The sequence below is a fragment of the Lygodium microphyllum genome, chromosome 20 (assembly GCF_053477565.2).
Source record: "Lygodium microphyllum isolate KBCC chromosome 20, Lygodium_microphyllum_v1.1.10, whole genome shotgun sequence".
Lineage (NCBI taxonomy): Eukaryota > Viridiplantae > Streptophyta > Polypodiopsida > Schizaeales > Lygodiaceae > Lygodium > Lygodium microphyllum.
The window spans coordinates 69777239-69849327 of NC_141154.1; the positions used below are offsets into that span (position 1 = coordinate 69777239).

The 72089-nt window shown below is 43.1% G+C and overlaps 1 protein-coding gene and 1 pseudogene across 1 annotated transcript; one reads left to right on the forward strand and one right to left on the reverse strand.

Annotated features, from left to right (window-relative positions):
* Positions 1-1858: 1858 nt before the first annotated feature.
* LOC148019000 (putative metallophosphoesterase At3g03305) lies at positions 1859-59956 on the forward strand. The gene is made up of 4 exons (XM_087701518.1): positions 1859-2212; positions 39311-39552; positions 58006-59496; positions 59657-59956. The coding sequence occupies exons 1-4, from the start codon at positions 1918-1920 to the stop codon at positions 59792-59794; spliced, it is 2166 nt and encodes a 721-aa protein (XP_087557644.1). The 5' UTR covers positions 1859-1917; the 3' UTR covers positions 59795-59956.
* On the reverse strand, positions 39611-45444 carry LOC148019001 (uncharacterized; annotated as a pseudogene).
* Positions 59957-72089: the final 12133 nt, after the last annotated feature.

A 72089-nucleotide genomic window follows, 5' to 3' on the forward strand; every position in this document is an offset into this window, starting at 1 on the left:
AAACTTGCCCCACTTGCCAAATGGTCAAAGCACCCACATCAAGACCAGCCGGACTACTACAACCATTACTAGTACCTAACCGCCCATGGGATGTCATCAGCATGAACTTCATTGTGGAACTACCGGAGTCCCATGGGTACACAATCATCTTTGTAGTGGTGGACTATTTTTCCAAACAGGCCCACTTCATCCCGGCCAAACCGCCACTGAATGCCAAGGAGGTAGCACGCCTCTTCTTCACCCATGTATTCAAATTGCATGGCTTACCACTGGCCATTGTATCAGATAGAGATGGAAGATTCATGAGCGACATGTGGAAGGAACTCTTCAAGACTTTGGAAACCCAACTGAGATTCTCATCATCCTTCCACCCGGAGACAGATGGACAGATCGAACGAGTCAACCAAGGCATCGAAGATTACCTCCGTAGCTATGCTAGAGTGGATCAGAAAGATTGGGCCTTGTACCTTGATGTCTTGGAATTTCACTATAATAGCTCCATCCACTCGGCTACAGGATACACTCCCTTTGAGTTAGCCACAGGAAAAGAGGTCATCACACCACTGGCCTTAGCATCCGGAGCGGCCAAAGCGGAGGATCAAGATGCAGAAGAATTCTTGAAGAAATGGAGAGATCGTAATGCAGCAGCTAAGCAAAGTCTCGAGCGGAGCAAGATAACAATGACAAAGCAAGCAAACAAGAAGAGAAAGGCTGTACTATTCGCCAAAGGAGACATGGTCCTAGTTAGCTCTAAGAATATGTCACTTCCCAAAAACATGACCCCAAAGTTCAATCACCGCTACTATGGACCCTACCGAATCACTCAAGTGCTGAATGAAGTCACTTACAAGCTGGACCTGCCAGACAGTGTTTGTGTTCATAATGCATTTCATGCCCGTCTTTTGCGCAGGTTCTATCCCGACAACCAATGGGGACGGCGCGTACCAATGCTCCATTCCAATGGTCCCTTCGAAGTAGAAGTATTCCTTCGACGCCGGGAACAAAGAGGCTTCCCCGAATACCTCACCAAGTGGCGCGGGCGTCCACTCAAGGAGGCCACTTGGATCTCAGAAGCGGAGGCCCGTGAACGCGGAAAGGATGCCTTCGCCCTTTGGCTCGAGGAGAACCCCCCTGCTCCTTCTACCGACCCTTGAGCCGCCCCAACACTCCAACAAATAATGCGGTTCTCAATCATAGACCTCAAATGTGCCTCCACTCCTCAAATGTAATCGAGTCGAGGGTGGACTCACATGGTAGCAATCATCACAAATAACTCCATCAAAAAAGAAAAAAAGCCCCAATGCCTTAGTGCGGCAGACACTGGCCAGTCTGATAGTGTAGATTGTGTTAAGACCCTGCGGTCCCTTTAGACCGGCAGACACTGACCAGCTTGCTAGGAAAAGCTGCGTTAAGACCCCGGATGAGTCAAATAACAAACGCTACCCTTAGATTGCTGAGGTCAGCAATCTAGATAAGCGGGGGTGAGTGTAAGGGCTTTGTAGCTATACCATGCCGTTGCTACCGATTGCACCTATATAGGGAGTAGTAGTGACTCAAAGCCCTGCCTTGTTTCCACTCTACGTGTGATTCCCTATGCCCAGTGGTGAACCCTCTTATGTGCGGCGTCACGAGGGTGTAGTCCTGGGATGTGTCTATGTTATCACGCTTTTGGATTGAATAATAAAAGAGTATACCTTGAGCTCATATCGTGTTACCTTTCTGTGCCGTGTTGAGTGCGTAACGAGTGCAGGTTTCTCTCACACACACACACACGCACCCACCCCACCCCCCGTCCCGCGCTAAACCCAACAAAAAAAAATGGGAAAAATTCAAAAACCCAGATAACAAATGTTTTCAGAATTTCCACAAAATTCAGGGGCATTTTGGGAAATCTCGCTCTCGCAGCCGCGCAGAGCCATGGCTGCTGCTGCGTGCATGCAGTCAGGCCCTTTGCGCATGCGGAGGGGGTTTCTTTTTTATACGCTGTTGCTCCTCTGCACGTGCGAATCCTCCACACGTGCGGACTATGGTGGCCGCCGCGAATACATCGAGCTCAAGGACGGGCCCCCTGGCGTGGCCTGGGTTGTGCAGCTCTCCGACCTCCACGTCAGCTCTTATCATCCCAACAGATCCCTCACCCTCAAGCGCGTCGTGGGTCCTTTGCTTGCTCTCATCAACCCTGCCCTTGTTCTCATCACAGGAGACCTTACAGGTGAGCTCTATTTATTGTATCCAAGCTTGTTCCCTTAGAATGATACATGTATGTGACATGGCTTCATGACTGGCCGTCTCCAACGTGGTAGCACCGATGCTTAAAGCTTATGAGTATACTGAACCCATATCTGACATGTCTCAACGACTGGCCCTCTCCAAAATGGTGGCACAGATGCTTAAGGCTTGTGACTAGAGTGATGGGTCCATTAACAAGGCCCTAACTTTTGATGGCAAGACAAAACAAGGCATACTCCTGAATATTGAATATTGATTAGATGGCATGATATGATTTGCTACAAAGTCCCATACTACTAGCCTTCCAACAAGCCATAGTACCAGAAATATTGCTTAGATGGCATGATATGATTTGCTACAAAGTCGCATACTACTGGCCTTCTAATGCCATAGTACCAGAAATAGAATAAATCCAACAAGCATGATACGTTAATTGATATGGGACTCATTCAACGCGTCTTATTCTTGTGAGTCTAACCATATGCTCAAGTTTTGACTTCAAATGTTATCAACAAGATTAAAACATCTCAAAATTTCACATCCTCGTGATAGACCTTCCTCCTTCTTGCAATCATTCTCGATTACATTCCATTGTGCCAAAGGAAAAGCCTATTGCACTGGAATTTCCATAAGGCATCACAGTCACAACATTGCGCACTGTTGTCCAACCATGCTACATGCCCCGAACTTTTTGAAAAATTTCAGCTAGGATATGCATAATGTATGATTGAAAATCAGTCCAAAACTATTGCTAGAATCTCATTGGATGTATCCATAACTCATGTTTCTCAATTGTATTAACTATCAACCATAGAAAAGCATCAATTCAGCATAAACCACGGCTGAAACTATCAATGGCATTCACTAACATATTGTTGTCCATGAAGCCAGCTGTAAACCATTGAAAATTAAACATAATCTGATCACAAAGTGATTACTTGTTGATTTGAAAATTGATTATAAACTGCCACAAATGTGATCCCAAACTGATCACAAACTCATTGCAAAATCTGACCAGTAATCAATGCAAAAACTGATGTAAAATCGATCCCAAAAGTGATCCCAAATGGTTCTCAAACTGATAAAAAATTGAGCTAAAATTGATAAGAATTTTTGTCTTAAAATTGAGGCAAAATTCATGCAAAATTGATCGTAAGTTGATACAAAAGTATAGTTCTAGTGCTCGGGTGAAACTCATACTCATCTGCATACATCTCACAATGACTACTACACTAAGTAGTGATCTCATGGCAAACATACTGTTAGCGCAGTACCTTGGATGCACGCTAAATATATCCGAGATTCACTACATACGAGAGCTGTCGACAATTGGTGGAGTGAAAGTACTATTTCCCCCTTGAGCATCAATCAATATTGCTCTGCTGAACCTGACTGAGTCCGAACTAAAGTCCACTCTAATTGAAAAGCATCTAGATAAAGTTGCAAGTACTGAGGATAGTTTGCCAAGTTATCCTCTTCTATCCATTTGGCATCCATTGGTGAATACTTTTGAAATTTCACTAAGTATCTCGTGAAAACTTTACCTTTGACATTTCTTTCTTTACGTGCCAAAATCTTTTTGGGTATCAAAATCTCATCCAACTTCTCAACCTCAAGCTGAATTTCATAGAAAGATCCATTGGCACATCACCATGAAAAGGCCTCAACAAATTGATATGAAAGATATTGTGTATTCGTCAATGTGGAGGTTATTTCAGCTGGTATGCCACATCGCAGATCTTCACCAACACCTAGAAGGGCCCATAGTATCTCATACTCAACTTCAGATACAATCTTTCTCTTCCTTTTATCATTTTTAGCCTTGTCTTTTCAAAATGCAGCAATATATAATCGCCCTTTGCAAATTGCAAAGCATGCATGCGAAGTGCATACTTTATCTTTGTGTAGTCTGTATTCAAGTTTTTCACCTAATGGTCAGCCTCAAAGATCTTATCCTTAGTTTACAAGATAAGTGATACCTTCTTGCCACCCTCAACCACCTCAAATGGAGCTTTGCCAATGAAACTATGCATTGTGTTGTTGTAAGCAAACTCAACCAATGGTAAATACTATTTCCACCGTGTCTTGTGGTTTGAAACATAGCACTTTAAAAGATCCTAATATTGTGGAATTTGCTTTCTCAGATTGACCATCTGTTTGCGGATAGAAGGATGATGAGAATTTTAGCGTGATACTCATATTCTCAAACAACCCCTTCCAAAGGAAATTGGTTATCCAAGGGTCTTGATCACTACCGATCAACTCCGACATACCATAATACTTAACGATGTGTTGCAAAAACAATCGTGCCACATGATGAGTTTTTATTTTCTTCCTCACTATAATAAAACCATGATAAAAGAAATGCTGCACTGCCTTGAATGTGACATTAATGCCTCTATGTCCTGTATACAAAGGAGCATGACTTTCAGTGATAACTCTGGGCCTTAATTGCTTTGTGACACAGTCGTCCATGCATCATTAAAAATCCATCTCTTAGCATAAAGAGTTTATGCCTTTGGCCATTGCAAAGTTGATCATAAACATTAGCAAAGTTTAAATTAAGAATATATTGCTCTTTCATGGCATTCAACTCAGTGTGATAAATGATACTGACGGCTGAAATTTGTGGTTTACATGACAATGCATTAGCCATAACATTCTTTATACCATCAATATGTATAATTTAAAAATGAAACATATAGAGAAAATTTGTCCATCTCATATGCTTTTTCGACAACTTTGTCTACGTCAGAAAGTATCTCAAAGGTTGATGGTCTGGCTGCATGGAACTAGCCTATCTTCTCGGATAGGGTGGTTTAACCTGACTAAGCACTTAATTATAATAATCAGCAAATGAACATAAACTGAAATGCTCACTTTACCTTCATAAACTTGGAGAGTGGACACCTTGTTGGCTCCAAAACTGACGCCCCTTTCGGTATTTCTTTAAATTCAATTGCTAATGGATAAATTACAAGCCGAGATTTCACGATCTCCTTGGCTGATTCAAAAGCCCCCTTGCTGTTCCAATAATCAGCAAAGCATGCGGGCAAATTGCCCCTTGATTTTCACCCAAGACTTGCTCTAATGAAACCCCAACTGGTCAAATGTTGCCCCAAATTCACAATAGATGGGCTGGCATCTGAAATCCTCACAATTCCATGAATTTTCGATGCTGATTTCAGTGTACAATGCCTTTGACTGATGGCACAGGCCCCAAGGTGACTGCTAAACCCTAATTACTGCTGTAATTTAGGGTTTACAGCAGTAAACTTTCTGTTGTCCACCAAATTTGGCTGTACTTTGCTACCAATGGCTGAGAATTACTGAGAATGCTTGAGCAGAAGGGAGGAGATGAGAGAATGCTGTAGAGAGAGAGAAAATCAGCTGAAATGTATCTTTTGATTTGTAGCTCTGATGACAAATCTGATGGCACCAATAGCTTCAAAAGGGGGATAAAACATTAGCTCGGTTGGTGAGCCCTCCTCTTCTACCGCCGCCTCTCTTGAGGGGGAAGAGAAAACCTGCTGCTCCCTGTCTTGTCGCGGCGCGCGATTAGTCGTCGCCGCCTCTCAGAGCTAAATCTGATCACCTCCTCCCCCTCCACCAAGCTCAGAATGGCTGCAATTCAGCTTCCACCACCCTTCAACAGCCTTCTCCCTAGTTACATGGGAAAGTTTTGCCAAGTGGCAGCCTTTCTAATGCATTTTCAGTCATTAAATTAATTTTTCAGAATTAATTAATTTCAAAAATTAATTTCAGCTCTTTTGACCCTGCCCAAAATTAAACATGCCCATCTGTAATGAAATTGGCTAGGCCATTTGCAACTTGGAGTGGTTCCCAACCTCTGTTGACCCTTAGACTAGCATTAATTAATTAATTAATGCTAGTCCCTAGTGTCAACACTGACACTTAATGGCCAAAAAATTGTCCTAGGGTCCAACCCGGTACCGACTGACCACCAAAACCCAGTTGGCATAACTTAACACAACTTTTGGCTTTAACACCCACTGCATCCTCGGGGTCCTTGGCCCGTTCCCATGAAATAACTGCCATGTGTATCACATGTGCTAAACAACCTTGCACATTTGATTAATAACTTAATCAAATGTTACTAGCAAGATTAAAGCATCTCAAAATTTCACGTCCCTGTGAGATAGACCTCCCCCTTGAAAACCTTGCAATCGTCCTCGATTGCACTACATTGGGCCAAAGCAAAAGTATATTGCACTGGAATTTCAATTTGGTATGACAGTCACCACAACATTAGCCACAGTTGTCGAACCGTTGCATATGCGCAAAACTTATTGAAAATTTCCAGCCAGCAAAACATAATAGAAAACTGAAAAACAGTCCAAAAGTGTTGCTAGAAACCATTGGATGCATCCATAACTCATGTTTCTCAACCGTTCTGACTTCAAAACCACAGTAAAGCATATTCTCAGCATAAACTATGGCAGAAACTGTCAATGACATTTGTTTACATGTGGCTGTTCATGGAATCAGCTGTAAACCATTAAAAACTGAGCATGACTTGATCATAAACTGATCATGGATTGATATGAGAACTGATCACAAATGGCTGTAAATGTGACTCCAAACTGATCACAAGCTGACGGTAAAAAACTGATTAGAAATCATAAACGGTTCTCAAACTGATAAAAAACTGAGCTGAAACTAATCAGAAATTGATCTCAAAACTGAGGCAAAAACTCATGCCAAACTGGTCCAAAAACTCATGCATAAGTATAGTCTTAGAGCCGCGGTGACAACCATACTTATATACATGTATCTCACAGTGACTAGTACACCGAGTAGTGACCTCATGGTAGACATACTGTCAGCACAGTACCTTGGATGCATGCTGAATACATCCGAGATCCACTACATACGAGAGTTGTCCAAAACCGGTGGAGTGGAAGTGCTACCTCCCCCTTGAGCATCAGGCAATGCTTCGGACCCCCGCTCTGCTGAACTTAAGTAAGCCCGATCCAAAGTCGGCTCTAACTGAAAGGCATCGAGATAAAGTTGCAACAACTGAGGATGGTTTGCCAAGTCATCCTCTTCCATCCATTTTGCATCCATTGGTGAATAGCTTTGAAACTTCACCAAATATCTTCTGGAAACTTTACCTCTGACCTTCCTTTCCTTATGTGCCAAAATCTGCTCGGGTACCAAGATCTCATCTAGTTTCTCAACCTCTGGCTGAATTTCAGCAGATACATCTTCTGGCACATCACCACGAAAAGGTCTCAACAAACTGACACGAAAGACATTGTGTATCCGCCAATGTGGAGGTAATTTCAGCCGATATGCAACATCGCTAATCTTTTCCAACACTTGAAAGGGCCCATAGTATCTCATGCTTAACTTCGGATACAACCTCTCTCTTCCCTTCATCTTTTTCAGCCTTGCCTTTTCGAAATGCAGCAATGCATAATCACTCTCTACAAACGGCAAAGCATATCTATGGCAATTAGCTACCCGCTTCTCGCTGTCCACATATCCCTGTATGTGCAACCAAAGCTTTCCAATGAGTGGTGTGATAGGTTCTGCATGACCTTTACATGCCATTCCAACTTCCCCCATGGCTCCCATCTCATCCTCTTTGATGCCTAGATGGGCTGCCATGTCACTAGAGATGAAGTTTGCTCATGCACCATTATGAAAGAAGATCAATGCATGCTGATCTCTAATTTTGCCCCATGCTCTGCACAACTCAGTAGCATCATCATTGGGCTGATCACTAACAACATCGGGCACCAATCCCACTGATGTTTTGGGCCTTTTACCCTTAGGATCTTCGTGATTTTCAGATTTTGCAGCTTGCTGCCTATTGGGACAGTTCTTTGCAATATGACCCTTCTATTCACAAATAAAGCATTTATTTGCAGCCATCAATTCCCTACGTTGTGCCAATGTTTTCGAGCCCTTTCTTCGTTGTTTTGGCCTCTTTTCAGGCTGGTTTTCAGATATGCCACTTTTCTCAGCCTTAAATAACTTTTTATTCGGCTTCTCCCCACTCTCTTGGAAGCTCGAATCCTTTCCACGCAACAAAGCATTGGCTGTAGCAGCAGTCTCTATGAGCTAAGACATGCTAGACACGGTGGATTTTATGCAAAAATCCTTGATTCCTTTGGGCAGCCCACATATATATTTTTCCACTTGCTCGTGAAGGGGTACGGCATGATAAGAAGTGACGGGCAGCAATGATCCCAAAACTTCTTATTGTATTGCTCTAAATTCTTTCATTCCTTTGCATCAAGCTTGTTCCAAGCTGTCACGATGTCCACCTCAAAGGTACTAGTCAACCAATTCAATGCAAACATTTGCTTGAATTGTACCCATGTTGACGGTGCTCTACCTTGCATCAAGAGCGTGGACCACCACTGCAATGCATCCCCCTTCAAGAAAGTGGCTGCCTTTCGAATCTTAGAGGATTTGGTGAAGTTTCCCCCTGAATAGGCTGCATCAAACTGGTGAATGAAAGTCAAAGCTTTCAGCTTATCTTGTGCACCACTGAAGGACTCAAACTTTATTGCTTTTCCACCCTCATCATAGTCTTTTGCTTCCCCTTTGGGAGTCAAGTTGTCATACACTGGCTACTGCAAAAAGGGTGCATTTGTTGTATTTACATCATGATCAAGCCTAAATGAAGCATTTGCATGACCAATAGTCATTCCTTGAGCCCCATAAGCATTCGGGGGTGCAGACGCATTGCCAAACATTCCACTTTGTGCCCCAGGCATCAAGCCAATGCTACCATACATAGGGTTTTGCACATTTCCAGCCATACTCGAATACAATGGGCCTTGCACACCATGCATTGGCTGTTGTATACCATAGGGATTTGTGCCATGCATTCCCGTATGCGGCCCTTGGCCAACCACTGCATGAAAAATCGTGCTACCACCAATGTATCCTGGCTGCCCCATCATAGCATGTATGCTCCATTGTCCAAAATCCATTGGATTGACACTCCCAGAATGGCCTTGCATTTGTATTCCTTGCCTCATAGGTACCAACTGTTTAGCTTCATTGGCCTCTTTAGGAGCTTCAAGTGAAGGATTTGACACTACCTTCGGTGCACCTTGCTGTTCCGAAGGTGTAGAAGCTGACTTCTTCTTCTTACCCTTGCTGTCCTTCAGAGCATTTAAAAATCGGGTGAATTGAGGATCCTTTGCCAATTCAGCAAAGAGATTTGCTGCTATCCCCATCCGATTCTTGAACTGGTCATCAAATTCCTCTTCACTTTGCTGGTCATTTACCTCATGACTGCTTGAAGGCCCTGCATCTTACCCAACAACATTTTCAGCTTGTTGTCCATCATGAGAGCCTTGTCCAAGATTAGGCATTGCATTTCCTTCATTCCCATGAGAATGTCCATACTGAGAGGCATCATCACTGCTTGATTCCATCTCACTGTATGAAGACATGTTGCTGTAATTTCTCAGCTGAGCACAAAAATCAGCACTAGCACAAAGCTTTGGCTTGCAAGCAGGTGCCTCGGGCTCACCAAATCAAGAGATTGAGTGATTATCCCGGCAATGGAACCATGGAACCAACCTATCTTCTCGGATAGAGTGGTTTAACCTGATTAAGCACTCAATTACAGCAATCAGCAAATGAACATAAACTGAAATGCTCACTTTACCTTCATAAACTTGGACAGTGGACACCCTGTTGGCCCCAAAATTGGCACCCCTTTCGGTATTTCTTTAATCTCAATTGCTAATGGATAAATTACAAGTTGAGATTTCACGATCTCCTTGGCCGATTCAAAAGCCCCCTTGCTGTTCCAATAATCAGCAAAGCATTCGGGCAAATTTCCCCTTGATTTTCACCCATGACTTACTCTAATGGAACCCCAACTGGTCAAATGCTGCCCCAAATTCACAATAGATGGGATGGCATCTGAAATCCTCACAATTCCACGATCTTCCGGTGCTTATTTCCGCGTACAATGCCTTTGACTAATGGCATGGGCCCCAAGGTGGCTGCTAAGCCCTAATTATTGCTGTAATTTAGGGTTTACAGCAATAAACTCTCTGTTGTCCACCAAATTTGGCTGTACTCTGCTACCAATGGCTGAGAATTATTGAGAATGCTTGAGCATAGACTGGAGGAGATGAGAGAATGCTGTAGAGAGAGAGAAAATCAGCTGAAATGTATCTTTTGATTCGTAGCTCTGATGACAAATCTGATGGCACCAATAGCTTCAAAAGGGGGGTTAAACACCAACTCGGCTGGCGAGCCCTCCTCTTCTACCACTGCCTCTCTTGAGGCGGAAGAGAAAACCTGCTGCCCCCTGTCTTGTCGTGGTGCGCAATCAGTCATCGTCGCCTCTCACAGCCAAATCTGATCATCTCCTCCCCCTCCACCAAGCTCAGAATGGTTGCAATTCAACTTCCACCACCCTCCAACAGCCTTCTCCCTAGTTGCATGGGAAAGTTTTGCCAAGTGGCAGCCTTCCTTATGCATTTTCAGTCATTAAATTAAATTTTCAGAATTTATTAATTCTGAAAATTAATTTTAGCCCTTGTGACCCTGCCCAAAATTAAACATGCCCATCTGTAATGAAATTGGCTAGGCCATTTGCAACTTGGAGTGGTTTCCAACCTCTGTTGACCCTTAGACTAGCATTAATTAATTAATTAATGCTAGTCCCTAGTGTCAACACTGACACTTAATGGCCAAAAAATTGTCCTAGGGTTCAACCCGGCACGAACTGACCACCAAAACCCAGTTGCATAACTTAACACAACTTTTGCCTTTAACACCCACTGCATCCTCGGGGTCCTTGGCCCGTTCCCATGAAATAACTGCCATGTGCATCACATGTGTTAAACAACCTGGCACATTTGATTAATAACTTAATTAAATGTTACTAGCAAGATTAAAGCATCTCAAAATTTCACGTCCCCGTGACACTGCATTGTAAAATCAGCCTTCAACAAATAGTGTTTCAATATTACATCTAAGAACTCTTTCTCATAGATCTGCGATTTTTTTCCTGCACCGTGAAGAATTCTGCTCTCATAAGCCGCAACTCGGTTGTCTTGCATAATAACAGCCCCAATGTTGTTACCACATGCATCACACTAAACTAGAATGTCTTCCTCAGATCAAGCAACACAAGTACAAGATTTGAAGTAATCTGTTTCTTTAACTTTTCAAATGCTGAAATTTCCATTGCTGTCTATCTAAATGGCACATCTTTCTTTTGTAAAGCATACGATGGAGATGTAATTTTAGCAAACCTTTGCACATACTTCTTGTAGTAAGAACATAAATCCAAGAAGTTACGGATTTCATGCATATTTCTCAAAGGTGGCCATGATTGTATTACCTCAACATTTGTAGGGTCCATGCAAATACCATCAATAGATACAATATATTCCAAAAAGTGGATTTCATACAAAAAGAATTCACTTTTCTTATCATTGATAACAGTTCATTGAACACAATGTCCAAGTGTCTTCTATGCTCTGTCTCATTCTTTGAATAGGTAATCATGTCATCAAAGAAAATGCCCGCAAGTTCGCCGTGTGCGATCCATCATCTAATTAAAAGTGGCAAGAGCATTTGTAAGTCGAAAATACATAACAAGAAACCCATACAGTAGAAATTGCAAAATCCTCAAGCAACGTGCCAATGCACCATCTTGGGTTCATTTATGAACCCGGCTAGCACACCTACAACATAACATAAGTCCACATGAGTATTGAGAAGCTAGATCAAGGAGCCAATCAATTGCCCATAACAGGTAGCATCCACCAAAGGAGAATCGGAATGAACTATAGCGTTCCAATTCGGGTCCACAGGAGTTGTAAGAGACTTGCATCCCTCCATCTCACACGTAGTCAAGAGCTCATGTATATACTGCTGTTGGGAAAGAAAGATCCCCCTCGAAGTTTGATAGATCTCATGACCTAGAAAGAAATGAAGAAGTTCCATATTCGTTATCTCAAACTTCTCATGAAGTGTTGCCTTCGTCTACTCGACTATCTTGGCATGGCCACTTGTCATAATCAAGTCATCCACATAAAGGACAAACAACACACGACCTCCATATAAGGTATGAACATAAAGCTGGGAGTCGACCTTGGGACACCGATACCCTAATTTCTCTTGGAGGAACGAGTCAATCTTTTCATTCCAAGCACGAGGAGCGTGCTTAAGGCCATAGAGAGCCTTCTACAACGTGTACATCTTACCATTAGAAGAACCAAAGCTTGGAGGTTGCTCAACATAGATCTCCTTCTTCAACTCCCCATTCAAGAAGGTAGACTTCACATCCAATTGATAGATCGGCCATCTCCTATAGCGAGCTAAGGCAAGAATTGCATGAATAGTAGCTATCGGAGATGGAGGGGCAAAAGTATCATGGAAATCAATGCTTGGGCGTTGTGTAAAACCTTTAGCAACAAGGTGAGCCTTGCGCTTGTCCAAATGCCATCATTGCGGTACTTGGTCTTGAAGACCCATTTGACTCCAATGTTCATTGCCTTGCAAAGGCTTGTTAGGTTCTTGGGGAGAAGTCAAGATGTCTTGTCTTCTTGGGGATAACATTTAGCCAAAAGAAAATAAGGATGGTTGGAGCAAAAATAAAAGCAAGCAAGAATATAAAGAAAAATTTAGTGTTGCCTCACGTGAGCTTGGTAGGTTCTTTGTACCAAGATTGGATACCCTGTTTTCCTTCGATCATAATACGCTCAGCATCCTTCTTTTTACACATCCGAGTAGTAAGTAGTAGAAGAATAATAATGTAAAAACATGAAAAATATATGGTTTTAAGTGGACCAAGCTATAAGAGTCCTTGTCTAGTAGGAGTTCTTCGTCTAATGGAAGTGGGATGTAAAGAAAAATACCCTAACACAGAAACATAAACAGAAACCGTATGACAAAGCACAGACTGATAAAAAGAACATAGTTAGGGTTAGGGTTAGGGTTAGAGTAACTCAGAGACAGTGAACATAGTGAATAAATGAAATGATATGACTACTAATAATACGATGCTCATGTAGCAAACACACTATGCAGTGAATGAATACTGAACCTCGAACTTTTGCATCTCTAGGATCAGGGTAGGGGTAATGAGCTGGAGAGTGTTTCGTACTCCGAACGGATCCCGAATCGCAGCAAGGCAGCCTCCGGATGTCGGACACCAGCAAACGCAGTAGTGAGAAGTTGGATTTGATGCAGACAGCAGTGAGGAGAGAGAAAGACTAAAAACGGAGTCTGTAGGAGAGAGAAAGACTAAAAACGCAGGCAGGACAGCGTGCAGGAGAGAGAAAGACTAAAAACGGAGCTTGCAGGAGAGAGAAAGACTGAAAATGCAAGCAGGACAGCTTGCAGGAGAGGGAAAGACTAAAAACGGAGCATGCAGGAGAGAGAAAGACTGAAAACGCAGGTAGGACAGCTTGTAGGAGAGAGAGATTGAAAACGCAGGCAGGAGAGAAAATTATTAGGGTGGCAGCTGAAGCTTGCAAACGCAGCAGTTTGCTGGCGTGGCAGGCGGTACGATAGCAGTGCAGATGAACAACAGTCAGTCGCCAGGCAGAAACAGCAACAGTCAGCGTGTGGAGGGCTGGAAACAGATGCCAGACTGTAGGGAACAATGATGGACAGCAAGGGCTGGGATGTCCTCTGTGACGGGGGTGTGGGCAACAAGCTGGTAATACCTGAAACGTGCAAAAACGAGATTGTCAAAGAGTGAAGGGCTGGCTGCCAATTTATAGAAAATTAGGGTTTTAGATCCTCTCCCACTTAACTTTCTCGATCCGCTCCCCGTTTTAGGGTTTTGGCTAAAATAAGCCTAAAATAAGCATGTTTTGGGGTTGTTTAAGTGGCTAAGTGTATTTCTTAGCACAACACCTCCTCTCAGGCCCAAAATAAGGCGAGAAAAGTAGGCCAGCCTAAATTTTGATTTACCCTAAGGCGTCCCACCCTAAAGCAGCCAGGGCATCGGACAAAAGTTGCACGTCGGCTGCCCAGTGGCCTACCAAGACTACAGAGGCGATGGATATCTTACCAAGGGAGCCCAAGTGATCATCCCAGAGAGGTCAGGGCATCGGACCAAGGGTGGTCGTCGGCTGGCCAAGGGCCTACTAAGGCCTACAAATGCGGATGGAATCAATAATGGACTTGTTTGTTTTGTTTTATTTTGTTTTATTTTGTTTATTTTGTTTTTTTTTTGAAAAGTGTTTTGAAAATACATAAGTAATATAGGGGCAGTTGCCGATTAAGTGATAGATAGGAAAAGATAAAGAGAGTTTTAAACCCAAGTTATTCACAAAACTAGCAAGCCAATCCCTCGCACTGACGAGAATAAGTGCCTAAGGATGATAAAAGTGAGTGTATGTGCCAAGCATGTGTTGAATATGTGAGAGGCAAAAAAAACGGTAGGCTTTGCAAGATAAGCAAAGTACGCAAGCAAGCAAGGGTGGGAAAACTGCCTTTAGGAGAATTACCATGTGTTATGCCACAAATCTGGTGGATCTTAGAGTCGACCACTCCAAAAGACCGAAAAGGGATAAATGTGCACAGATGCATGTTGACATGAACAGAATGCCAATGCATAGGGTAATGCAAAGGGAGATGCAAGATGGCATGCTCATGCAATATGCTATGCGACGGTGCCACTGACACAGTGTCCTTGCAGGGAAAGTGTTCACTTGTCCAAGTGCCCTTTTACAATCAGGTCATCCTGATAGTGCGGATGAAGTTACAAATGCCCATAATACAATACAAAAGAATAAGTGAATGTAATGTCTAAAAAACTGTAAGCATCATCACTGTCACGATCAAGAGTAGGAGCCGCCCCCTCTCAAACTGGAAGGGAAAGCAAGAGGGAAGCACCCTCTCCCCGTCAAGCTGAAGAAGTAGGGGAGGGTGTACCCTAGCTGATCCTGGGTAGCAGGTACTGAAGAACCGGCCAGTTGACCGCTTTGATCAAGATATCTGCAAAATTATCTGATGAAGGCACAAATTCTAGGTGAATAGTGCCTAGCTCAACCTGCTCTCTAGAAAAGTGGAAGTGGACCTTCCACATGCCGTGTCCGTGGTGTGATGATCGGATTGCCCGTAAGTGCAATGGTACTCTAGTTGTCGCAGTAGACAACTGTGGGAGAGTCACATGGAAAATGAAGCGCCGCTAGTAAACTCCTCAGATAGATGGCCTCGGTGGTGCTATCGAAGAGAGTCCGGTACTTAGCCTCGGCCGTGGAAGCCACCACCGTCCCTTGCTTATGGCTGGACCAAGAAATGGGAGCCGTGCCCAAGGTAAAGAGGTAGTCGCCATGGGAATGCCGAGTGTCAGGATCTCTTGCCCAATCAGAATCAGTGTACCCCTGCAAACATAAACCAGAACCATATGTCAAGCCATAAGAAAAAGTACACCACAAATAATGCAACACACGAAGACATGCAATCCAATGTGACATCCCAGGTGCTATGAAATATTGACTAATTGAGTAAGCTAAATGTGGCCTAGTGTGAATTAACCAAAGAAGTTTTTTTACAACAGAACGATAGGCGTGTGCATCGAAGGGTTGTCCGAGGGTATCCTTCGACAAGTGGACAGTAGGATCAAGAGGCGTAGCCACTGGCCATGTCTGATCCAAAGTGGTAAGCTTGCCTATCTTGTCATCAGGCATGTGTGTGTACGCACGACACCCGAAGACTCTGAAACGGGAAATAACAAGCCGAGAGCCAAAAAAATGCCTCATACGGGGTCTTCTGAGGAAGAGCTGCAGTCGGGCACCGATTGAGGATGTACACCGAAGTGTTAATAGCCTTGACCCAAAGACGCTCAAGAAGCTCTGCTACGAATAGTATAGAGCGTGTCATTTCCATGACTGTGCGGTTCCTACGCTCTACGACTCCATTTTGAGAGGGGGAGTTGGTAGAGGTGAGCTGGCGAGAAATGCCATGCTTTTGTAGAAACTTGGAAAACTTGTGGAAGATATACTCACCACTGCTATCACTCCTCATGCACCCAACACGACAACCAGCCTAGTTATGAACGAGCAGCACCCAAGTAGAAAAATATGTGAAAGCATTTGACTTATGCTTGAGGAAGTATACCCACATGTATCGAGAACCATCATTCACTATTAAAAAGAAGTACATCGCGCCGTTCAAAGCAGCAGTGGATGTCGGCCCACAAAGATCAACGTGAATTAATCTAAGAGGCTCCTCAGCTTTATGTGTAGACTGTTGAGGAAATGGGGTACGGTGCTGGTTCCCGAGTTGACAGACTTTACAAACATCTCGAGCTAGCTTCAGGCGTGGAAGGTCCTCAACTAGTTCACGGCATGACAACTCATAAAGTGAGTCATAACCAAGATGCCCTAAGCGAAAATGCCAAAGACGCTCATTGTGCGTAGGCTCTCGAGATGTGGCTAAGGCCTGGAAGCTATGGAACACGGAGCCTTTGGTAGTCGGCTCGGTCAAAAAGTGTGTCATGTGGTATATGCCATTAGGCTGTGCCTCACCGCGTACAATCACTAAACCAGTCAGAGAGTCAAGGACCTTGACTGTGGTCGCTGTAAAGAAAACTGCTCATCCCAACCGGCAAAGCTGCTGAATAGATAACAAGTTCACCCCAAGCTGAGGGACATGATATACATTGTCTAGCGAAGCCAGATCCAGACCCTTGTCAGTGGCAAAACTGACGCAACCTTGAGGCTGAATCTTGACCGAGGAGTTGTTTCCTACACGGATCCGCGCGGCTGCTGGGGCTCGGGTACGGAAAATGTCCTCTATAGGAGTCATGTGATGTGTAGCTCCACTGTCCACAATCCAAACTGGAGCTGAATTGTTCGGCTGTGACGAGTGGGCCTTTGCAGTAACCTCGTCGGGAGGCAACTCACAGATGTAGACGAGACTCGCATCTGATGTCTCTATGGAGACGATATGGGCCTCTGCAGACCAGTCAGACAAGCCCTCTGGAGTTGAGAACGTTGTCGACTGAGATGACTGTGTGGTGGCAGTGTGAGTCTGACCTTTAAACTGCCCCTTCCCATCACCGTGTCTCCCCTGCTGGGGGTTGGCCGATTGAGGGGCGGGGGTCTGAGAGGTTTTGGTGCTGTGACTCGTGTCTTTGATCGACACTCGTCGTTAAAATGGCCAGCCTTTTGACAATGTTGACAATACCTATTCTTTTTAGGTACATTCTGCCACCTAGGTTTGAGTTGTGACTGGGAGTTTCCTTGAGAATCCCCAGATTGATTTAGCTTTTGAGTTTGATTTTGATTTTGAGTGGAGGTTTGGTTTGGTTTGCCCTTCCTTTGTTACCCTTTCTGAGAATGAGCAAGAAGAGACCCCTCTGAAGAGGAATTCATATGAAACTGATCGAACAACCGTGCGTAACGCAACAACTGACACTCAAATTCATAGAATGTAGGCATGGTAGGCTTTGAAACTATTCCTTCCACAAAATTGAAGTATTTCTTGGTGAGTTTATTTAGGAACAATGTGACCTGATCGTCAGAAAACTTGGGAGTCCCCGTAGTGGAGAATTCAGCGAGGAGACGCCGATACTCAGCCAACTTGACTTTCAAGTCATCCCGGTTAGTGATTTTGAAAAGCTGAAGCTCATGGTCAAGATTAATACGACGGGTCCTATCTCGAGCAGCATAGGGGTCAGTCAAGTGTGGCCATCGCTTTGACGCTAAGTCAGAATGCTGAAGTTGAGAATGAAACTCTGGCAATAAGCCCTGCATCAGCTTGACAATAGCGGAGGCATTCCTAGCCTTCCATGAGCGGATGACCTCGTATGGAACAAATGCGGGATTGGGTTGGGGTTCCAACCCTTATACTAGATCCCATAGGTTTTGTGAATCAAGGGCATGTCTCATCAAATTTGACCAAGTAGTAAAGTTTGACCCGTTAAAACGAGTCTTATCATTAAATGCATTCTTGGCAAAGAGTGGCTCAACCATATATATATATATATATATATATATATATATATATATATATCATAGTGGAGGTGAGAGTGTCTGATAAGAGTAAGGAGGAGGGGGAAGAGGTGGGTAGGCAGAAGTAGGCTGTGAGTGTCCAATGAGTATCGATTGATGCGGAGGCACTGGAACATGAATGTTTCCATCAAGTGCTGGTGTAGGTGGAGCCACTGGGACACAGTAGCCTTGTCCAAAGTAAGGCTGGGACACAGCATTATGACCAGAAGGTCCACTAGGCAATGCCATGGAGGCAAACTGTGGAGGCAACTGATTCACACTCGGGAGAGACTGAGTGGGATACCCAGGTTGCAATGATCCTGAAAGAGTGTATGAGGTAGGTGGAACACCACCCGACTGAGGGAAGGATGAGGTCCTAAAGGATGTGCCTATGTTTCCATACCCCCCCGATGTGATGTGCGGTGCGACATGAGGTGTCTGAAATGGAAATGTAAATGGTGTAAATGGAAGTGGTGAAGCAGCGGAAGAATGTGGTGGGATGGGTGGGTTTTGAAAGTGAGGTGTATGAGGTGCAGATTCCTTTTGTTCATTTTTATCATTTAAAGACTGAAAATGAAACTGTGAAGATGATGATACACCATGTAATGAAGTGAAAGGAACACCAAATTCAATTTGATTATGTGAAGTAGACGTAAAAGAAAGAAGGACAGAAGAAGAGTTACCTGGATTTTTCTTATAATCCCCGCGACGTGTGTTAACATACAAGATTTGGTTCTCTAGAGGACATTTTCCGTAGTTAACAGACTAGACTCTTTCTTCCACATAATCTCTACCAGTATATTGCAAAATAGAAGAGGTAAAAGAAGGCACAAAAGACGAATCAAAAGTACCTTGCACCGGAGAGGATGGAAGAGTCTGAAAAAATGGAACATACTCCGGATCTTGCTCTCCAAGAGGGGGGCCCATCCCTGATGGAGGTCTCGATGGCCCTGCAACATCATCAGACTTACGCGCAACATCTGAAGAGTGAAATCCATGCATACCTTCATTTAGAAGCTTTTCTCAAAGGGCAATCCTTCGGTCGAGCTGCTCAATCTTCTTTTGTCGATAGGCTATGATCAGTTTATATTCCTCAAAGGTCAGCTTGCCTATCTTTTCTTCCATGTACTCAGATGTTTCTCCCACCATGTCGGAACTTTGTGGAGCAAGCTGATCGGCCCACTCTCGCTCGGTTCTCAGCATAGGCTGATCTGGAGACTGAATCGGTGTTGATGTGTTCGAAGTCATTTGAACCTACTGTTGTTCTTTCTTCTTGCGAAGAGCTTTCAGATCAAAGGCCTAGGTTTCTCAGAGAGTACCAGGCTCTGATACCATGTAAAGAAAAATACCCTAACACAGAAACATAAACAGAAACCGTACGACAAAGCACATACTGATAAAAAGAACACAGTTAGGGTTAGGGTTAGAGTAACTCAGAGACAATGAACACAGTGAATAAATGAAATGATATGACTACTAATAATACGATGCTCATGCAGCAAACACACTATGCAGTGAATGAATACTGAACCTCGAACTCTTGTATCTCTAGGATTAGGCAGGGGTAATGAGCTGGAGAGCGTGTCGTACTTCGAACGGATCCCGAATCGCAGCAAGGCAGCTTTTGGATGTCGAACACCAGCAAACGCAGTAGTGAGAAGCTGGATCTGATGCAAACAACAGTGAGGAGAGAGATACTGAAAACGGAGCCTGCAGGAGAGAGAAAGACTGAAAACGCAGGCTGGACAGCCTGCAGGAGAGAGAAACAGAGCCTGTAGGAGAGAGAAAGACTGAAAATGCAGGCAGGACAGCCTGCAGGAGAGAGAGACTGAAAATGTAGGCAGGAGAGAAAACTGTCAGGGAGGCAGCTGGAGCCTGTAAACGCAGCAGCTTGCTGGTGTGGCAGGATGTACGACAGCAGTGCAGTGAACAACAGTCAGTTGCCAGGTAGAAACAGCAGCAATCAGCGTGTGGAGGGCTGGAAACAGGCGCCAGATTGTAGGGAACAGTGATGGACAGCAAGGGCTGAGATGTCCTCCGTGACCGGGGTGTGGGCAGCAAGCTGGTAACATTTGAAACCTGCAAAAATGAGATTGTCAAAGAGTGGAGGGCTGGCTGCCAATTTATAGAAAATTAGGGTTCTAGATCCTCTCCCACTTAACTTTCTCGATCCGCTTCCCGTTTTAGGGTTTTGGCTAAAGTAAGCCTAAAATAAGCATGTTTTGGGGCTGTTTAAGTGGCTAAGTGCATTTCTTAGCACAACATGGGACATCACCTTTGCAAAGAGTAGAAATAGGTATAGGGCCAGGGGGGAGCCTTGTCAAACCGATCTCTCCGGCGGAAACTCCTCCCCTCGCCTTCCGCCTATGAGAACGCTGCTGGTGGCCGATCTATAAAGTGCGGAGACCCCGTGAATCCAAACATGGAGAAAACCCAACCTCACCATGGTGCCCTCTAGGAAATCCCAGTCCACCTTGTCATAACTTTCTCGAAATCCAAGAGTAGTACGGCCAGTCTTTGCCCACTGTGCTGAGCCCACTCTGTCGTCTTAAAGAAGGTAAATACATTGTCTAGGATGCTCCTATCCTGGACAGAGCTTGTCTGTGTGTCATGGATGATGTCTGGAAGCACGGGGCGTAGTCGCCTACCAATCATCTTTGCCAGTGCCTTATAGGCCATTGATAATAAGGTGATCGGTCTCCATTGGGAAAGCTCCAGCCGGTCTCCCCCTTTGGGGAGAAGACTGATAAGGCCTGTCGAAAGACTCCCTGGCATCTGTCCTGAAGTGAAAATCTCCTGGAAGGCCATTAGTAGGGGGTCCTTCACCACTTCCCAGTAGGTAATGAAGAAGGCCTTAGACAGGCCATTCTCTCCCGGGCATTTCTGCCTGATCTGTGTATTGAAAGCCTCCTCTAGTTTCTTCTTTGTGAAGGGGGCTACGAGGAAGCATCCCATCTCCTCTGTGGCGAGGGACGGGATGTGATCCCAGACCTGCTGTTTACATCTCCGTTCTCTAGCTGAGGCCGTCTCCTGCTGGAAAAGGCACGTGTAATAGTCGGTGGCAATCTCCATCACCTCGTCCGGGCTAGAACGAGTCCTCCCATACTGATCCCGAAGGTTGCGTATTTGCTCTCCTTGCGGTGCAAGGCTAGTGCACCTGGAAGAACTCCTTGCACATCGTGTCCTCTTTCTACGCCCAAAAGGCAGCTGAGGTGCGGAAAAAGAACTCTGAGTGCCTGTCCTCTAGGCCAGCCATGGCTGTTCACGTGTGCACCTCCTGTATGTGGAGGGTGGGATCCCTTGGTGTCTTCTGTAATAATCTCTGCGTGGTTGCAAGGTCCGGCCGGAGTGCTCTCTCCTCCTCCCAGCTCTACTGCCTGGCCTGTATGGCTGCCTCTTGGCAGATTCTGCTTGACTCGGCTAGGACCTCTGCAACCTTCTCTGCAATTCGGTCCCTCCTGCAACCGGTCTATGACTCACATAAAGTGGTAGTTCCTTCAATTAACACCTTGACTTTACATACATACACATAAGCAGAGACCTCTCTCCCTCACTCAACACCAGATTGGCCCCGAAGACTAGCGCCTCTCTCGGTATTTCTTTATCAATTAAAAGATAGAAAATTACATAAATGGTAATGTTCCAAAATACATAACCTGTGAATAGTTGGTTTTCATCTCTTCTAAGTAAATCCCAGCTGCATAGGAACAATACAACACGTCCAGATCAAAATCCCTTACTGTCCAGCATGTGCATACTTCACTGTTCTTACTGTCCAGCACACTGTTCTTACTGTTCAGCATGTGCAGAGTTCACTGTTCTTATTCAACATGAGCAGAGTTCACTGTTCTTACGATTCAGCATGTGTAGAGTTCACTGTTCTTATTCAACATGAGCAGAGTTCACTGTTCTTATTTAGCATGAACACTCTTCTTATTCAGCATGAACAGAGTTCACTATTCTTATTCAGCATGAACAGAGTAAACACAGAATTGTATCTTCAATGGAATCAATCCATCATGCAAAGCATTTCTTCTGAGAATAGAGAGAGAGGTGATCAGAGGGAGCAAGCTCTACCTCCGTGCTTGAGTCAGAGACGCATAAGTACTCTCCATGGCTGGTTTTCTTGCAGTAATCTACCCTCAGCTCCTCCAAACTTCAATCTCCCATCTGCCCCTTATGTCTATTACTTTTTTTTTGAAAATGCTCACTCTCTCTCTTTTGGGAATTTGTGCCACATGGCATACATGTAACAATTTTCCCGTTTAAACCTTCTGGTCTAAAATTCTCCATGATCGCTGCAAAATTAGACCTCGTCACAGACCAGAGAATTAATCCTCGTGTAAGAACGAAGACAATTACGCGAATAGATTCTGGGGTCCAAAAATAGTAACTCCCTAAATTTTAGGGATGATGATCTTTGCATTCCTCAAGTTGTTCTGTGCAACTTTTATCATTGCGACCACATCAAAAGTGTAATGTGGCTCAATTACAGTGACTTTTATTCCGTGAGCATTTTCACATGTGCATCTTCTATCTTGGCCAGGCTCATTGTCCTGCACTATCTCCAGTGGCTAAGCACACAGTCCCAAACCAATGGCATTCTATTCTTTAGTGCCCATTCAATACGGAACTGGTCCTAAGGTTGAGTCAAACCATTAGTCCAATTTGTCCCAATGGCTGCCTCTTCTGGCCATGCAAAGATCCCGCTTATTCCAAGAGAACTCTGGGGGTAAAAAGCAACATCAACAAAAGAAAAGAAAAATAAAATATTTATATGAGTAAATAAGAAAAGTAACTGTAAAAAGTATCACCACTTGGTGACACCTCTTGCCCTACTCTCTGGTCCAAATCTGCTCTATCTGTCTCGTCACCTTCTTCCTCCTATAGATCAAGTGTTAGGAATCCGACAGGATCGTGTCTAGGGCGGATGCTGGGGGATCAAGTGTTAGGAGAACCGGGCAATGATCGGACAACATGGTGCCTGCCAATTGTTCAATCTGGCCTCCACGAGAGCCTCCCCACTCTTCCACATAAAACCTGTCCAACCGCTCCAGCAAGACTCCACCTAGCTGCCTGTATCCCCAAGAGAAGTCCAGCGACCTTTCCCTCGTGTGGAAGGCAGGGTCTCTCCAAGCATCATTGCGTGCTCCTACTGCCAGTAGAAAGACCTCTCATGTCTCCTGCTCCTCCCCAGCCATGCCTTGGTAGTTTCTCCTTTGCCCTGTTGGTCCTCCAAAGCCTCCAGGTTGTTGAAGTCTCCTCCAATGATCCAAGAGTCCACCTCTGGGAGTCCATCTGCGATCTCCACCCAAAACCTGATGCGTGCCCTAATCTTTGTAGGGGCATAGATGTTGGGATATAAAGGCCCGTTAATCTCCGTGTATATAGTACATGCACATTGTACATGTGAATGCACCCTTTATGTGCCCTAAGTATAAATACATTTTATTCTTTGTGTACCAACACATTGTTGGTACGCTTTTATCTTCTTGTACTTTCACTTTGCTTACACTCTCTCCAGCCGTCACACTCCTACGTTCCTGTTCGATCGCAAGCTCTCTAAGCTGTGGCCCGTCAGTCCAACAATTGGTATCAGAGCCAACAGAGCCAAGACTTTGCACGCTTTCAAGATTGTGGCGACGTCAGTCAGATGAGACAGGCAGGCGTCAGTCAGACGGTCAATTCCAGCGCGTAGGCGTCAGTCGGACGTGTCGTGACTGTCAGGCAGTTTCAGTGGGCAGATGCGCAGGTCAGACATAACGCAAAATGAGGCGTCTCGGCGGGCAGTACGTGATGCGCCAGTCAGCGGCATGCGCGACGGAGCAAGACGCGGACCAGGTACGCGTGGCGACAGGGACTCCAGGCACCGGCAGCAACAATCCACACGTGACAGCCGTCACGCGATGGGGCAAGGTCAACGGATCCCCCCTCCCCCGTTAGTTTTGTCCTTTTTTTAAATAAAACAAATCAATTTTCTTTAATCCCCTCATTAGCCGTGGCGGGTGTTCATACACCATAGGCACAGCTTCAAAATCTGTGCAAATCGGGCCACAGAATTTGGGGCTTTTCCCAGATTTGGCATCATTCATGCCTGTCAGTGACTTTTGAGTTAGAAATTGCAGACATCGTGGGCGGTGACCTCAATTAAATTGGGGATTTTGCAAATTTCGTCGAAATTTTGCCTTTCTTGGGTAAAATTTTTGACATTGGACCCCAGAAATTTGGGGCTTTTCATGTATTGGGAAAGCCTTACTCAGCTGGGTCAGATTGACTGACATTCATGCAAATTTGGACTTGAAATTTTGGGGATTTGCGCAGAATTTAGTAAATTTCTGCATTTTTGCCCGTGTAGTGGCTGATTAATGTATAAACAGCAGAGATTCATTTCTGGTCGAGGAAAAACAGCAGGGGATTTTGCTGGTTCAGCTTGTGCTTCCGCAGATTAGTGCATTTACTCTTGTGTTCGTGATAAAATGGCTGCAACTTCTTCCAGTTCAGACATCAAGAGTTTGATGGAGATTAAACGGTTTGATGGTCATGGATTTGACCTTTGGAAAGACTGTATGCAGGGCATTTTGTTCTTGAAGGATTGTGAGGATGCTTTGCAGGAAGATAAACCCTCACTAATGTCTGATGCAGATTGGGCCAGAGTGAATAAACAGGCCGTGGCTTACATAAAGATGGGTGTCACTGATGACATTTTGACAGACATTAAAGGTTTAGACACATGTTATGCAATATGGGAGAAGCTGAAAACTACTTATGAGATCACCACACCTGTTAATCAGGTGCATTTAATGCGCAAGTTGGTGAATATGCGACTGAATGAGTTAAAGCCTGTAGCTGAGCACTTGAGTGCATTTACAGGGATTCTAAATCAGCTCAAAGATGCAAACTTGGACTTTGATGATAAGTTGAGGGCGATCTTTTTGATCATGACATTGCCGGACTCGTGGGAAACCTTGGTGGTTTCACTCAGCAATAACACCAATCTCTCATTTGATGGGGTGAGGGGTTCTATCTTGAATGAAGAAATTAAACGTATGTCTAGTGGAGAAGGCAGCAACTGAGCTTATAATGTAAGAGGCAGGGCTGAAAAGAAAAATGCATATGTAGGGCAGAGAAACAGGAGCAAGAGCAAAGGAAAGGATAAGAGTGACATCACTTGCTATCATTGTGGTCGGAAGGGCCACAAGAAACCTGACTGCAGGTACTACAAGAAGGAACAAGAGAGAAATAAGAATGTAGGAGATAAAAAGAAGAAGGAAGAAAAGACAGATGCATTGGAGACATCCAAAGGCAAAGAAAAGGTCAATGTGGCCTCCAGTGTGGTCATAGAGGAGCTTTCGGATACAGAGGCTGATGTATTATGTGCAGTTGATTATGATGGCCTTGTATGTCACATGCAGGATATGCAGACTACCAAGGCTGATGTGATTGATGCACTCTTGTTAGTTGATGATGGTGTCACTCAGACTTGGATTGTAGACTCTGGTGCCTCTTTCCATGTAACTCCTTGCTTGGAGTGTTTTGCTATGTTTAATGCAGGTAGTTATGGAAAGGTGTACCTTGGAAATAACCATGCTTGCAGCATTGATGGGATTGGCACTGTACACTTGTCTTTAGACAATGGTCAAGAACTTGTGTTGAAAGATGTTAGATATATGCTTGGCATTAAAAAGAGTTTACTATCTGTTGGTCAGCTTGACTTGCATGCCTACACCACATTGTTTGGTGGTGGTTTGTGGAAAGTTTGCATTGTATTGTTTGCATTGTAAAGCCTTGAATGGCACATTGTATTGTTTGCATTGTAAAGCCTTGAATGGCAAGTTTCTTGGAGTTGCTGAAATTTGCAGCTACTTGGAGTTATGGCATAAGAGATTAGGTCATATGAGCCAAAAAGGACTTGATGCTCTTACCTCTCTGAAGAGGGTTGATGGAAAAGGCTCTAAACTTGATTTTTGTAATGAGTGTCAGTTTGGAAAGCAAATAAAAAATTCCTTTTACTCTGGTGTCTCTCGTAAGTCCAATGTCTTGGACTTAGTGCATTCTGATGTATGTAGTATGCCCGTGAAATCATTGGGTGGTGCTGCATATTTTGTCTCCTTTATTGATGATTGTTCCAAGAAGATTTGGGTGTACTTGTTGAAAAAGAAAAGTGAAGTGTTTGCTGTTTTTAAAACTTTTCATGCATTTGTGACCACTTAGATAGATAGAAAGCTGAAATGCTTGAGAACTAATAATAGGGGTGAGTTCACATCGACTGAATTTAAGTCATTTTGTGACTTACATGGTATTAAGAGGGAGCTTACAGCCCCTTACAGTCCTTCAAATGGGGTGGCTGAAAGATATAACAGGACTTTATGTGAAAGAGTGCGGTGCATGCTGTCCACTGCCAATCTCCCTCATGCATTTTGGGGAGAGGCACTCAAAACCGTGGTTCACATTTGCAACCGCTCTCCAAATAGGTCCTTAAATAATGACATCCCTAAGGAGGTTTGGTATGGCAAATCGGCCTCATATGACCATCTACATATATTTGGCTGTGATGCTTTTGTACATGTTAGGGATGAGCTAAGGAACAAATTTGACCCAAAGTCCACCAAAGGCATTTTCATGGGCTATGGTGATGAGGGTGAATTTGGTTACAGAGTGTGGTTACCCGAGTCCAAGAAAATTATTCGCAGCCGTAATGTTGTGTTTAATGAGGCAAAATTGTTGAAAGGCTCTTTAGCCTCTAATGAAGATCTGAAAAAGGTGAAATTTCAGAGTTTACAGCCACCTATAACTTCAGAAAATGAGCCTCAAGGTGCTGTACCACAGGCTGAAACTGATGATCAGCCGGTTACTTTTGAGCTAGATGATGATGGACAGCAAATAGAAGCACAAGGAGGTCATGGACAGCAAGATAGGCTTGCTGATTATGAAAATGCAGGTGCTGGAAATGAAAATGAAGGTACTGTACAGCATGAACAGCATGCTGAAAATGGTTTACAGTAGCAAATAAATTATTTGCTAAAAATAATATACCTCCTGATGTAGACCCAGTTCCTGACAATGTTGATTATTGAGTACGCAGGTCTACACGCGTAAGAAGGCAACTGCATAGGTTTGACCCCTCCTTGCATTATGTGATGCTTACAAATGAGGGTGAGCCTCTTACATACAAAGAGGCCAAGTCATGTGAGTTCAGCAGTAAGTGGGAGCTAGCTATGCAGGAAGAGATTAAATCTCTATATGCAAATGATACTTGGGATCTTGTGTCATTACCAAAGGGAAGGAAGCACTTCTAAACAAATAGGTGTACAAAGTCAAGATAGTTGATGGAAAACCCAAGTACAAGGCAAGGCTTGTTGCCAAAGGTTATGCACAAAAGGAAGGAATTGACTTCCAAGAGGTCTTCTCACCTGTTGTGAAGATGACCACTTTACGTGTGCTTTTTGCTCTTACTACTGTTTTGGATTTAGAGCTGTATCAAATGGATGTAAAAACAGCTTTCTTGCATGGTGACATTGATGAGGAAATCTACATGAAACAGCCCGAGGGCTTTGTAGTTCCTGGAAAAGAATAGATGGTGTGTAAGCTAAAACGCAGCCTATATGGGCTGAAGCAAGCACCATGGCAGTGGTACAAAAAGTTTGATACTTTTATGCTATCTCATGAGTTTACACGCAGCCATGCAGATCATTGCTTGTACATGAAAAAGGATACAGATGGCAGTCCCATAATACTTGTTTTGTATGTGGATGATATGTTACTAGTTGGGAAAAGAAAGACTAGCTTGGAGCTCTCAAAAATCAGCTGAAATCAGCTTTCTCCATGAAAGATTTGGGGAATGCAGAGCATATTTTGGGCATGAGGATTCGTAGAGATAGAATGCAGAAATTGTTGTTTTTATCTCAAGAAAAGTACATTGGAAAGGTACTCGACATGTTTAACATGGCTGAAGCTAAGCCTTTTGGGGTACCCTTACCTCCTTATCTCAAGCTTAGCAAAGCCAACAGCCCGAAAGATGACGTGGAAGAAAATGCTATGAAGGGAGTTCCTTATGCATCAGCCTGTGGCTCTCTTATGTATGCTATGGTTACTACTCGTCCAAACATTGCTCATGTAGTGGGAGTTGTTAGCAGGTTTATGTCAAATCCTGGCAAAGCACATTGGGAGGTTGTTAAGTGTATTCTTCGATACCTTAAGGGTACACAAAAAAAAGTATTTGCTATGGGCAGGGTGCACTTAGTTTGCAGGGTTATTGTGATGCAGACATGGCAGGTGACTTGGACACTTGTAGGTCCACCAACAGGTATGTCTTTACAGTTGCTGGTGGGGCTGTTTCTTGGTGTTCCAGGTTGCAAAACATTGTTGCATTGAGTACCACTGAAGCTGAATACATATCAGCTACTGAAGCTTCTAAGGAAGCTATATGGTTGAGCAGGCTTGTAGATGATCTCAGCATGTCTATGGGTACTGCAGTTTTGGGATGTGATAGCTAGAGCAGTGTATCTGGCTAAGAATGCCTTGTATCATTCACGCACAAAGCATATAGATGTGCGATATCACTTTATCAGACAGATTCTGGAAGATGGTCAAATCACATTGAACAAGATTAAAACACAAGATAATCTTGCAGATGTACTCACTAAAAGTCTAAGCAGAGCTCAACACGAGCATTGCATTCGACTAGTGGGAGTTGGTTAGCTAGAGATTCATATCGGACCTTTAAGTGGGAGGTTGTTGGGATATAAAGGCCCGGTAACCTCCGTGTATATAGTACACGCACATTGTACATGTGAACACACCCTTTACGTGCCCTAAGTATAGATACATTTTATTCTTTGTGTACCAACACATTGTTGGTACACTCTTATCTTCTTGCACTTTCACTCTGCTCACACTCTCTCTAGCCGTCACACTCCTACGTTCTTGTTCGATCGCAAGCTCTCTAAGCTGTGGCCTGTCAGTCCAACAATAGATATTGAGGACTCCAAGGCACAAGTCTCCAATATCTAGTCTGATCCATAGAACCCTCCCTGCCACTATCATCTCGTGGTATCGAACATAGGCGGTGAGACTCGGGCCACCACTTGTGGGCCTGTCAATGAAGCCGCCTTGGCCCCGAAACGCGTACAATCTGTTGTCTGATGTCCAAAGTCGTAGCAGCGCAGGCACTGCCCTGGTTGCCTAGTCACAATGACCTGCTGCCTAAAGGAGTGACCTCCAGCCTCAATCTCTAGGAACTTTGGTATGCTTTTTGTGTCTTTCATGGCCACTCGTACGTTTGGGACTCTTGGAGCTGCCACTGCATCCATGAAGGAAGCAAGAAGAACTATGCCAAAGAGCCGTTTAAAGTCCTCCACTAACTGGCGGTACTCTAATGCTAGTCTGAGGAAAAGTAGGGTGATTGGGTGTCTGAGAAAAGTGTTGTGGAGCACAAATGACTCCACTGTGAAGCCGCTATACCAGGGAACCATGTAGATGACCGCCTTCGTGGAGGCATAGGGCGAGCTCTCCACTAACTCACGGGCTGCGTTTGCAGAGGTAAGTTGAACCATGAAGATCCCTCGGCCCATGAGGATTGCCACTTTGATCTGCGCTGTACCAATGTGTAGCGTGGAGTGGAACTAGTCTCGTAGCTGGGCCCTCGATGGGGAGTGTTCAACAACCTGACCAAAGATCTCTGTTTCTTTCAGCTCCAATTTTGTGGCTGGGACGGCCAAGAGCTGTTCCTTAGAAAGGATGATGCGCAAGGTGTTTGATTGGGGGGCGCTCGTAGAATGCACCGGTGTCTGACCAGAGGTGTCCATTGCACGTCCCTACTGAGAATGTGCCAATCACATTGTTGAATTGTCGGAGGTGGGGGGAGTGTTTCTATAGATGGAGGGAGCAATGGGGGGGGGGGTGTACGATGGCAAGGGAGGGGGGGAGGGTTTGTTTTCTGACGATGATGGAGACACTTGGCGCCACGAATGATATCGTCAAGCTGAAACCACATGGGTGAGGGGCCTCGAGCTGCAGGGTGAAGGAGATGGGGAGCAGTGCGGGAGTTTTGGGGTGGGGGCTGGGGGCGTCAGAATGGGGGGGTATAGTGGTGGGCAGAAGCCGCAAGGTGGGGGAAGACAGTGCGGGGGCGGGGGGGTGCAGTGCGAAGGGATTGTTGGCGGGGGAAGCCATAAGGCGGGGGGGGGGGGGGGGGCGTGGGGCAGTGCTGGGGGGAGGCAACTCAGTGCTGGGGGGAGGCAACTCGAAGGCGCTAGTGTCTGGCAGGGGGAGAGGTACAGCGCGACGCGGAAGGGACAGGCGGGCGAAGTGGGTGGGTTGCAGGGGGCACGGTGGTTGATCGACGTTGATCGGTGGGAGAGGCGGGGCAAGTAGTAGGGGCGCACGCGAGGCAGGTCAGCGGTGACGAGCAACGGAGCTGAATATTGTAGTTGCTTACACATTGAACATTAAAGAAAGGTTTATAATAGGAGACAAATGCTCTATCATAACCATTGTTCTTGGGGGCAAAAACATGTCAAGGAGCAAGTAGATTAGTTGAGTTAGACATAGAGGCTCGATCTCCAAAAGCTGAAATACATATATCTATCCAACTTCCATCATCTGTCGACAATGAGCAAACCGCTTTGCTGGAAGACCCTTCGTGAGAAGATCTGCAGGATTATCATCTGTATGCACTTTGACAGGCTCAATGCTCTTGCTATCAAGTACATCTCTAATGAAGTGATACCTCACCTGTATGTGCTGTCTTTGCATGAAAGACGGGATTCTGTGCTAGCATGATAGCACTTTGACTATCACAATGGAGAATAGGTAACTTTGTAATGCCAAGCTCTCCCACAAGACATGAAAGCCATAAAGCCTCCTTGCATGTCTGAGTGGCAGCTATATACTTTGCCTCTGTAGTAGACAATGCAACACAATTTTGTAGTCTGGAGATCCGAGAGACTGCTCCTCGTGTGAAAGTAAACACATACCCATAAGTGGACTTTTTGTAGTCCGCATGACCAGCATAGTTTGCATCCGTAAACCAATAATAGATGCCTTTTGCTTTCCAAAGCAGATGCACAACTCCTTTGTGCCTTTGAGATATCTCATAATACCTTTCACTGCTTCCCAATGCTTTTTACCAGGGTTTGCCATGTATTTGCTAACCATTCCCACTACAAAGGCAATTCAGGACGTGTAGCAACCATAGGATACATCAAACTGCCAACGGCTAAAGCATATGGTATCTTGGCTATTTAAGCTTTCTCATCATCAAATGTAGGGCTGTCCTTTGCACTGAGTTTCACATATGGAGGCAATGGAATCCCAATTGCTTTTCCCCCCTCCATTTTGAAATGCTGCAAAACCTTGGAGATATACTCCTGCTGTGATAGATAGAGTGATCCTTTTGATCCATCTCTAAGTATTTGCATGCCAAGAATGTGATTTGCATCACCAAGATCCTTCATGTCAAAGCTGCCATGAAGACTTTGCTTCAGTGAGTCCAAGGCACGAGTATCCCTGCCAGCAATCAACATGTCATCAACATACAAAACCAAGATAACTAGGCTGCCATCTGCAGCCTTCTTTGTGTATAAGTAGTGATCCACTTGACTTCTATGAAAACCTTGAGACTGCATGAATGTATCAAAATTATGATACCATTCTCTTGGTGCTTGTTTCAGCCCATACAAACTCCTTTTTTAGTTCACATACCATCTTCTCTTTCCCTTTTACCACAAACCCTTCACACTCGTGCATATATATGTCTTTATGCAAGTCACCATGTAAGAATGCAGTCTTTACATCCATCTTTATGAGCTCCATATCTTTAGTTGCAACCAAGCCTAAAATGGTTCTCAATGTAGTCATCTTGACTACAGGAGAGAAGATCTCATCAAAGTCAATATCATGTTCCTGCTTGTACCCCTTCGCAACCAATCTTACTTTGTACTTTGGCGAGGAACCAGAAGTGACCTTTATCTTGTAAACCCATTTGCATGGAAGTGTTTTCTGCCCTTTAGGCAACTGCACCAAGTCCCAAGTGCCATTTTTCTCAAGAGATTCCATCTTTGACAACATGGCTTTATACCATTTCTTGTTGCCTTGTCTGTCCATTGCTTCCTTGAAGCAAGATGGTTCACCACAGTCTGTTAACATGACATAAGCAGCCACATTGTTTGCACCAAGAATGAATCTATCAGGTTGTCTAGTAGCCCTAGACGATCTCTGAACCCAATGATCATTGTTTGTTGGCTGTTGAGCCTGTAAATTTCCATTTTCAGCTTGCTGTCTTGACATTTCAGCTTGCAAATCAGCATTAACAGCTTGCTGTCTTGGCTGTTCTTGCACATCCAGTGGCTCATCATTATGGGCAGTAGCTGGCTGATCATTTCCAACATTATTTTTTGCATTTGTAGGTTCATTTGCAGCGGATACTTGCCGCTGTACAGCGGACACATTTTGCTGTTGAAAAGGTATTTCTTCTCGAAATACAACCTGTGGATCTCCTCAGTCTTTTCGGGCTGTTTATGCATGAGATCTTCCCAGAAGATAACATCATTGCTGCGTACTACTTTCCTTTTCTCAGGATCCCATAATCTATATCCCATTTCACCTTCATCACCATATCCTAGAAAAATACATTTACAGGACTTTGGCTTAAGTTTGCTGCGTTTTTCCTTATGTATGTGCACAAATGCTTTGTAGCCAAGCACTTTCAAGTGTGCATACGAAGGTGGCTTGCCTGACCACATTTCTTGGGGAACTCCCCTCCCCAAAGACGTGTTTGGGACCAATTAATCAAGTGTATGGCTGTCATAACTGTCTCTGCTAAAAAACCATGGGATAATGCAGCATCGTACGGACCTTATCCTGTATGGGCCGATTCATACACTCTGCAACTCCATTTTGGGGTGGATTATGAGGGACAGTGAGCTCCTTTTATATCCCTTTGCTGTCACAGAATGCCTGAAAGGCCTTGGACACATATTCCCCACCATTGTCAGAGTGAAGACACTTAAGTGTCTTATCAGTCTAATTCTCAACCAATGCCAATAATTTTTTAAACTTGTCAAGCACTTCATCCTTGCTACGAATATGGTGAAACCATACCTTCCGTGTAGCATCATCGACTAAGGTGACAAAGTATTTCTTTTCCCCTAAAGATAACCCTGGCATCTAACATACATCGGAATGTACTAACCCTAGAGGAGAAGATTTCAGCGAAAGAGACTTCTTATGAGACGTCTGTGCATGTTTACTATAAACACAATGATCACAATGCTCAAAATCAGCATAACGAAGAGAAGGCAAGTAACCCAAACGAGAAAGCACTTTCTTTCCACTTTGACTCATGTGTCCCAACCGGCCATGCCACAAAGAAACACTTGGCTGCTCGGTCCCGGCAACAACATGATCACTCACACTAGATACACGGAGAGGATACAAGGTATCACTTTTACAACCTATGGCAATCACTCTAGATCCCTTACAGATCTTCCTTTTTCCATCACCAAAGGTGGTATGAAATCCATCGTCATCTACTAATCAAGCTCTTCTTGAGCTTTGGTATATGCGGTACATGTTCAAGTGTGAAGACAAAACCATGCTGAAATTGCAACTGCACACTGCCAATACTTGCAATGTCACATGCATAGTTGTCCCCAAGATGGATAACACCAGGTTGACCCCCTGTATAGTCAGAGAACCACTTACGATGAGGGGTGACATGAAAGGAGGTACCTAAATGGAGAATCCAAGTATGCATGTCATCATCCGTATCTGCAAGTAAAGCATGTGTACTAAAGTGTGAAGAGACCAAGAGTATGTCATTGCCACTATCATTGTCATGAGTGACTACATTCACCTCTTTGATTTTGACACTCCTTTTCTTAGACTGACTCTCTTTCTTCTCTTCCTTGCTATCATCTGTCTTCTTACCCTTTCCTTTCTCTTTCTTCCATTTGTAGCAGTCACGTTTAAAGTGACCCTTCTTGCCACAATGATGGCATTCAACATCCTTCCCACGTGATTTACTGTCTCCCTTACTATCAGATTTGCCTTTATGCTATGATTTGTCCCTAGTATGCAAAGCAATCAAAGACTTAATTGGATGCATTGTTTTGCGGATTCATTTCTTCCATGAGTAGAGCACTCTCTACATTGGCATATAAAAGGATCGCATTAGAATTGCTTATAGCAGTCTTGAATGTATCCCAACTCTTTGGCAGAGTGCAAAGCAAGAAAGTAGCCTTAAATTCCTCATCAATCATGAACTTCAAGGCAACTAGTTGGCTGAAAATGGAGTTAAACTCACTCAAGTGAGTAGACATTGCTGTACCCTCTTTCATACTCAAATCCATAAGCTTTTTCAGCCAATAAACTTTGCTTGCAGCACTCTTTTGTGCATACAGTTTTTCCAGTGGAGTCCAAATAGCATAGGTAGAATCCAAACCTTCAATGTTAAACAGCAAGGCATCAGAAATCGATAGCGCGATGGTTGAGCGTGCAAGCTCATTTAACTCATCCCAGTCTTCTTGTTCCATATCTGCGGGCTTTGCCTCTTTGGTCTTAATCGGCTTTGCTTGCTTCTTCTGCAACAGAATATTATAGCACTGTTTTTGCTAGACTGCAAAGTTAGCCATGATTTTCAGCCCAAATGTGACCAAAAAATTCAGCAAATGCAGGTCCAAACTGCACACAAGTGACCAAGGTACAAACAAGTACCAACCAACAATAAATGACCACGTAGAAGCAGAAATTTCAGACCTGCAAATAAATTTCCAGAAGCACCAAACCTTGTGCTACAACACTCCACAACTGATTATAGTTGTTCCAAGGGAAAATACATCACATTATATGAGAAGTTCCAAAGTTTAGCTACAATTTCTGTTGTACATGCACCCGTGGGTACAAAATTTGACACGCATTGTCAAAAGCCCCAAAATTTTTGTGCTCAAAGTATCAACCATACATCTGCATTGTCTTTGGCATGTATAGAACATGCCAATTTTGCCAAAATAGAGCAATTTCAGCAAAACCCCCAATTTTTTCAAAGTGCTAGATGTCCAAATTGCATGGAATCAAACCCGCATGTACATAAAATGACCAAATGGCGCACAAATTTCGCCCAAACAGCAAAGCCTCAATTTGCACGGGGTCTAATGTGCATCAATGTCGAGAATTTGGGTAAATTTCAGTCCAATTCTTGCATGTACATGAAAAGCCCTAAATGTCGGAGGCAAAATGTCACAAATTCCTACAATTTCCGAGACAAATGATCTTGTTCTGCATCATAATCCCCAAATCCGAGAAAAGTCCCAAATTTTCGGGCCAAGATTACACAAATTTGAACTCTGTGCTTATGCTCGTGAACCTTTGTTAGGAAAGAGGGGTAAAAATTGATTTTTTTAAATAGAAAAAAGGATAAAGAAACGTGGCGGGGGGGGGGGGGGGGTCCCGTTGACCCACCATGTAGGTCGCCACGTGCCTGTCGTCGTCCAGTCGCTTGGAGGTTGTCACCTCCGCCTGTCATCACCAGCCCGTCGCATGCCGTCTCATCCATTTGCAACCCCCGTCAGTTGCCGTGCCTCAGCTGCCTGACTCGTAGTCCACGACCTGTCGTGTGCCCTGCAGTGACGACTGTAAATTGCCATCTGTTGCTCACTGCCGTCTGCTGCTTGTCAAGCCCGCCTGGGACTCTTGCAGCATCTGCCCTCCTACAACCCTGCAACACTTCCTCCTTGCCAGCGACCCCTCTCCTGCATCTACCAAATGCTGACGACTGGTGCCAACTTTGGAAAGCGTGCACGACTTGTGAGCTCTAATACCAGTTTGTTAAGACAGAGAGCACAAGGATTGAGATCACAATGCTTTCTCACAACAGAGAGACAGAGAGAGAGTGCAGAGTAGAGAGGAGAGTGAGCACGACGTTCTTGGATACAATGACGAGTGTACCTCTTTAGGTTTTTAGATATATATATATATATATATATATATATATATATATATGAATGTACAAATGTGCTAAGGGTGTGTTCACACCCGTGCACATATAAAAGGCATGATGGCCCTTTATTCCCAATATTGGCATTGTCTTCTTATCCTCGACATGGGCATTTTCTTCTTTCCAATGCACGATCGTACAATTTCCCATGAGAGACATTGTTCAAATGACACCTTCTTGCATGAGCATTCTCATTTGCATTGTAGAGCTACCACTATAAGTGTGAGATTAGGCCGTCATTTTCTTTGTTTTCTTCAACTCGAGTATAGTTTACACAGGTGCCTTATGCAGGTTGATTGAAAAGGTAGTGCTATGTTACATGTCCTTGCAGCCAATTTCATGCTGGTATTGTTAGTCTGCCTTATTTTGTCAAATTTTCATCTCTTGGTTGTGAGCCCTAGTTAGAGTTTGATAGGAACATTTGGAGCTAGTTTTGTGTATTTGTTTGGCAGCGATGTTGCCCTAGATGGTTGTGATCAACCCTAGATGGCTACAAACTGCCACATCAACATTTACTATGTAGTCACCAGCATTTATTGCTGCCATGTTAGCAATCGCTAGCATTTAGTGATGCCATGTTAGCAATTGTACAGGTTGGCCAACATTTTTGACATTTATTGCTGGTATCGGCTAGTTTTCAGCATATTTGGCTATTTATAGCCCTACCTAACTGGTTGGTCATTTATCATTCTTCGTTTTCAGCGGGTGCTCCATTCGGTGGTTGCAATGTTATGAGGACATGTATTTTTGAAACCTCACTTAACATGTGGATTAATTTTTAATCACATGGTTAAATAAATGTTGCACATGTGAGGTGTAACTGGAGTTAGCGTAAATTTACGAGCTCGGGACCCAAGGAAATCATGGGATGTCAAAGGCAAAAGTTGCTATAAGTTATGGTGCACAGACACTTAGTGGTATTTGGTGCCAGTTGTTGGCCTAGGTCATTCATTTGGCCATAAGTGTTAGTTGGTGACATTAGAGAAGTGGCATTTAATGGTACCTAACGCCAATGTGATAGTCAAAGATGACACAGAGATACTCAGGAATGGAAGTTGTCTTGCCAATTTAATTATTGGCTAGTCAGATTAATTTTCAGGGCATTGAAATAATTATTAGATTAATTTTCAGTATTTAAAGATTGAAAATTAATATTTAATTATGGATAATTATGGATAAATCATTTGGGAAGGCTATTACTTGCCAAAACTGCCCATGCAAGACTGAAAAACGTCTTTAGAGGTTGGAGAGAGGCATTTTTAGTGTATTCAACTTGCAAGAGAGAGGGAGTAGATGCTGCTGGTTTGATTTGCAGCCATTGGAGGATCTTTTGAGGTAGCTAGGGGCAAGAGAAGACCAATCAACAGCTAATGACAATATCTACAGGTTGTTAAGATAGGGCAACAGCAGTAAATAACTAATTTTCTTCAGTTCTTTGCATCTACAAGTTATTGAGACAAGGTAGCAGTAATAAATGACAGATTTTCTTTTGTTCTTCGCAAAGAAAGTCTGAATTTTCTCTCTCCTCAGCATTCTCTCTCATCTCCCTGTCTTTCTACAGCCTTGCTCCAAAGATTGCAGCATTGAGATCACCAAAGGTTAAGAAATTTCAGATTTTTATGCTGTAAATGCTAATGTGCAGCAAAAATTAGGGTTTAGCAGTAGCCTTGGGAAGTGTGCCAGAAATTGGAAGTTCCAAGACTTGGATTCAATAGGGTTGAAGCCTTTTTTAGCCTATTCAAGTGGGGGGGCCAACAAATCATTGAATTTGGGGCATTTCCCATCTCCGTCAAATCGGGTGAAGGCCAACTGATTGCCTGAATCAAGGGGCAAATCAGATTAAAGACTTGCTAGTCATTTTGAACAGCAAGGGGAGTTGGAATAGAGAAAGGGATTGGGAGAATCCCATTGTACATCAACTTCTTCTTCAATTAAGTTAAATAAATATTGAAAGGGGCGCCAGTTTGGGGCCAACAAGGTGTCCAATGTCCAAGATTATATGGTAAAGTGTACTTTTCAGTTTTGTGAATTTTTTAATTGCTGTAAATAGTACTTAATCAGGTTATTTACCACCCTATCTGAGGAGGAAGGCTAGTTACATGCAGTCTCCTCCGTCTTCGTCATGGACAACAAACTGCACGCTCTCCGTCTCCGTCACTGTCACAAGTGCTATCATCATTATTTGGCTTGATTTGGTATCCTCACTAATGCCTTGGGGTTGCGTGCAAGGATTGATCAGTCCTCATTGTATTCAGCTTTCTTCTTTGCTCAATGCACATCATTCTTCTCTTCCTACTTTCTCTTCTCCTCTCCTTTTCTCTCTGTGCTCGTGAGTCTCTTGCGTTGTGCACTCTCACAGGTATATCCTTTTATGGCCCAAGGAGAAGCCCAACATATAGAGATATTATGTTTCTCTTTCACCAATTGTGTGGTTTCAAGATTATTGTTTTTTGTTTGTCATTGCATCATAGTTCCTTGTGATTTTTTTTCGAAAATTAGCATTTATTACATGGAAGCAATAACTTCATATTGGAAACAAGTGCTTGATTGTGTATGTTAGTGAACTTAGTGGTTTTGTTTGGATGAAGAAAGTGACATGTTCCTAGGGGTGTTGCCATGGATGTGTCTCTAGCTCCTCTATTGAGGGCTATTGTCAGCTCCTTGTACTACTTGGCTAGGGTGTACTTGTTATTGCTCTATCCTCCAGATCACCCTCCGATCCAGTGTGGCTCTTCCTTAAGGCTTGAGGGTTTCATGGTCCCTAGATCATCATGTTTGGCTCTTTGATATAATGTCACATGTCCCTAAAGCCATTTCCATCCTCACTATATTGACAGTTATACAAGGAAGCATTATGCACACAGTTAATTGAGTGCTTGATTTGTGTTGTTTCTTAGTTTTGTAAAGTCAATGAAGTAATAAAACAAGTGCTCACATTTGGCCAATAAATGCTAGTGGGAAACAATGAGCACTAGATGAATGCTGTTAAATTTGCAAATTTATATGATGCAGACTGATTCTTCTTTATTACAAGGATGTGTAATTGTTTAAAATACAAATGCATGCAGCTCCTTTTTACCTCTCATGCTGAGTTTACTATACTTCTGAGGCATTCTTGCAGATGGAAAAACATTGGATCGTGCCACTATGCGGCAGGATGAAGCTGAGTGGATTCAATACAATGAGGCCATTTTCTCTGTTGTACAGCAAAGTGGTCTGCCACAGTATGCATTTTTTGACATGCATGGCAATCATGACAAGTTCGGAGTGCCAGAAACTGGGGGTCCCTTGGATTACTTCTCTAAGTACAGCATCAATGCCTTGCAGAACCGCACTGGAAATATTCAGAGTATCACATTGCTGGTGGCGTATTACTTACATTCACAGAACCATTTTTATCAAAGGAGAAGTTATATATGTCTTACAATAACAACTTGTTAATGTTTTCATATAACAGCCTCAAGTTGGCTGTATTTTCTAGTGCAGAACAAATGATAAAATCTGTATTAAAAATATGAAAATTTCCAAAGATCAACCACCTACTATCATTAACTTTAAAGTATTCTAAAGTCCTTTCATATTGCTTGGGATATCAGGCCAAATCAGGGTAATGGTAAAACATGGGGAGCTTTCTATTTGAGTTGTCAAAGCTCTGGAACCTTTGTACAACATATTACATTCATCAAAGGCTAGGCCAGTTTTCAACATATGCTTGACGATGGATAGGATAACAATAATATTGGGAAAAAATCAAGGAATATGATTTCAAGTAGAGCTGTTTCAGTCTTGTGTTGGGAATAAAGGGCCATCGTGCCTTTTACGTGCCGGAGTGTGAACACACCCTTGCACTTGTACTTTAGTCCTTTATACATAACGATCAAAAAACCTAAAGAGTGGTACATCTTTCGTACCCACACATCGTGCATCACTCTCTACTACTGTTGCTCACTCCCTCACTCTCTGTCTCTCTCTCTTCGCAATCACCATTTGGCATTGCCTAACATTGAACCTCCACTGCTCGTCAACCACCACAAATTGGTATCAGAGCTGAAGGTTGTAGGTTTGTGAAGGTTGCAAGTTGTCAATCCTGATTAGGCATGCGGCAGCTAGCAAGCCTTCGACGGGTAGGCGATAGGGCAGACAGGTCAGCGCGGAGTAGATAGGCCCTCGACAGGGTGGACAGGTTAGCTCGATGAGCTGTTCTTTTGCAAATTTGGGTCAAATCTTGGCTTGGTATGTACTTGCAATGCAGTTTCTATGCAAATTGAACACATAGGACCTCGGATAAATTTGGGGCTTTTGCAAAATTTTGTACCTCTGAAAATTAATTTGCAGGTCTGAAAACTTTGCAATTACTTGAATTTTCATTGCTGGTTGGTACTTACTTTGTATCTTGGTCATTTGTGTGAGATTTGGGCTCACATTTGTTGACCTTTGAGTCACTCTTGAGCTGTAAATCATGGCTGGCAACAGTGATAGCAGCAATCTTTTGCACATTAAAAAGCTTGAGGGTGCACACAACTTTTGCTATATGGCAGAAGCAATGTTATAATGTCTTGGTACAAAAGAAACACTAAAGCCCATCAAAACAAAAGGAGTAAAACTAGCAACCATGGATCAAGAGGAGTGGGATGATTTAGATGAGCTTGCACGCTCTACCATAGAGCTTTTAGTGTCAGACACTTTGCTTTTCAACATTGAGAAATTGAAGTCAGCCTATGATATGTGGCAAAGACTTCAGGAGTTATATGCTTAGAAAAGTACAATCAACAAGGTTTATTGGTTGAAAAAATTGATGGATCTTTGTATAAGGAAGGTACAGCCTTGTTTGTACATTTGAATGAGTTTAACTCTATTTTCAGCCAGGTAATTGCCTTGGAATTTCACATAGTGAGGAGTTCAACGCAACATTTTTGTTGTGCACCTTGGTTGAAAGTTGGGACACTTTTAGGACAGCAATTAGTAATTCTAATGCTATGCTATTATATTCAAATGTGGAGAGCTCTTTACTCATGGAGAAGCTTAATATGCAAAATACTTCAGTAAATAAGTCTTCCAATGCATTGCATATTAGAGGCAGATTCCAGCAGAAGGGCAACTCTAACAACAAAGCACGCAATAAGTCTTGTGGGAAAATTGTGGAGTGCCATTATTGTGGCAAAAAAGCGCACTTCAAGTGGGATTGCTTTAAATGGACAAAAGAAAAGGGCAAAGGCAAAAACACTAATGACAAAAAAGATGAGAAAAAGGACAACCAATATGCAAAAAAGAATAGTGTGAAGATAGAGAAAGTCAATGTAGTTAGTTACGAGAGTGACAGTGACAGTGATGTACTCTTTTCTTCTTCTTTTAGCGCACAATCATTAATTGTAGATTTTGATGATGACATTCATACTTAGATTCTTGATTCAGGTGCCTCATTTTATATAACACCACATCGGGAGTGGTTCTTTGACTACAATGGTGGTAGATATGGTGTTGTCCACTTAGGAGACAATTATGCATGTGAGATTACAGGGATTGGTAGTGTGTAGTTGATATTTCGGCATGGTTCAGTGTTCATTTTGCATAATGTGAGGCATGTACCCCATCTCAAGAAGAGCTTGATAAGCATAGGGCAGCTAGATGATGAATGCAATATCATACCACTTTTGGGGATAGTAAATAGAAAATATGTAAGGGTTCTAGAATTATTGCCAAAGGCTTCAAAAGTGATACTTTGTATTCATTACATGTATCTAGTGTGCGTGATCATGTTGTCACCATAACCGAGCAACCAAGTGTATCTTTGTGGCATAGCCAGTTGGGGCACATCAGTCAAATTGGAATGAAAGCTTTTTCTCGTTTGGGCTATTTGTCGTGTTTGAGATATGCTGATTTTGACCATTGTAATCATTGTATTTATGGTAAGCATGCCCAAACATCACATAAAAAGTCTCTTTCACTAAAATCTTCACCCTTAGAGTTGGTACTTTCAGATGTATATGAGATGCCAGGGTTGTCTCTAGGGAAAAATAAATGTTTTATCACTTTTGTTAATGATGCCGTATGCAAAGTATGAGTTTATTCGATCCATTGTACAGACAAGGCAAGCTTTAAAAATTCGTGGCACTTGTTGAAAATATAACCAGCAAGATATTAAAGTATCTTTGCTTTGACAATGGTGGGGAATATATGTCTAAAGCCTTTCGGTTCTTTTGTGATAGCAAAGGGATAAAAAGGGAGCTTACTGCCCCTTATAATCTATCCCAAAATGGTGTTGTAGAGCGAATGAATAGGACTATTCAGGAGAAGGTCTGTACCATGCTATTTCATGCTACATACTTCATGGATTTTAGACACAGGTTGTTATGACAGTCGTACACTTGATAAATTGGTCACCAAATAGGTCTTCGGGGAGGAGAGTTTTTCAAGAAGTGTGGTTGAGTAAGCCACCTTCGTATATACACTTGAGAGTGTTTGGTTGCAAGGCATTTGTGCACATATATAAAGAACAATGGAATCAAAGTCTTGTAAATGCATTTTTCTAGGATATGGTGACGAGGGAAAAATGGGATATAAGTTATGGGATCCCGAAAAAAGGAAAATTGTGCGCCGATGTAATCTTTTGGGAAGATTGTATACATAAACAGCTCGAAAAGATTGAAGAAGTGAAAAGGGTTGTGTTCCGAGAAGAAACACTTGTAGAACAACAAAGAGTGCTTGTTGTACAACAGAAAATACCTATTGTAAATGACCCTATAAATGCAAGGAATGATGCTAAAATTGATCAGCAAGAAGTTGCCCATGATCATAGTTGTCAGGTACGAAAGGTACGATACGATACGGTACGATAAAATACAGTACTAATTGGTAGCTTATGATTTTATAAGACACCGCACGATATTAGTACAAAAAAAAGAAATGATTTTTAAAATAACAAAAACCGTAAATCATTAAATGATAGATCATAGAATATATGTTTAAAGTGGAAATAGCCATTTCATTATAGAATAAGATGAATACATGAGGGTGACCATCGTGGTCGCATGGGCTACGCAAAACATGCGATATAACTACAGTCTACTATATCTGATTAAAAAAAAAAAAGAGAGACCTATGCCATATGAATGATGAATCTATGATGAGGCATCATCATCATCATCATCATCATCATCATCAGAACCATTTGAGTGCTCATTAAGAGAGTCTGAAGATGACTCCTCGGCATTCGATGATGAGACACACTCATACTCAGCCTCACTGATGAGGTTACCATCATCATCAAATGATGGCTCCCTAGGTGGCGGCTGTGTTGGCAAGGGGGGGATGCCATCATGAGGCACAAGATGTGAGCTACTAGAGCCTTGCCTTACATATGTCTGCAAGCTACTCGAACCACCCCTCCTCGATGATGGAGGGTGGCGAATGACCATGCCCTTGCTACCACCTACTCGAACTCCTCGCCCATGAGCACAGATTGCGAGTGTCACGATTATCTGTTGCTATAAGCTCTCTATAGAGCTCTGCAAAAATCATCTCCTTCTCGTCCACCTCCTTATGTATACTTGGAAGAGTGTCGCCCGTCAACTTGAATGTATCAACATTCATCTACACAATCCAGTGATGCACGTAAGATTGATCATTGTAAATGCTAAAGTCTAAATTGTAAAGTATAAAGTTTAAACTTCAAAGTTCAAAGTTTAAAAGTTAAAACAACAAATTTGAAATGTTATGGTTAGGTTTAAACTTTACTTGGTTCGAACTACCCATGCTCATTATAGCCCTCATCATGCGTAAGTTAGTGCAGCAATACACTAGCCGCTCTAATTGTTGTGTGCTAAGCCAATTGCGAATCTTTGTGTGAATGAGAGAATAGGCACTCCAGTTTCTCTCACATGCACCTGAAGAGTAATCTTGGGCAAGGACCCTCACAGCTAAGGGCTGAAGGGTCTCCAGTGCGTATCCAAAGTTTTGCCACCAAAATAAAGGCATCACAAGTGACTCTCTCCAACAAGTGGCAAAAGCCACATGCCCTCTCTAATCTGCATAGCATCCTAGCTCCTTTAGCACTGCATTGTGGTCATCAACAGGGACTACACAAGTCAAATAAGCAAGTTGGTCTGAACGGAACTCTCTATCATCCAATACCGCCAGTGACTTGTAGGCCGGATGTACCAATGCAAGAAAACCATGGATGGGCTTATGCATCCACGCCCATCTCCTCTCTGCTATCTCTAAAACATGTGCACACTGTGTCTCTGTGATCACTGTACAAGCACGTGTCTCCATCAATGCTGCTCTAAAGAAGTGAACGAGAAGGCCCATGGTGGATCCCTTGCAATTACTCATACGTAACACCCTATAAAAGGGAGTCACGACAATGACAACAGCACAGACTTTTTGCCAAAACTGCTCATTAAGGCATAAGCGTTGCATGGCTTTGGCCTCCTTTGTCTCATGCTCATCTCACTCATTCCATAGAGTGGACACCACTGTCTGGCGCAAGGTGGCAGACCGCACCTCATAAAGATGCTCCAACAATAACCGCATGTAAGCAAAGTGAGTTGAAGAAGGCTTCTTCAACTCCAGTATGCTATGCTCACGATACATCGCAAGCACCTTTACCTTTACCGTGAAGAATGTGACAATTGATGTAGCTTTGTGGACCACCCTTTTTACCCACTTGAGCTTCCCAATGCTCTCCATGAGCAAGTCCAAACAATGACTTGCACATGGAGTCCACACAATCGTAGGAAACTCGGCCTCAAGCAAACGGCCCATGCACTGACAATTCGATGCATTGTCAGTAACAACTTGCACCACATTTGAGGGGCCACCTACAACCACAAATTACAAATTACAAGTTATGTATAAGTCAAATTTTAATTATGAATCATGATATTATCATAATGAAAGAAAGTGAAACAAATTTAAAACACAAATTGCAATGTATACCTCAATGATAGCTTGTCGAATGTGGCGGTAGATGAATACGCCCGTCGTTTTTCTCCCCCTCTTGCCGGTATCTACGGCCCGTAAAAAGTAAGTGCCGAGTAGACATGAGACGAGTATATTGATGATGCCCCGTTTCTTACGATCACTCTATCCGTTGGTGAGAATGGAGCAACCGTATTTTATCCATGCAGCCCGAATAGGATTAAGACCTCTATCAATCCTCTCCTTCTCTTCATCAATCTTTCTTGTCCTCATGTCGTTGTATGTGACACCGGTCCATCCTTTACATGGACCCACATTGGCAATGGCTTTTACCATCTTCTTCCATTGCTTTTGCTTTAGGACATTGAATGCAAGATTGTACTCAATCACCGTGCGTACAATTTCAATGTCCGCAAGTCGTTGCAGGCAACCGATCCACGCACATGATCCAGAGCTTCAGAGAGAGACGATTGTCTCTCCGGTACCGCATGAGCCTCCACTCTTTGTCTTTTACTAGAGCCGGATGCGGATGTGGAGCCCCCACCACCAATGGTAGAGGCCTCTCCCACATCGGTTGAAGATACGCCCTCATTGGATGCTTCCTCGTTAGTAGGCATAGGAGTTGGTGCTGATAAGCCACTTCCTCCTCCTCTTGTGGATCCCCCTCTCATCTTGGCAAGAATCTCCTCCGCAATGTTTTGAGGGATCTCCTTGCATGGAGTAACTTGGCCCCCCGTCTTGGAAAGATGTTGGAGAAGGCGAGTTGCACCACTTGTATAGCGCTTTCCGCAATACTTGCATGTCCAATGGTGGGAGTTGGACTTCTTTGTGTCCCTCTCCACATGTATCGCATGGAAATTGAAGGCCTCGTGCTTCTCATGAGTCATTGTGCCAATGATGAATAAAGAGAGAGAGAGAGAGAGAGAGAGGCTCGAGTCTCGACTCTTGAAAGTTGAAAGGGAGGGAGACTCGAGAGGCCTGCGGGTTGGGGTAAAGTTGAAAGAGCAAGAGTGAGAGAGAGGGAATGGGAGATGAGAATGGCAAATGCTTTGATAGGGTGCGGGATAGAGGGGATGGGAGATGAGATTTGAGAATGACAAATGCTTCGATAGGGTGCGGGAAAGAGGGGATGGGAGGTGAGATTCGAGAATGACAAATCACAAGTCCATTCAAGAATCAAGATCGAAGAGAGGAAGATGAGAATGGTAACTTGTAAGTGCTCGCTGAATTGGTGTGGAAGCTTGGAGCCTTGGAGGAGAGGAGCACCTTTTGTAGATGGGAGAAGGGTCAAAGTTAAAAGTTCAAATAGTCAAAGAGAAAATGAATTCAAAGAGAGGGCTGCAGTCTGCAAGTTGGAAGGAATCCAAAGAGGAGCACTTTTTGCCTGGCTGAAAATTGGAATTTGAAAAAGGGGGTGGGGTGAGGTATCCAAGGCTTCCCACCCCCCCAAAAAACGCAATAGTGCACGAAACACGGGATGCGGGGGTGCAGGGGCGTAGGAAATGTGGAATGAGGACGCGCAGGCCAGGTGGCCAAAACATGCCAATTTTAACGTACAAAATTGTATGAAATCATACCGTACATACCGTACGGGCTGTTTTGTACCACGTATGGAGGCAACTATGCCCATGATATACCACAGCTTCAACAAGAAAATGTGCCTTTGGAATAGCTGGAACAGGTAGTATAGCATGCTGAATCTTCGGAATACCAAGTTGTTAATGCAGATTTGCAGGCTGAGCAGCTAGCAAACACTGATCATTGGGTCTATAGGTTGACCGGAAATACCAAACAGCTAGATAGATTTGTTCCTCATGCGAATTATATTGCCGATTATATCATATTGACAGATTGTGGTGAACCGTCATACTTCAAGAAAGCAATAGACGAAAATGACAACAAGAAATGGCATAAAGCTATGCTGTCAAGGATGGAGTCTCTAAAGAAAAATGGTACTTGGGATTTGGTGCATTTGTCTAAGGGGTAGAAAATCTTACCATGCAAATGGGTTTACAAAATGAAGATCACCTTTGGTTCGTCGCCAAAGTACAAAGCACGGTTGGTTGCCAAAGGGTACAAGTAGGAATATGGGATTGACTTTGATGAGATTTTTTCTCTTGTAGTCAAAATGACTACTTTACAAACCATATTGGGCTTGGTTGCATGTGAGGATATGGAACTCATATAGATGGATATAAAGATTGCTTTCTTACATGGTGATCTACACAAGCACATATATATATAACAACCAAAAGATTTTGTGGCTAAGGGGCAAGAAAAGATGGCATATAAACTTAACAAAAGCTTGTATAGGCTGAAACATGCACCAAGTGAATGGCATTATAAGTTTGATACATTTATGGAATCTCAAGGTTTTAGAAGAAGTCAAGTGGATCACTGCTTGTATACCAAGAAGGCAACAGATGGCAATCTTATCATACCGATTTTGTATGTGGATGACATGTTGATTGGTGATAGGGATGTTCATGCATTAGACACATTGAAGCAAAATCTACATAGCAGCTTTGATATGAAGGATCTTGGTGAAGCAAATCATATTCTTTGCATACGTACACTCAGAGATAGATTGAAAGGTCTTATTTATCTATTACAGTAGGAATATGTATCCAAGATTTTGCAGCGTTTCAATATGGGGAGAAGGGGGGGGGAATTCTTTGCATACGTACACTCAGAGACAGATTGAAAGGTCTTATTTATCTATTACAGTAGGAATATGTATCCAAGATTTTGCAGCGTTTCAATATGGGGAGAAGGGGGGGGGAATTGATGTACCATTACCTTCATATCTAAAACTCAGTATAGAGGACAGTCCTACACTTGCTGATGAAAAGGCTGAAATGGCTAAGATCCCATATGCTTCAGATGTGGATAGCTTGATGTATGCTATGGTTGCTACACGTCTTGACCATAGTATCCCGAAAACTGAGCAATGGTTGGACAATGTCGTACTCGTCAACTGCCCAATTTGGCCTCTACGAGAGCCACCCTACTCTCTCACATAAAACTTGTCCAATTGCTCTAGCAAGACTCCACCTAGCCGCCTGTATCCCCAAGAGAAGTCCAACAATCTCTCCCTCCTGTGGAAGGCAGGGACTCTCTGGGCATCGTGTCCACCTACTGCCAGTAGAAAGACCTCCCATGCCTCTTACTCCTCCCCAGCCATGCTGTGGTAGTTTTTACCTTTGCCCTGCTAGTCCTTCAAACCCTCCAGGTTATTCAAGTCTCCTCCAACGATCTAGGAGTCCACCTTTGGGAGTCTCATCCGCGATCTTCACCCAGAACTTGTTGCGTGCCCTAACCTCCGTAAGGGCATAGACATTGAGGATTCCAAAGCAGGAGTCCACCTTTGGGAGTCTCATCCGCGATCTTCACCGAGAACTTGTTGCGTACCCTAACCTCCGTAAGGGCATTGAGGACTCCAAAGTACGAGTCCCTTATATCCAGTTTGATCCATAGAACCCTTACTGCGACTATCGTCCAGTGGTCTCGTACACAGGCAGTGAGACTCGGGCCGATAGAGGTGCATACGTCTCCACTCTTGCCGTGGGCACCTATGGTGTGTTCCCAGTAAGTGCGCAAGTTGCCTGGGAGTACCTTCCCTACCCGCTGGGCCTGGGTGGGCGCGAGCTTGTGCTCTTGTAGAAATAGGATGTCGATCCATCCGACAAGGGCAGGCTGCAGCTCCTGTCGAATAATCAACTTCCTAGAACCACGTTCCACACTGTAATGGAGACTTCACATTCTTGGATGCAAGGTGTAAGCTCATGGGGAAACCTGTGATTGACCAAATAAGCATATGTTCAGTGTGGAGGCTGCTGATGAGGAGGAGAAATTATGGAACATGCAAGTGCGCTTTGCCGCATGTGTGGACAGTGAACTCCAATCCCCCATGGTGGCCCTCGGCCGGACCATAGGGGTGATATATGCTCCAGGTGGTACTATCAATGCATCTATCAGCCATGCTGAGAGTCGTGATTCTGTACAATGGTAGAAACGGGCCGTTTGTGCCAGGGGCCACTCAATCACATCCCGCAGAGCTCTCCACTGTGGAGGGGCTCGAAAGATGATGCTCAAGTGTGGGACCTCGGCACCAGCCGACTAGTTAATGTCCATCATGCAACCAGGCCACTGCTGTGCAAATAGTGCTAGTCCTTCATCTCCCATCCATTGGGAGATGTGGTTCTCCACCTGACTCTTCAACTCCTTCTCTATCTGTGTCGTCGTCCAATCCCCTGAGTGAGAGAACTGAAGGAAAAAAGTGTAGTTTGGTTCATCTGGTGGTGCTAGTAGATGGACCTTGCCCCTCCTTGACTTACGAACCACAAATATCCCTATCTCTAGAGGTAGTGGAAACTCTCCGTGCTCCGCAACTCTCAGGTAGGACCATGGGCCACTGCGGAAGAACTCCTGTGGCAACAACTATGCCCGTCTCGGGAAGGTGTGACGGGCAGCAGGGGCACATGAGTTGGTGGCTGTGTGGGAGGGGGAGAATTGCTGGTGCGAGGAGGATGTAGGCGTGTGTGGCTCATTACCTCCTGTGGGAGGAGGGGGGGTGGGTTTGGGGGGGATCACTTGAACCAGAGGCGGATTGCGGGGGGGGCGGGGGGGGGGGGGGGGGAAGTGTGCTCGACAGGGGAGGTGGTGGGGGGGGTGGGGAGAAGATCAAGGGATGGTGGAATGGTCGGAGGTACATGGCGGGTGTGGGGGGGCTGGTGGCCCTAGAAGGGGGGGGGGGGGGGACATGGGCCCGGGTCAGTGGGGGGAGGTACGGGAGGTGGGGAGGGTGGGTGTGGGGGCTGTGGGATCTCAGGTGAGGTAGTCTGTGGTGCGGGTGGTGGATGTGGGGGGTTGTGGTCCTGCCGGCGGGTGGGGCGGGCTGTGGAGTGCTCTGCCAAGGGGGCATCGCTCGCCCTCCTGCGACCTGCTGTCGAGGTTGCGTCTGAGGAGCTTGCTATGGCCCTCCCTACCGGCTCTCTCTCTGTCGTCTTTGGACACCTGTGTGAAGCCATCAGTGTCCACCTGTGGGCCTGTCGGCTCCCTCTCTGTCGTCTTTGGACCTGTGTGAAGCCATTAGTGTCCACCTGTGGGCTTGTCGACGGAGCTGCCTTGGCCCTCCCTGCCGGCTCCCTCTCTGTCGTCTTTGGACCTGTGTGAAGTTATCAGTGTCCACTTGTGGGCCTGTCGACGGAGCCGCCTTGGCTTCGAAGCGCGTACGATTTGCTGCTTGATGCCCAAAGTCAGGGCAGCGCAGGCACTGCCCTGGTTGCCTGGTCACAGTGACCTGTTGTCTAAAGGAGTGATCTCGTGCCTCTATCTCCAGGAACTTGGGTATACTCTTTGTGTCTTTCACAACCACTCGTACCTTGGGGACTACTGCCGCTGTCACTGCATTTGCGAAGGAGGCAGGAAGAGCTGTGCTGAAGAGTCGACCAAAGTCCTCCACTAACTTGTCGGTACTCTACCGCCAGTCCGGGGAAAAGTAAAGTGACTGGGTGTTTGAGAAGTCTGTTTTTGAGCTCAAATGTTTTGCAGAGGTGAGAAGAACCATGAAGATCCCACGGCCCATGAGGATGGCCTCCACGATCTACGCTGTGCCAATGCGCAGCGTGGAGTGGAGCCAATCTCAAAGCTGCCCTGGATGGAGAGTGTGCTATTACCTGATCGAAAATCACTGTTTCTTTAAGCTCTAGCTTTGTGGCACGGATGACCAAGAGCTGTTTCTCAGAGAGGACAAGGCACAAGGTGTTTGACTGGGGGGTGCTCGCAGAATGCACGGGCGTTTGACCAAAGGTTTCCATTGCGCTTCCCTATTGAGAACCTACCAATCACACTGTTGTAGTGTCGGAGGGGGGAGTGTTGCATCAAATGGAGGGAGCAATCGGGGGGGGGGGGGGGGGGGAGGACGATGGCGAGGAAGGGGGGATTCTGTTTTTTGATGCCGATAGAGGCACAAGACACCACAGATGATGGCATGGGAGGCCTGTAGGCAGGTGGCTGCAAGGTAGAGGAGATGGGAGACAACGCAGGTGAGGTACGAGGGCAAGGGGGGACCAAGCGTGGGGCAGGTACTAGGGTGTGGGGGTGACCAGGGTGGGGGGAGGTGCCAGATTGGGGGGGGGGGGGTTTTACCAGGTGGGGGGAAGCAGTAGGGTGGAGGGGGGAAGCAGCAGGGCGGAGGAGACACTAGGGCGGGGAGGGGAGGGGGGCTGCGCGAATGGGGTGCAGGCGGGCGCAGCCACAAGGCAAAAGGGATGCAGGCAGGGCAGCGTGATGGCGGGAGCCACAGGGCGGGGGGGTGCACAGGGGTGGGGGCATTGTGATGGCGAGGAGGGAGGGGCGCAGTGTGATGGCAAGGAGGGGGAGGCACAGCTTGATGACGAGAAGGGGGGGGGGGGGGGGCAGCGTGATGGCGAGGAGGCAGGAGAGAGGGATGGAGGGGGTGGGGGGCGCGATGGCCACTCAGCGGGGGTGTAGTTCGATGGGGGTACGATGGCGGGGGCGAGGGCAACGGCGCGTCGGTGGGGAGCTACCTTAGTTTAAGGCTTAGATTGATGCCTTCCTTCTCTTGTATGTCTAGATGCATGCTTGTCTAGAAAGCATGTGAGAATATCCAATCCAGGCCATCTATCCAAGTTGTTAAGGTTGGCTAGTCCATTTGTGTCTCCCAACGCTAGGAGGTAGTCACCATAGTCTATGCACTCGGCTATGTCTTGTGATGTCTGACTGAGCCCCATCTCCTATGGTGCTATCTCACTGTACATGTGGTCGTTGCTCTCAAAGAAGGGAACTTGTCTTTGTGTTGTGCGAGCATTGAAGTCCCCCACCAACAGGACATCTCCAATACTGGAATAATGCATAATATCTTCGTATAATGGTAAATATGGTGCCTCTCCCCCCTGTGGTGCATACGGGGAATTCGTTGGAGCAATAGCACATTGCCACGTATATATCATGGGGGCGATCTATATGTGTCTGGATCCACATGAAGCGAGCCTCCTCTTCCCTCCGCATGACCTGCACCATATGTTGTAGCTTCTCCCTGTATAGTATAGCTACTCCTCTAGACCCATGGTCCCTCCTCCTGATTGGGCTCTAGGGTGACATGTTGTCTCCCCTCTATAGCCTCTCACCTCTAGCAAGTTCATGCCTGGACTCTGGTGTGTCTCTATATACAAGATGATGTCTTTGCCCAATGAAGGTCTTCTGGAATAGCCCTGCATCAGTCCTCATGGCTCAATTATAGTTCCACGTTGCAAACTTCAAGTGTGTCTAATAGGACATCCAACCACCCACATTTTTCTTCTCTTCTCCTCTTCAAGTGCTGCATTCACGAGCTCTTCCTCTTTGTTGGTGTCTACTTTGCCACTTCGATCCAGTTGGAGTTTTCAGCCACTTCAGCTTGTCCTTGTTTCACTATGGTTGCCCATGTATTGATCAGCTTAGTCATGTGTGTGTTCAGCTTTTTCAGTTTGTACTTTGTTGGAAATCGCTTCAGTGATTTCTCCTCTCCTCCTCCTTAAAGAGGTCAAGTTGGGTCCGATAGTCAATGATCTCATGCCGAAGTTCTTCAATCACCCTATTTCTTTCTTGTCGAGAGGTGTCACTGTTTGCTTTCCAGGAGTTGAAATGTGCTGTAATCTCCTTATATATGTTCTTCTTCCATTCTTGCATCTTCTTGGCCATCTCCTCTCTGATTTGTTGTATGGCCTCATCACACATTGTTGCCATCATCCCTTTGACATTTACCATATCTTGGTCCTGCATCTCACAGAAATCTCAGAGTGCCTTCATGCCCTTATTCGTATGAGAATTTGTCACTTTGTCAATGATATTCCAAATGGCTGAGTATTTCTCGCTCTTCTCCCCTCTTGTGCAGCTGCTGGATGGTGGAGTTACCTCGCTTTTCTTGGGGGATCCCATCATATCCGATTGCTACCTGTTTTCTGTCCGTCCACAAGGCAGTCACCGAAGTGCCATGGGCAGGCAGGGGCAGGTAGTCCGTGTGCCCAGACTGGTTCAGGCATTTTCAGGACCAATTTACTGTTAACAGTCTGTAAGCAGGAGGGAACTGGAGGACTGGGAGGTGGCAGCAACTGAGGGCACACAGTAGGGCAGGGCAGGTCTGTAGAAGGTGGGGCAGGGTCTGTAGAAGGTGGCAGGGCAAGGGCAGAGACTGGGCAGGGGTAGGTTGGGGGCAGAGACCAGGCAGGGGCGGGTCTGTAGAAGGCGGGTGGGGTCTGCAGAGGGCAGGGCAGGTCAGGGGCAGAGACCGGGCAGGGGCACATTATGGGCAGAGGGTGGTTCAGGGGAGGATTCTGTTGAGGCAGGGCAGGGGCAGGGCAGGGCAGGGCTGAGGCAGGGTAGGAGCAAGTCAGGGCAGGGTGGGGCAGAGAGAGAGAGAGAGATGGACGGACAGGCACATGGTAGCAGGCATGATCCTCATTGTGTGGGCAGCTACACTTCAAGGTTGATTTTGCACCAGGATTCTGTTGAGGCAGGGCAGGGGTAGGGCAGGGCAGGGCAGGGGTAGGGCAGGGCTGAGGCAGGGTGGGGCACAGAGAGAGAGAGAGAGAGAGAGAGAGAGAGAGAGAGAGAGAGAGATGGATGGACAGGTGCATGGTAGCAGGCATGATCCTCATTGTGTGGGCAGCTGCACTTCAAGGTTGATTTTGCACCAGGCCTGCATTGACGTGGAATTGCAGTGGCACAGTCCTGCAGTGAAATAGACTTGCAGTGACAAATCTGCAAAAAGAGAGAGAAATGAAATAATATATTAACATTTGCAAAAGGCCAAAATAATTTCCTCTGAGCGAGCACTTTTTACCCACTTGCATTGGAGGGGTGTTTTCTCATGTGAACATACTTTAGCGTGTAGGTATATATAACCCCAGGGTTGTACCTTGTATTCTCATTCTTGGGGATTCGTTTTAGTGGAGGTACTCTTGGATGCTTCTTTGCGTGTTAGTTCTCACTCTCACTCTCACCCTCTACTCCATTTCTTGTCCATTGAGCTGTCCATTTGATGCAATAGATGTGTTTGCAAATGGATCTCTCCACACCCACTTCCTAGGGTCCCTTCGGTAGTTTTTGAAGAGGTCTTCTCCTATATGTCCAATGCATAGTTGTCAGGTACGAAAAGTACGGTACGATAAAATACGGTACTAAATGGTACCTTAAGATTTTATAAGGTACGGTACGATATTAGTACGAAAAAAAAATTAACTTCATTATTTTGAACTATAGATGATAGAACAGATGTTTAAAGTCTAAATAGCAATGCTATTGGAGTATATAAGATGAATACTTGAGGGTAACACGCCAAAACCTCTATGGCATATGCCGCATGCGCAACATGTGCTACAACTTACAAGTACATACATAGGAGTGGATACATCATACATGAATGATCATACAAATAAGAGGCATGTATGCAAGAGGCCAAAATGACTTGTGAGACCAACAGTTACCAAACAAACCACCAAAGGTTTTGGTAAAAGATTTATGAATTTTGTTATGGTTTTGTTTGGCATTGCTAAGGCTAAAGTAGCTACCGATGGTACATTCACTAATTCGTGTACTCTAAGAAGGTACATTAGGCCAAGCTATCCTCTGGCCTAGTTTTATTAGCAATGTGTACTAATGCTTTGGGTTGGGTGGTGCAAAATGAGCTGTGAACAAAGGTAAAATCAATAGGATTAAGCTACTTGATGATTCTCAAATGGTGCTGAATTTATTTATTGATGACACTAACATATTGTGAAAAATGATGGGACATCAATTAGAAACGTTTGGAACTGCTTGAATACCTTATGTATGGCCTTTGGCTCTAGGATAAATCATAACAAAACATGTATGAGGAGTCTGATCAAGCTTCCACCCCCTTTCTTGGTTGATCGATCAAGGCTACAAAATCACCACCACCACCACAACAACAATAGTCAACAACGCAAACCACCATCAACAACAACAACCACGTCCAAAAAACCAAACCCCCCCCAACCCCCCCCAAAAAAAAAAAGTGCTTGTTTTTTGGTATGAATTTGTATGGTACGTATAGTACGAACTAGTTCGTACTACGTACGAGTGCAACTAAGGCCCAATGCCTCCAATTGTCCATCATTCATGTTTGGAGGTTTGGGTCTAGGTAACAAGTCCTATATAGTGAGCCACAATAGAGAGCATCTTGTGAAGTCCAACTGATTCAGATTCCTCCTGAGTCTATCATCCTCCTAAATTGAGAAAGTAAATACACTTTCCATTGGTGGCTACCCTTGAACCTTCTCTATGATAAGCTGGTCTTTTCTCTAATTGTGTGGTCTCTCTGTGTCTTGAGTTGCCTCAACTTTTATTAAATAGTGGTTGGGTCAATTTGATGAAGTCTTCCAAATATTGATCTCCAAGTCTATATAATCAATGAAGCGAAATTGACCTCAAAACCCTTCCTAATCCTTGTATTTATGCGCTAGAAAATCTAATGGATGTTGGGCTGCAATGGTCTCTAATCTCCAATGTAGTAATTTTTTCCACGATTCCTCGCCTAGAAGAAGGCTCCTAACATACCATCGATTATCTACTTTGATAGTCTTGACATCTTTTAGACTCATATTGGCTCTAGCAATGACTATTTGATGAGGAGGTCTATATGGCTCAACCATCATGCTTCTCCATTCCAGGCCATGAGGATAAGGTATCCCACTTTTGCAATTTGGGCATCGAGACAATGTGTTGGATGAAGTGGAAGTATTTCAGGTAGGTTATTCAAAAGGTATGTAACCTAATCGTAATCTGACTTCAGAGAGCTAGTAGTGGCAAACTCGGTGAGTAATCGGCTATATTCGGTCAACTTGACTTTCAGATCATCCCCTTCCTTGATGGAAACAAAGTCTAGATTGATATGTCGAGTGTGATCTCTTGCCACATAGCGGTCAGTGAGATGAGTCCAATGCTTAGTTGCGAGAGGGAAATGCTATAATTGAGAGTGAAACTCAGGAAACAATCTCTACATACATTGGCTGTGGCATTGTGGGCCCCCATGGTATTGGTATTAATGCTCTGGCTAAGCTAGCTCCAGTCCCTCTTCCTGTGTCAATGTATTCAGACACCTCATCTATATCCAAATAATATGGATGAGAGTTAGCATCCTTGTTTTACTCCTATGGTGCTGTCAATTCTTTCAAACATCCCTCTAGATGTTCATGTATGGCTTGTCACATTCTCATACAATGCATAGATGCTCCACCGCATACCTTTTGGCACATGAACTCCATACAATCTCTGCATGAAACGTGCTCGAGGTGCTGTATCGAATGCCTTATGGAAGTCTACAAAGCAACACTACTCCTTCCTCAGCAATCACTTTAAGTGCGAGATTGTGATCCAATATGGTGTATCCATGTCTAAAACCAGCCCATCCTTGTGCTTTTCTGTCCTTCCTCTCCGCCCATGCACTAAGATCATGTCCCAATATGGATCCATGAAGAGATTCAAAAGATTAGTGTTTACCTGCTGAAGCAAATTGCATCTCCGTAATGAGGAAGTAAGGGCAGCTAGGGCTGCTTGATCAACAATGTGCCACCACTGCTTGGTGTTGTTATGGTTCTCCAGGTTTGGATTGCACCTTTGATCATGTCCAATGTTGGTGCATCTTAACCACGGTTTTGATAGATCTCTTCCAAATCAGATAGTTCTCATCAATCACTTTGATATACGGGATGAATGAGGAAGCCATTGGGCTAGCACACAGAGAGGGTAGCAGAGAGAGAGAGTGGATGTATGCAGCAAGGGTAGGAACTGCAAAAGACGCAGGCTGAGATGGCATCACCAGTTGCCTGCTACCTAAACACAACAGTTCTTTGCGTTGGACTGTAATAGGATTGCTTTGGATTGTGTGTGGCTGACCTTGAACAGGATGGAATGGTCGTCAAATAGTTTGATGAGCATGAAGATGGGCTGCTACGAAGTGGGGTAGGATGGAGAGTACAAAAACGCAGCTGCCACAATGCTTAGAAGTGCTGAACTCTGCTGCATGAATAAATATGATTAGCTATGAAGACTTCTCTTGCGAGATACACTCATATTACTGCACTCATATGAGCAGTCATCCACCTTTGAGGTGAGCTTCAATAGGAAGGATAGGGTCTGTGCTTTCATACCATAATGGCGTAGAGATGCAGAGGAGTGGACAGCAGAAAGAAGAGTGAACACAATGGAGGTAGAAGAAATGGGACTAGAATCATAGAGTAAACACAAAGAACTGACCAACTTGTTATCTGCCTATAAATAGGCAAAACTTAAAAAAAATCAGAAAATGGTCTGGTCTCAAGTGTGGGCGATCTATGATTGGTTGGATCAATCTGACAAAAAAAGGGCCAGAATATGGCTCTAAAAATGCCTAGGAACAACCCTAAAATTTTTGCATATGGAGCTAGACAGTGGACACAATCTCTCAACATGCATGCCAGCAGGCACAAGCCTAGTTTAGTTTTTCATTCACCTAGCTAGCAGTACATGAATTGTTGGGCTGTTAGTAGTTTCAGAGATTTCAAATGATCGATTTTGAGTGGTGATCAATGTGCATGCCACATAAATGAGTGTTCTTAGCAGCTGAAAGATTGGGTTCCCTTTCATTCTCTTGTTTAGAAAACGTTTACCTACACCTAAAGACAATTTTCCGGAAAATCATATTATAAAATGTGATGCTAAATAATTCAATGGAAGTCTATGTTTGGACGAACTCCTGACTTGGGCTTGTGGCAGCCTTAACAATGAGTTGTAGTCAAATTGAAGCTTTAAATGCATAACATTCTTCAGATTTGTTCCTATTAAAAACATTTTTTCAGTTGGTAAGCTCACGTATTTTGTTTGAAGGTTCTGTAGAATGGCAAATGGAGGCATTTGTTTGTGGGATTGGACAGCTCTATGAAAGTTGGCCTTCGGGGCCCTAGTAATTTGTTTGGACATGTGACAGAAAGAGATCTGGAAATGATGGACAGAGAACTTGGTCAGTGGAACGGGACTGAGCTTGACAAGATAACTAAGCTGGTGTACGGGCATTTTCCTACTTCATTTACTAGTGGCACAGAAAGGGGACATCGAGTAGAAACAATTTTGGCAAAACATGATATTTCTGTATATTTATGTGGACATTTACACTACCAGTTTGGAAGACAACTATTTAAGCACCACAAAGTTTCTTTCCCAGGGAAGGTTGGAGAATTTTGGGAATGGGAAGTGGGTGACTGGAAGGAGAACAAAGTGATGAGGATAGTTGGAATAGATGAGGGACACACATCCTTTCTAGACCTTGATTTGACTGCTCTAAATATTACATATGCTGATGACTTGCAAAACTTAAATCCGATTGTACTTGTGACTTTTCCCCTTGACTCTCAAAAGATGCAAAGGGCAATACCATTTCCAGCACCAGTAGCTGAGAACTCAGTAAGAGCCCTTGTATTTTCTCAGAGACCTGTGATTTCAGCAGTAGCTAGATTCTTTGACACGCGTGCCAGCCTTGTCGTTCCTGCAGAAGAACTACAGATGCAACAATCATCGAAAATGAATGATAGAGTTCTGTACTTTATTGCAGATTGGAATGCTACCAAATATGTAGATCCATGTCCCACATGTTATATGCTGCAAATTGTGGTTTCTGACAGTTTGGGAAACCAAGGAGCAAGTAACTTACGACCCTTTTCTGCTAAAGGTGAAATGGGTAAAATAAAGTGGACTTGGAAGGAGTATTTTGTGATGGGCATAGTGTGGGATGCAGTCTACAGGCGATTGTTGTGGACAGCTTTCAGCATTCTTCTAACAATTCTAGTCCTACCAAAGCTTTATCGCTTCTACCTTTTGAGGGGAAGCATTGCAGATTCTGGTGCCCAAACCCCTCACAGCAGGTCCTTGGACACTTTGACACAGAGAAATGTGATTGATGAAATTGTGGTGAGGAGCTATGGAGGCCATACATTGTGGTGGGGGCAACTTTTACTGGTCTTCTATTTGATGTTTCTCCCTTGGTTCTGGGGTTTTGTTCTTGCAGAAGGTCATCCAACAGGCTACTTGTCAGCATGGGGTTGGTCAGTGAAGACTGTGTCAGGTGTACAGTCAGGTCTTGGGGTTCCTGATGTCATTGTTATTGTGCTTCCTCATCTTTATTATGTGATACTTCCTCTTTATGTCCTGATTTTCTGTCTTTTAGCTGAATATTCATTTGTTGAGCTTCATACAAACAGAGATTCAACTAAAATGAAGTTCGTCAGGCACAAAGCTATGTCATGTCAGGAAAATTCTTGCAAGATCTGCAGAAGATGGTTAAGAAAGACTCTATTGGTTGGTTGTCTTGGAGTCATTTATCTTCATGCGCAGGTAAGCTGCTCCTTCACCTGCATTGTGTGCAATCAAGTGCTTGTTTTCTGAGATGGTAATGGTTTGAGTGTAAATCTATGTGAATATACTTTGTGTTTGGTTGAATAATATTATTTAAGTTGGATGAAATCTAACCACTACTCTGTCTACTTTTGTGCAGCAAACAGCCGCTTTGGTAGGGGCTTATGGAATGAAGGGTCTTCTGTTGTCACCTGGATTCACTTGGTCTCTTCCAGTTTTTCTCACAACAGCTATTCTCCAGACCTCCAAAGTGAGGAGACACTCAACATGCAAGTAATTGCTTGCCCAGTCCTACTTATTCTTCTGTCAATTACATGTAGTAGCACCCTCTGCTACAATGATTTATTGAACATAAGGTCAAACCATTGTCAGGAGGACATAAAATATTTTGTAGACATTCTGGATCTGAAACTGGAAGCATTTCAGCACGATTATACTATCACAGTTTTGTTCTTCTGGATGCTAGTCTAGCTTTGTATTCTCTATTTAGCAGAGCTTATAATCAGGCAAGGTTAGCCTTATATTCTTGATTTAGCAACACTTCCAATCATGTTGTGATAACACCATACCTGTGTACTTTTAAGCAGCAGTCAACATTTGCAGGATATTTGTACATTTGCTGCTGCAGGATACATCTGGTGGGACGTACCTGCAGAATCTAACATGATGGGGCAGATAAGAAGGATTTAATATGGTGGGACATATCTGGGATGGTATCTGTGGTGTATATCTATTAATGCTTCATAGGTGACAGTATGGGTGTGTATGCTTAGTTGTATACTCAAAATGCGTACTTTCATTTGTCCTGAGGAGTAATTCCATGAACCTTTCTGTTATTTTTGCCTCAAACTCCAGAAACTCTCATCTAATAATGGTCCTTAGCAACTACTTCCTATTTTGTTTCTGCATAGCAAGTGTGAACTCTCTTCTCCCTTGCTATTTTTCATTTCCCCCCCTCTTCTCTACTCTTTTGTGGCTGTGAAGTGGAGCACTATTCTCTCAAGACTCAATGGACTGTTCTGGCTTGCTTCTTTCATCCACCATTCCTCTTGGCTTGTAAGCATTGAGCAAGAGAGTTAGTGACTTCGATCTTAAAATTGAACCTTGTGGCGTCAAGTAGAAAGTAGAGTAAGTCTCTGGATTCAGGAGAGAGTGTAACCACCACACCCAAAGAGTGCCATCTTAGGTGATGTAACATGTCCCATTGAGGACCCTTAGCGGCATGTTTTAGTGGTCCATTGAGACACTTTTTCTAAGTAATGCTACCCGGAACTCCAGAATAATATGAAGTTTGTTAGCTTAGGCTCTCTCGAGTCCACTTCACAATGGAAGGTTTCGGCTATAACGTGTAAGGATCGACCTAAAGTTAGGTTTCTAATTTGATACTAAGGTCACCTAATAGCTTAACTACTATCGGTCCTTGAGCCACTATATTCATTGGTCAACTCAACTCGAAGTAGATCAATGTTACACTTGGTTCATAGTGAGTTAGAAAAGAGGGAAAGTGATACGTATTGGTCCCTCTACTTGTAGGATATTGTTTGGACTTCATTTTCCTAAAATGGCATTGATTAGGATCTAAGATAATACACTAGGCAATCACGCATTTGGTCACTTTTCTAAATCTAGTGCCTTGAAAAAACCTTAGCTTATTGAGACCACCCGTTCAGAATCTTGCCCTTGCTTTCCTCAGGGTTTATTTTAGATAATTATCTTAACATTTATGTTTGACATGCAAAAATAACTTAAATCATTAAATATCAAAATTTCATGTAAATTATGGCCATCGACACAAATGTAATGTCAAATAATCCTTTGAAAGCGGTTGCAAAACAAAGTACTTATCTCACATTTTCTCTAAGGTGCAATGCGAATTTGACATTTTGTCTCTTAATCCATGGCTTGTATCTAATCTCAGCCACATGATTCTGCAATTTGCTCTTCTCTGGCATCAAGGCCTTCTAGAAAGTTCATCTTGGGTCATGCAAGGGTTGGACGGTTCCTAGGAACATACATGGTTTACTAGCTAGAGTCCTCTTGGCACCCTCATATCCTTCTATCCAAGGGTCATCTTGGGTCATGCAAGGGTTGGATGGTTCCTAAGAACATACAGGGTTTACTAGCTAGTGTCCTCTTGGCACCCTCATATTCTTCTATCCAAGGGTTTCTTACTGAGACCTCTTGCATTTGGGGTCGGTCCTAATCTCCAATGTGGTCAAATAGCCCCTTGGTGAATGACTCTCGCTACTAACCTTGGAAGAGGTTTAGTGTATAAATATATATCTGCCCATGAAGACGCAATAGCTTTTGTGCAAATACAATCAAGCAATCAACTTATCAACAACAGTAGGAAAACATTTATTTTTCATAATATCTAGTCACTTGGATATTCCATAAGAGTCAACCAACCAATTTATCCTTGGTTGGGAAAAACCATCTTTTTTTCAAAACAATAAACCTTATTATACAACACATTCACTGTCCTTTGAATACTTCGTAGAGAGGATATAATTAGAAAGTCTCATTAATTAAACCATATTATTTAAGTAATTTGTGTCACTAATTCTATTGGTCACATCTCAAGCCTCTTTATAATATCACAAACTTTCCTTTGATACATGCAATATTTGTCAGGCACAACCACTTTCTAGATGTATCACAAGAAACAATCTCTTCCAATTTTCCAAAAGAGGTCATTAGTCTTATAATCTCCTTCTAGAGATACAATAACTTGAGAATACTCAGGTAACTTGAGTGCATAAATAGAAGCTACTCCTAATTCTTATTGACACAAGTTTCAATATTAGCTAAGCTAAGGACAAGTTTGGTTCTTTCCAAGCATTCTACTTAATTATAATAATCATAGATGAGCAACCGATGGTTCTTATAACTAATTTTCTAAACTACATTGACAAATATCACATTTGTAAGGGGTTGAAATGTACAATTTCTCGGATTGATCTATATTCATAATTTGGTTCTAATGGCAAGGTACTTTAATTGATAATCACAAATGAAGAATTGGGAATGGTAGTAAGTTAGAATGATAATAATAGAAATGATGAAGAGGATGCCTTGATAACTACTAAAGAATGAATTATCTTATATATAGATAGGTCTCTCTTCAATCTATAATATATAATTTGAATTTCAAGCTATCTAATAACGTTATGGGTGCATTAACTGTATTGAGAGGATTCTCCTTGTATATAAAATCCTCCCTAGTCCAGTATCCCATATCCTAATTTCAATTAAGAGATCCATGGAGGGATTCTTGCTCCAAAAATTAGAAAAGCAATTTCCATAAATAACGAAATAAAAAATTCAACTACTTTGATTAAGCAATCATAGCACTTGGATTTTGCTTGGAGGGATTCTTGCTCCAAAAATTAGAAAAGAAATTCCCATAAATAACGAAATAAAAAATTCAACTACTTTGATTAAGCAATCATAGCACTTGGATTTTGCTTGGAGATGGAGGGACTTGCTTGTGCAAGTTCATGGCTTACTCCTATAGTGCTCCTCTTTAATGCAATGATGCCCTCTCCTTTGGGTCCTCAATTTCCTTGGTTTACTTGTTCCATGAACCTCACTAAGTGTGGTTATCTTGTACTTGCAGATTCTGGAAGAGAAAGAAGACTCATGTATGCTTGAGGGAGCTTGATGAATGTGTCTTCTTGGTCTTCTTAGATTACATTATGGGCTTGATTTAACCTGTGTGTGTGTGTGTGTGTGTGTCTACACACACACACACACACACACACACACACACACACACACACACACACACGCACACACACACACACACACACACACACACACACACACATGTATCAAAGTCTGGTACCATTGGCAACAGAACATGGGCTGGTGGATCAAGAGGACCTTGTGTGCGGCGTTTCTTACGAATGAACCTCACAAGGGGCACATCTGCTTAATCCAAGTTGGGTTGCATAAGAGGAGAAAAAGGGACAAAAGGAGGAGACTATTGAGAAAACAGAATAGGATCAGGATCAGCCAGGATCAGCCGAGGTGTGCCACCTTTGGAAGGTACAAATTGAATGATCTTCTATAGAAAACTCCCATAAGAAATAGTACTGAGTTGACCCTTCTTTACATGCTGAAAGTGTTGATCCATTTTAGCCAACATAAAGGTTGTCTAGTTAAACTTAACACCCTCAAGGATTCTGATAGATGTAGTGAATAGTCCCTTGGACAAGCACTTGGATGCAAGCTTGCCCGGCATAAATCACTCTTGGAGAAGTTGGCATAAGTACTTCTAGAATAGGCTTTTCCAAGAATGGCTGGTTTCTTAAGAAAAGTGTGTGCCAAATTTGATTCTCCAAATCATCACTCGCATCATGTGACTTGCTAAAAATGAAAAGAAAGCACAAAAATAGGATACATTTTTTTTAAAAGTTAAAAATGTTTTATTTTCTATTTTTGAAGTCAGGTGTCTTCAAAAGGGTGAAGAATTAGACCGAGTGTGTGAGACAACAAACTATTTTCCTTGATCTCCTCTTTGAACTATGTGATGAGAACTTTGACCAAATTTTGCTCCATTTGATCACAACTCAACTTCCAAAATAGATCTTATGCCTAAAAGTTGAAAAAAATTTGACAAATTTTACCATCACCAAAATTCTAGAGGAGACGGCGGGTATGATGATGATGACAAGAAATGTTGATTTGCATGGTGGCATGGCTAGTGATGGCGATGAGCTTGAGAAGAGGGTGGTAGCTAATCAGAATTTTGTTTTTTTTCTCTTGTTTTTAAGTTTCTTATTTAACCTTTAAAATGTTTATAACCTTTATTTTCCCCCCTCCTAAGCCCTATGTCACATGGTAAGAATGGGGCATTAGATCCTCTTTATCTTAGAGGAATCGATATTCCCTCGTCTCAGAAATCTAGGGAGCAACTTGGATTATAGGACTGGTGGGTTAGGACCCATCATGCTTTTGCTGCACTACTTTAACTATGCACGAGTATGTAAACTCTAAGATAATTGAATGGAGCCAAGGAAAAAATTATTGCAATATAATATAACTCAACTATTCTAGCAATAGTAGGGCTCATTACAAATGTAGGGTTTATTACATCTCATGAAGATCTTCCTAGAACTTCTAATCATCTTCAAGGATTTCAGTGGTTTCTAAATCTTCATCGTTATTCGACTCTTCAGGAAAGTTCAATGTCAAACTTCTATGGCTTCACTTGTTTGCTAGTTCCTCTTCTTCTTAGTCCAATTTAGGACAATGGGCTTGGATATGTCCGAGCTCATTGTGAAGGAAGCATTGATAATTTGGGCATCTCTTTTGGATGTGCCCTATCTCACCACACTCATGACACTTCTTTCCTTGGTCCTTTGAATTATCATAGTCTTCTTCGGTCTCTGCTAGAAAGTAGTCATCTTCAAGAAGATCTTCATTGGACCCAATCAAGGCTTTGGCTCATATATGAGCATGTCTTGCAAGTCAATTGTCCTTGGGGATTCAAGACGAGTGTTAAGTGGTTGATTCAATCCATGATAGAATTTGGCCACCTGTTGGGTAATATTTATAGGTGGTGTGTATTTTTGCAGTGTCACAAACCGAGAATAATAAGCCTCTAGGCGTAACCCTAGCTAGTGCAAGGAAAAATACTCGTCCATCTTGATGGTGCAATAGGAAGGCAGCAAGTATCTTTGTCTTACGACCCTTTTAATATCCTCCTAGCTTATAAGGGATTCGCTAGTAGCGTTATCGTGGCACCACTACTTTCACCATAAGTGTGTCTTATCTATTAGCTTCAGCTTGGAAATCACAGCCTTGTTAGTTGGGCTTATTTTTGTTGCATCAAAATAATCTTCAAGGGTTTTGATCCAACTTTAGCATCATTCTCAACATTGGATCATTTTCTGGTAAATTTAGGCAGCTTAATTTACTTTAAGAGAAAAATTTTCTTATGAAGCTTAGCATTCATATTTGCAAAATGTGTCTAATTATCAAGACCACATCATTGAGGTTGTTGCTTTTAGGATAGCTTTAACTCTTTTGCTACACTACTACACTACTTTGATTACAAATGAGTACTCAAAATGCAAAGTGATATAATGATCTCAAAGACACTTCTTTATTATTCATGGCTATGGTAATGTTAGCTGAATTTTTCTATATAGAGGCTCTAAATACAAAAACTGTTTTGTATAGATGGATAACAAGAAGAGATTGGCTACTTTTATTTATAGCCCAAAGGCTTACAACTTTAGGGTAGGATCATAAGGATGATAATTGGCTAGTTCAATAGAATAATAACATGGCGGTTCATGGTGGATATCCAAAAGCTTATACTGCAAAGGAGGTCAGGAAGACCTTATGTATGGATTCCATGATGGTAGTGTGCACGACCCTCTATTGACCCTCTATGGATTCCATGATGGTAGTGTGCACGACCTTCTGTATGGATTCCATGATGGTAGTGTGCACGACCCTCTATTGACACTCTACCGATTGTGATTACTCTTGTCACTTTACTAAACATAATGTCCTAAGTGAATGGCTTGACCGTGGGCGTACAAAGTGGGATTTCTTCTTGATGGAATGAATATGAAAACAACTAAAACCTTTAGATTCTCCATCCACTGGATTCTTTTTAAGTTTGTCTGAATGTAGTGAAAACAATCTGTGTCTATGGAGCAATAATGCCCATCCCAAACTCATATTTTTTCTTGGTACAATGGGAATAGATTATGCAACCAATCCAAGATGGGCATCCCTTCTCTACTCCATCCATAGTAAGACGAGTCCACTGCCGATGTGAATATGGCTTGGAACACTAGAGAATGATCCCAAGCCTCCATGCTCTGCTGAAGTTACACCCATATTAGTACAATAAAACTTTTTGAATCCCTAGCTGAGATTAATAATTGGTTCATAAGTTTTTACCACCCAATCCTAACTCCCTTTATGCTCTGATACCACATCTAATGTGTCTGGTTGAGGACCCCTCAATGGCACGATTTAGTGGTCCATCAAGAGACTTTTCTTAAGCAAAGAAATAACATGGGGTTTATTGCTTGGGCTCTCTCAAGTCCACTTTGTGACTGAAGGTTCCAACCATAATTCGTAAAGGATCGACCTGAATCTGAGTTTCTAATTTGGCACTAAGGTCACTTAATAGCTTAACTAGCATTAGTTCCTGAGCCAATGCATTTGCAAGTCAACTCAATCCGAAGCATATCAATGTCACACTTAGTTTATAGTGAGTAAGAAACAAGGGGGAGTGATACATGTCTACCCCTCTACCTTTAGGGTATAGTCTCAACTCCATTTTCCTAAAATGACGTTGATTGGGTTCTAAGACAACACAGTAGATATTCACACATTCAGCAATTTTCCTAAATCTAGCACCTTGAAGGAAAAATCTTGGTTTACCAAGACCACCCACTCATTGGACACTCAGGGATCTTGCCCTCATGCTTTCCTTGGGGTAAAATTTTAGTTATCTAATTATCCTAACACATTTATGTTTGACATGAAAAGATAACATCCTTAATTAACTATAAACACTAGTTCATTCACATAAATTATGGTCATTGACACAAAGATAATGTTGAACAATCTTTTGAAAGCAGTTGCAAAATGATATATTTATCTCACACCTTCTCTAACGTGCAATGCCAACTTGGCATTGTGTCTCTTAATTTGGGACTCGTGTCTAATCTTAGGCACATGACCCACAAATCTACCCTTATTTAGCACAAGAGCCTTCCATGAAGTCCATCTTGGGACATGCAGGGAGTGGGTGGTACTTAGGAGCATAAGGGGTTTACTAGCTAGGTCCTCCTTGGCACCCTCACCTCCTCTTGCTGGAGGATTCCCTACAGAAAGATCTCTCAAATTCGGGATTGATTTTAATCTCCAATGTAGTCAAATATCCCCTTGGTGAAGGACTCCCGGTACTAACCTTGGGGGAGCTTTAGTGCATAACTATATATCTCCCATGAGGGCACAAGAGCTTTTGTGCAAACATAAGCAAGCAATCAACTTATCGACAACAGCTAGAAAAACATTCATTTTCCATAATATCAATCCAAACAATCACTTGGATATTTCATAAGAGTCAACCACACAACTTATCCTTGACTAGGAAAAACCATCTTTTTTTCAAAACAATAAGCTTTTTATATAACCAATTCACTATTCTTTGAATAATTAGCAGAGAGGATACAATCACATAAATTTCTTTTTCAATTAAACCATATTATCTAAGCAATTTGTGTTACTAATTCTACTAGTCACATTTCAAGCCTCTTTATAATATGACAAACTTTCATTTGATTGATGCAATATTAGTAGGCACAACCACTTCCTAAATGTATCACAAGGAACAATTCTAGCCAATTTTCCAATTAGGTCATTAATCTTATAATCTCATCGAGACACAATACCTTGAGAATACTTAGGTCACTTGAATGTATGAGTAGAAACTACTCATAATCCTTATTGACACAAGTTTCAATATTAGTTAAGTTAAGGATAATGCTGGTTCTTTCCAAGCATTCTACTTAATTATCATCACAATAGATGTGTAGCTGATGATTCCTACAAGTAGTTTTCTAAGCTACATTGACAAAGATCACATTTGCAAGTTGTCAAAATGTAAAAATTCTAAGATTGACTTTTATTCCTAATTCACTATTAATGACAATGTACTCTAATTGATAATCACAAATGAAGAATTGGAAATGATAGTAAGTTAAAATGATAACAATAGAAGTGATGAAGAGGATTCCTTAATAACTACTAAAGGATGAATTATCTTAGATAAAGATAGGTTTCTTTTCAACCTTCAATATAATTTGAATTTCAAGCTATCTAATAGTATCATGGATGCATTAACCATATCGAGAAGATACTCCTTATGTACAAAATCTTCCATAGTCTAGTGTCCCATACCCTCATTTTAATAAGAGATCCACAAAGGGATTCTTGATCCAAAAAGTAGAAAAAAAGTTTCCATAAATAATGAAATAAAAAATTCAACTACTTTGATTAAGCAATTAGAGCCTTTCAGGAAGTCCATCCTGGGACGCTAGGAGTTGGGTAGTTCCTAGGAGCAGAAGGGGTTTACTAGCCAAACACCCCCGTTCCCCCCCACCCCACACGCCACCGTAGCACCCACACCTTCTCTTGCCCAAGGATTCCCTATAGGGAGACCTCTCCTATCTAGGGTCATGCATGGTCAAATAGCCCCTTGGTGAAGGACCACTAACCTTGGGGGAGGTTTAGTGGGTAACTATATATCCGCCCATAAAGGCACAAGAGCTTTTGTACAAGCACAATCAAGCAATCAACTTATCAATAACAACTAGGAAAACATTCCTTTTACATAATATCAATCCCAACGGTTACTTGGATATTCCATAAGAGTCAACCAACCAACTTATCCTTGGATGGGAAAAACCATAAGCCTTATTATAGAACCAATTTACCATCCTTTGAATACTTTGCAAAGAGGATACACTCACATAAAATTCCTTATAAATTAAACCATATTATTTAAGCAATTTGTGTTACTAATCTACTAGTCACATCTCAAGCATCTTCAAACATCACGAACTTTCCTTTGATTGATGCAATATTTGTTAGGCACAACCACTTCCCAAATGTATCACAATGAATAATCCCATTCAATTTTCCAAAAGAGAGCATTAGTTTTATAATCCCCTTCTAGAAACACAATAACTTGAGAATACTTAGGTAACTTGAGTGCATGAGTAGAAGCTACTCGTAATCCTTATTGACACAAGTTTCAACATTAGCTAAGCTAAGTACACGGTTGTTCTTTCCAACCATTCTACATAATTATTATCCCAATATATTTGCAAAACCGATGGTTCCCACAAGTAGTTTTCTAAGCTAAATTGATGAAGATCACATTTGTAAGGTCAAAATGTACAATTTCTAAGATTGACCTTTATTCCTAATTCGGTCTTAGTGGCAAGATACTCTAATTGTCTGATAATCATAAATGAATTGAAAATTATAGTAAGTAAAATAATAACAATAGAAATGATGAAGAGGATGCCTTGATAACTACTAAAGGATGAATTATCTTATGTATAGATAGGTCTCTTTTTAACTTTCAATCTATAATTTGAGTTTTAGGCTATCTAATAGTGTCATGGGTGCATCAACTATATAGAGAAGACAATCCTTGTGTACAAAATCCTCCCTAGTCTAGTGTCCCATGCCCTTATTTCAATAAGAGATCCATAGAGGAATTCTCACTCCAAAAATTAGAGAATATTTCAACTACTTCGATTAAATCATAAATAATTACCATAAACAATGAAACAAAAAAATCAACTACTTTGATTAAGCAATCATAGCACTTGGATTTTGCTTGGAGATGGAGGGACTTCACTTGCTTGTGCAAGTTCATGGCCTACTCTCATAGTGCTCCTCTTCAATGCCATGATGTCCTCTCCTTTGACTCCTCAATTTCCTTGGTTTGACTTGTTCCACAAACCTTGCTAAGGGTGATTAACTCATACTTGCAGATTTTGGAAGAGGAAAAAGACTTGCGTATGCTTGAGACAGCTTGATGAATGTGTCTTCTTGATCTTTTTAGATCATAGCTTTGGGCTTGATTAACCACCTCCTCTCTCTCTCTCTCTCTCTCTCTCTCTCCATCTCTCTTTTTTCTTCTTCACCTCCTCTTTTTCCATTCTTCACCTCCTCTTCTTCTCTTTCTCTTCCTTTTCCACTACTCCCTCTCCTTCTCACTATTTTCTCCCCTCTATCTCTGTCTTTCCTTCTCTTTATCCCTCTTCTCCTCCTCTATCTTCTTCTCCCTCTCTCTTCTTCTCTTTTCCTTATCTCATTCTATTTTTTCCCTTCTTCTTCTCCTCCTTCTCTTCCTTCTCCACTACTCCCTCTCTCTCTTTTTGGCTCCTCTCTCTCCCTTCGGGCCGATTATCCTCTCATTTCTCTCGGTCCTATCAACTCCTCTCAATCCGTTCTATCATTGCACGATGAGGGGAAAAAAACCTGTTACATATCTATGTTGGTGAGCTAGAAGGGACAACAATTATGATGATGATGATGGGGAATGTTTATTTGCATGGCAACATGGCATGTGATGTAGTGCTCACAGAAAACCACCCTTTAGTGTATATAGTTTTTAAGAACTTAGAGGTTAGACTAGAGTTGTTTGTAAATGAGCTAAAAGGATTTAATGTTGATTGTGATGAGAATTGTTGATTGTGACATGAAGTTATTGACGGATGTGTGTCTTGTATAGTTATCTCTTGCTTGTATGCCTCAAGGATGGGGGTGGATTTGCTCCTAAAAAGCACAAAACACAAATTGGGGGAAAATAGAGTTGCTAGGACTTAGAGGTTAGACTAGAGTTCTTTGCAAATGAGCTAAAAGGATTTATTGTTGATTGTGATAATAATTGTTGATTATGACATGCAATTATTGACATGTCTGTATGTTGTATAGTTATCTCTTGTTTGTGAGCCTTAGTCTTGGTTAGGCGAGGACATTGGGAGATCTAACATTGTTTAAAAAAAAAAAGTGTTTTAGACATCTTAGATGGAGGGTACATTAATGTACTTTTGTTTTGGGTAATGTGACATTGTTGGTTTGTTGAGGCAAGCTATCTTGGGTGTCCACAATCTAGGCTTGGCCACTTGTATACCAATTGTGGCCCCATTTTGCATATTTATAGGCAGCCTATTTCCCTCATTCATTTAGCCCATCGTTCAACTAAACCTTATCATTCTCTCATCCCCTTGCTATTGATTGGCACCACATTAATGCGTAGAGTTGCATGTTGGGACTCACTATTGTAGCCTTATATTTTCCAGAAATTAGTCAGTTTGTTTCTTCTCTCTTGTGTTTCATTTAGTCTCCTTTTCTCCATGTTCACTTTCCCTTCTACTGTGCACTCTCACAGGAACATAGTCATGCCTTTGTAGCATCATCTTGAGGTAAAGGACAAGCTAAGAAGAAGAAAGGGAGACATAAGCCACATGCACCCCCCCAGTTGACTTGACGTCCCAATATCCTCCCCTCCCATTACCCCCTAAGTTTGCAGAATACCCACCTTTCCCCCCACCACATACTTCATCACATCATTCCACACCCCACACTTGACTTCCACCCATCTTCCCTACCACATATGCCCCCATATCATTGTCATCCTCCATCCACAAGGACACTCTAATATCCTCTCCCTGTTAGTTGAGTGGCCCTTCCCACATCGCATCCATCTCCTCATCCCCAATAACACACAACAATTTTCCCTTGACATACATAGCTTCTTTTGTAAGAGTTTTTATGTAGTGGATCTTGATCCTACATGAAAGTTGTAGGGTAGAGTTTTCACTTCCTTTGGAGGTCTAAATCTTTGTTATCCACAAATCAAGGGATGACAAGGCACATTTGTTGCTTCCCATAGATGGCTTAAACCACACCTTCTTCCTCCAACCTTTCCACACTTTGACAAGCTAGAAAAATACATGTAGAAGAGGTCTAAAGGATTAGGTATTTGAGCATATCTCTCAATGTTTGAAAGAGAC

Excerpts from the sequence above, each read along its gene's own strand:
- LOC148019000 (XM_087701518.1), top strand. The coding sequence starts at position 1,918 with ATGGCTGCTGCTGCGTGCATGCAGTCAGGCCCTTTGCGCATGCGGAGG. Across the intron at positions 2,213-39,310 it reads CATCACAGGAGACCTTACAG|ATGGAAAAACATTGGATCGT; the intron begins GTGAGCTCTATT and ends GCATTCTTGCAG. Across the intron at positions 39,553-58,005 it reads TTCAGAGTATCACATTGCTG|AATGGCAAATGGAGGCATTT; the intron begins GTGGCGTATTAC and ends AAGGTTCTGTAG.